Consider the following 72,089-nt stretch of genomic DNA (forward strand, 5'->3'; position numbering starts at 1 on the left):
TTGTGGACACTTTGGTATGTATGGGGTGTATGGTGCTACTCGCACTCTTTTTGTGTTTCTGGGGCTTTTCACGCACTATGTTAGCGTTAGCCTCGCTTTTGCTATCTTGCCACACGAGTGTTTGCTTGGGTGCCTTACTCAGCGCGACACACACACCTCACAATGCGGGGCCACGTGCAATGTCTCGCAACACTAGACAAGCAATGCTCGATAGGGTAGATCGCAAAAGGAAGAGGGGTTACAAGGGTAAACCTGCAAGTTATACCTGTGATGGTGGTGGTGGTGGTGGTGGTGGTGGTGGTGGAGATCGCCGGATGTCGATGTCGAAGGAGGTGCTGCGTCAGCCGGTCGGGGGCCCGGTTGGACCGGATCCTGGACCGGCCCGTCCGGTTGTGCGGCCGGTTGACCGGCGTCTGGGCCGGCTCGGCCGGTTGTGCGGCCGGTTGACCGGGGTCTGGACCGGACTGCTCGGGATTGCACTTTCTCTCTCCTGTTCTTCACGAAAACCAAGCCAAATCGACCAAATCGAAGGGAAACGATGGAATTGGAGGCTAAAAGTTGGGGAAATAGTAGATCAAGCACAACAACACCAGATCCACGGACCAAAACCACTCAAAACTCAACCAAATCACAGATCGGTCAAAAGGCACTTTAGGGCTATTTTTTGGAAAATTTTCTAGAAACGAAATCGGGTGGGTGGAGGGTCAAATCCGCGGGAACCAAAGGCTGCTGATACCATATGATGTGGTCTAAGACCCCGTGTGTGGCCCGATCTTGCGGATTGACTTCGAAACCAAGCGGGTGAGATGGGAAAACGCAAGGGGATGAAGATCACGACGAACTCCGAGACTCACGCACGCACACCAACCCGATACACCCGATGCTTACCTCCGTGGCTCGATGGACCACGCCAATAGAATCTCCGTGGAAGAGGCACGAGGCAGAATTCCCGGAGAGAGATTGGGATTGGAGAGGATGAACTTGGGGAGGGAGAGAGAGTAGCAAGTACTAGAATCTCACTCCACAAATTCAAAGTCAACAACCAAGGTGCCTTGATTACAGAGGGATGATACCCAAGGGAGACTAAGCTCAAAGGTAGGTTTGAGTTCTAAACAAGTCTAAAGAGCTAAAGGGGTGCTTGGGGTGCTTATATAGTCTTACAAGGCGACACGGGCCGAAAAGGTAAGTTCGGGCCGAAAACATAACTCAAGTCGTGCAGGCCGGTCCAGGAGCCGGTCGAGCCAAGGCTTGTGGACCGGGCGGGCAGTCCTGACCGGGCCTGTGACCGGGCGCCGACCGGACGAGGTCCCCAAAGCCCCGGTATGCTGCCCGGATGGCACGAGCGCCAAATCCGGTTTGGACCGGGCGGCCCGGTCAGGAGGCCGGTCAGACCGGGCTGGGGACCGGGTGGCCCGGTCAGGAGGCCGGTTTGACCGGGTTCTGGACCGGACGTCCGCCTTCTCTTCCTTGCGCTCTTCGGGCGACTTCCAGTCCAGCTTCGTGTACATCTTCTCGATCAGCTGCTCCTCTCCTTCCCTTGACCATGACGTACCGTCCTCTCCGTGGTCTTGATGCTCCACGTACCTAATGACACAAAGGGTTTCGGCATGAGGTAGCATTCCATCCAATGGGGTATCTAGGTCGAGGGAAGTGAGGAGCGAGTTCACCTTGTCGTGTAGAGCTTTAACTCGAGCCCTTGTCATTGGTCCACTTGGGGGACTTGTTGGCCTTGATGTAGAGTCGTTGGTGAGCGGGGCTACATCAGAATGAAAACTTTAGTAAAGAATTGCCCAACCCATGGACTGACTACTTGGATGATCATCCAAACCTTCTATGCAGGACTAAATTTTTCTTCGCGGAATTTATTGGATTCAGCTGCTGGAGGTACCTTTATGTCCATCACATTGGGGGCGGCTACAAAACTTCTTGATAATATGATGATAAATTACTCTGAATGGCACACGGAAAGAGCTCCACAAGGTAAGAAGGTAAATTCTGTTGAAGAAACCTCTTCCTTGAGTGATAAGATTGATGTGATTATGTCTATGCTTGTGAATGGTAGATCTAATGTTGATCCAAATAATGTTCCTTTAGCTTCATTGGTTGCTCAAGAAGAAAATGTTGATGTGAATTTCATTAAAAATAATAATTTCAACAACAATGCTTATAGGAACAACTCTGGTAATAACTATAGGCCATATCCTTCTGCTAATGGTAATGGTTATGGTAATTCTTATGGGAATTTTTACAACAATAATAGGAGTGTACCCTCTGGTCTTGAAGCCATGCTTAAAGAATTTATTAGTACACAAACTGCTTTTAACAAAACTGTTGAGGAAAAGCTTGATAAAATTGATACTATTGCTTCTAGAGTTGATAGACTTGCCTCTGATGTTAATCTTTTAAAATTGAAAGTTATGCCTAATAATGATATTGATAATAAGATTACTACTACAGCAAATGCCATCCAAGTTAGAATTAATGAGAATATAAGATTAATGGCTGAATTGCGTGCTAGGTGGGATAGAGAAGAAAATGAAAAACTAGCTAAAGAGAATAATGTAGCTAAAGTTTGGACTATTACCACCACTAGTAATGCTAATTCTCCACATGTTGCTGCACCTCCTACTATCAATGGTAAAATAATTGGTGTTGGCAATGTTTCTACTCCTAGTACAAAGCGAGCAAAAGCGCACGAAATTGCTAAAAGCTACTTTGAAAGCGCTTGTGATAAAACTGCTGAAATTTTTTCCAACCTTGGGAACAATGATCCCATTGCTGTAGCTCATAATGATTTAGATTTTGATGATTGCCACATCTCTGAAGTTATAAAGTTCTTACAAAAACTTGCTAAAAGTCCTAATGCTAGTGCTATAAATTTAGCCTTTACAAAACATATTACAAATGCTCTCATAAAAGCTAGAGAAGAGAAACTAAAACTTGAAACTTCTATTCCTAGAAAGTTAGAAGATGGTTGGGAGCCCATCATTAAAATGAAATTCAATGACTTTGAATGTAATGCTCCATGTGATCTTGGTGCAAGTATTTCTGTTATGCCTAAAAAGATTTATGATATGCTTGACTTGCCACCATTGAAGAATTGTTATTTGGATGTTAATCTTGCCGATAATGTTAAAAAGAAACCTTTGGGGAGGATTGATAATGTGCATATTACGGTTAACAATAACCTTGTCCCCGTTGATTTTGTTGTCTTGGATATCGAATGCAATGCATCTTGTCCAATTGTGTTGGGAAGACCTTTTCTTCGAACTGTTGGTGCTGTTATTGATATGAGGGAAGGTAATATTAAATATCAATTTCCTCTCAAGAAAGGTATGGAACACTTCCCTAGAAAGAGAATGAAGTTGCCTTTTGATTCTATTATTAGAACAAGTTATGATGTTGATGCTTCTACTCTCGATGTTACTTGATTTGCACTTTCTGCGCCTAGCAGAAAGGCGTTAAAGAAAAGCGCTTATGGGAGACAACCCATGTTTTTACCTACAGAAATTTTTTGTTTTGTTGAGTCTTGGAAGTTGTTTACTACTGTAGAAACCTCTCCTTATCATGTTTTTGTGCCAAGTAAAGTTTCTATGTCAAAGTTGATGTTATATTTGGGATCGCTGCGCAGAAACAGCATTGCTGTCTGTCACGAATCTGGGCACAGTTCCCTGTAGAAAATTCGAAAAAATCTTCCAATTTACGAGCGTGATCCTCAGATATGTACGCAACTTTCATTAGTTTTGAGTTTGTCCATTTGAGCAAGTCTAGTGCCAGCTTTAAATTCGTCTTTACGGACTGTTCTGTTTTTGACAGATTCTGCCTTTTATTTCGCACTGCCTCTTTCGCTATGTTGGATTTATTTCTTTGATCCATTAATGTCCAGTAGCATTATGCAATGTCCAGAAGTGAAAATAATGATTGTGTCACCTCTGAATGAGTGAATTATTAATTGTGCACTAACCCTCTAATGAGTTTGCTTGAAGTTTGGTGTGAAGGAAGTTTTCAAGGGTCAAGAGAGGAGAATGATATACTATGATCAAGAGGAGTGAAAGCTCTAAGCTTGGGGATGCCCCCGTGGTTCACCCCTGCATATTTTAAGAAGACTCAAGCGTCTAAGCTTGGGGATGCCCAAGGCATCCCCTTCTTCATCGACAACATCATCAGGTTCCTCCCCTGAAACTATATTTTTATTCAATCACATCTTGTGTTCTTTGCTTGGAGCGTCGGTTTGTTTTTGTTTTTGTTTGAATAAAATGGATCCTAGCATTCACTTTGTGGGAGAGAGACACGCTCCGCTGTTGCATATGGACACATGTGTCCTTAGGCTTTACTCATAATGTTCAAGGCGAAGTTTCTTCTTCGTTAAATTGTTATATGGTTGGAATTGGAAAATGCTACATGTAGTAACTCTAAAATGTCTTGGATAATGTGATACTTGGCAATTTTTGTGCTCATGTTTAAGCTCTTGCATCATATGCTTTGCACCCATTAATGAAGAAATACATAGAGCTTGCTAAAATTTGATTTGCATATTTGGTTTCTCTAAGGTCTAGATAATATCTAGTATTGAGTTTTGAACAACAAGGAAGACGGTGTAGAGTCTTATAATGTTTACAATATGTCTTTTATGTGAGTTTTGCTGCACTTGTTCATCCTTGAGTTTGCTTCAAACAACCTTGCTAGCCTAAACCTTGTATCGAGAGGGAATACTTCTCATGCATCCAAAATCCTTGAGCCAACCACTATGCCATTTGTGTCCACCATACCTACCTACTACATGGTATTTCTCCGCCATTCCAAAGTAAATTGCTTGAGTGCTACCTTTAAAATTCCATCATTCACCTTTGCAATATATAGCTCATGGGACAAAATAGCCTTAAAAACTATCGTAGTATTGAATATGTACTTATGCACTTTATCTTTTATTAAGTTGCTTGCTGTGCGATAACCATGCTTCTGGGGAACGCCATCAACTATTGTTGAATATCATGTGAGTTGCTATGCATGTCCGTCTTGTCTGAAGGATCTATCATTTTAGTGGTTGGAGCATGCAAAATTGTTAGAGAAGAACATTGGGCCGCTAACTAAAGCCATGAACCATGGTTGAAGTTTCAGTTTTGGACATATATCCTCAATCTCATATGAGAATAATAATTGTTGCTACATGCTTATGCATTTAAGAGGAGTCCATTATCTGTTGTCCATGTTGTCCCGGTATGGATGTCTAAGTTGAGAATAATCAAAAGCGAGAAATCCAAAATGCGAGCTTTCTCCTTAGACCTTTGTACAGGCGGCATGGAGGTACCCCTTTGTGACACTTGGTTGAAACATGGCATGCGAAGATCCGGTAGTCCAAGCTAAGTAGGACGAGGTGCGGGCACTATTAGTATACTATGCATGAGGCTTGCAACTTATAAGATATAATTTACATAACTCATATGCTTTATTACTACCGTTGACAAAATTGTTTCATGTTTTCAAAATAAAAGCTCTAGCACAAATACAGCAATCGATGCTTTCCTCTTTGAAGGACCATTCTTTTACTTTTATTGTTGAGTCAGTTTACCTATCTCCTTCCACCTTAAGAAGCAAACACTTGTGTGAACTGTGCATTGATTCCTACATATTTGCATATTGCACTTGTTATATTACTTTATGTTGACAATATCCATGAGATATACATGTTATAAGTTGAAAGCAACCGCTGAAACTTAATCTTCCTATGTGTTGCTTCAACACCTTTACTTTGATTTATTGCTTTATGAGTTAACTCTTATGCAAGACTTATTGATGCTTGTCTTGAAGTACTATTCATGAAAAGTCTTTGCTTTATGATTCATTTGTTTACTCATGTCATTACCTTTGCTTTGATCGCTGCATTCATTACATATGTTTACAAATAGTATGATCAAGATTATGATGGCATGTCACTTCAGAAATTATCTTTGTTATCGTTTTACCTGCTCGGGACGAGCAGAACTAAGCTTGGGGATGCTGATACGTCTCCAACGTATCGATAATTTCTTATGTTCCATGCCACTTTATTGATAATACCTACATGTTTTATGCACATTATATGTCATATTTATGCATTTTTCTGGAACTAACCTATTAACAAGATGCCGAAGAGCCGATTCTTTGTTTTTTTGTTTTTGGTTTTAGAAATCCTAGTAAAGAAATATTCTCGGAATTGGACGAAACTTTCGCCCAGGGTCCTATTTTTGCACGAAGCTTCCAGAAGACCGAAGAGATAACAAAGTGGGGCCACGAGGCAGCCAGAGGGGTGGCCGGCGCGGCCCAAGCCCTGGCCGCGCCGACCTACCCCCTGGGCCCCTCGTGTGGCCCCCCGCGTTGACCTTCCGCCTACTTAAAGCCTCCGTCGCGAAAACCCCAGTACCGAGAGCCACGATACGGAAAACCTTACTGAGACGCCGCCGCCGCGAATCCCATCTCGGGGGATTCAGGAGATCGCCTCCGGCACCCTGCCGGAGAGGGGATTCATCTCCCGGAGGACTCTACACCGCCATGGTCGCCTCCGGAGTGATGAGTGAGTAGTCCACCCCTGGACCATGGGTCCATAGCAGTAGCTAGATGGTCGTCTTCTCCTTGTTGTGCTTCATTGTTGGATCTTGTGAGCTGCCTAACATGATCAAGATCATCTATCTGTAATACTATATGTTGTGTTTGTCGGGATCCGATGGATAGAGAGTACTATGATTATGGTGATTATCAATCTATTGTTTATGTGTTGTTTATGATCTTGCATGCTCTCCGTTACTAGTAGAGGCTCTGGCCAAGTTTTTACTCTTAACTCCAAGAGGGAGTATTTATGCTCGATAGTGGGTTCATGCCTCCATTGAATGCAGGACGGTGTGAGAAAGTTCTAAGGTTGTGGATGTGCTGTTGCCCCTAGGGCTAAAACATTGATTGTTTGTCTATGGATGTCGTGGTTGATTACATTACGCACCGTACTTAAGGCAATTGTCTGTTTCTTTTCAAATTAATACCGGAGGGGTTCGGATGATAACCTGAAGGTGGACTTTTCAGGCATAGATGCAGTTGGATGGCGGTCTATGTACTTTGTCGTAATGCCCAATTAAATCTCACTATATTTATCATATCATGTATATGCATTGTTATGCCTTTCTCTATTTGTCAATTGCCCGACTGTAATTTGTTCACCCAACATGCTTTTATCTTATGGGAGAGACACCTCTAGTGAACTGTGGACCCCGGTCCTATTCTTTACATAGCATACAATCTACTTGTTTTACTGTTTTCTTTGCAAACATCTTCCACTCGATACGTTTAATCCTTTGTTACAGCAAGCCGGTGAGATTGACAACCTCACTGTTTCGTTGGGACAAAGTACTTGGGTTGTGTTGTGCAGGTTCCGCGTTGGCGCCGGAATCCCTGGTGTTGCGCCGCATCACATTTCGCGACCATCAACCTTCAACGTGCTTCTTGGCTCCTACTGGTTCGATTAAACCTTGGTTTCTTTCTGAGGGAAAACTTGCCACTGTGAGCATCATACCTTCCTCTTGGGGTTCCCAACGGACGTGTACATCTACGCGCATCATCGGCCACCGTCATCAAGTGGTATAATTTGCCCCCTAACTTGTAGCCTTAGCTTCCTTTGCGTACCTTTCCTATCGAGAGTTGCTTTCTAGTGTTGCGAAGCATTGCGCAAGCGTCCCGACCGTGAGGGTGTGCGTGTGTTGAGCAAAGCTACGAAGCAAGCTCGTGTGAAAAGATAGGCAAAAGAAGAGTGACATCCTTACATAGATAGCGAGAAAAAGAAAGCTTCTAAGCATATAAAAAAAAGAAGAAAAAGAAAAAGAAAAAGAAAAAGAGTGTGAGTGACACCTGATACGGGGCGACCTTCGGTCTTCACCGCATCATGTGCTTCATCGCCAAGACGGCACGCCAAGGTGAATCTTCTCCTTTACGCGTGCCTCGAATCGCCCATTTGGGACGATATACTACTTCATACTCCGTCATGTTTTGATGATAGGAACTCGACGACAAGTACAGAGGGAAGAGAGGATGCCATGGAGACCCGAGGACGCAAGGCCGATGTCACGGAAGCATGGAAGAGAAGGAGAAAGAGGAGCTGGACGCTCCAGGCCGGAACTTCCGCTCCTGATGGCCGGAACTTCCGCCCCCAAGGACCGGAACTTCCGCCCAGATGCCGCCAAGATGCCTTCCAGCGCCCAGAGAAATGGAGCAGGCCGGAACTTCCGCCCCGAGGGACCGGAACTTCCGCCCACTCGGAACTTCCGCCCAAGTTCCGCCCAAGTTCCGAAATTACGCCAAAACGCCCCTGGATGTTACTGCAAGGAAATGGGCCATATTCGGAACTAGGCCGGAACTTGGCCGGAACTTCCGGCCGGACCGGAACTTCCGGCCCCCAAGACCGGAACTTCCGCCCTTGACCGGAACTTCCGCCCAAGACGGCCGGAACTTCCGCCCTACCGAACTTCAGCACAACAGCACTTTTCAGCGTGTAACTTATCCCTTCGCCCCCACCTATAAATAGGCTAGTTGGCTCAGATCTGAGATTAGACTTGATTTGAAAGAAAACCTGAGCTTAGCTCACCCTTGTGGGAACCCTACCTAGATCTATGATCTTGTATCCCCACCCGGGCTCCTTATCAACTCGTGAAGATCTCTTTGGCGACTTCTACCGATTGTTTGATCTTTTGCTTGCACTTCTACCTTATTTGGTCTTTTGCTTGCACTTCTATCAAGCCTTCCGGTCTTTTCGCCCTTCTAGATCTCCCGAGCTTTGATTTGTCGATCTCTTTGCAGGACTTCTACCGGAAGGTCTTTTCCTGCAATCTCTATCGAGTTGGTGTTTCGAGCCAACGAGGGAAAACTCGAATTGTGTGCGTGTGTGTGTTGTATCCCCGCGTTTCCCCCACGTGTTCATCGCGTTCATCCACCTACCCCCACGTATCCATTCAAATCCGTGAAGATCGGGCACATCCCCGGGCTTAGCCCTTATCATATGGTATCAAGAGCTCCTTGGTTGCCACGGATTTGACCCCCACACCCACCAATTCCACCAATTTCGCCCAAAAAAATTTCCAAATTTTTTTCCCAAAAAATAGCCCCAAATTGGCCTTGGTTGGATCTCACGATTTGTTGAGTTTTTGGTGGTTTTGGTCCAATAGAAACTTGTCTTTGGTGTTGATCTGCAATTCCCCCACCTTCCCACCGCTCTTAGTGCCAAATTTTCCACAAATTCGAAGATTTTCGGCCCGGATTTCCGCCCAAATCAAAGAACAGCCCGCAGATCTGATTGCGACCGGAAGTTACGCCCGGAAGGACCGGAAGTTCCGCCCGGGGACCGGAAGTTCCGCCCCTCAGGACCGGAAGTTCCGCCTGGCCGAAATTTTGACAGCATTCTTCGTTTTTCGTTTTGGCACTAATCCCTTGTGTTTGGACTTCGTTGTGTGTGCCATTTCAGCTACCACTAAGCTTCTGCAACATCAACTACGACGACGGCACCCCGAGGATCCAAGCGGTTCATTTGACACCTGCACCATAGCAAGTTCAACATCGTCGGCCACCGTCATCAAGTGGTATAACTTGCCCCCTAACTTGTAGCCTTAGCTTCCTTTGCGTACCTTTCCTATCGAGAGTGGCTTTCTAGTGTTGCGAAGCATTGCGCAAGCGTCCCGACCGTGAGGGTGTGCGTGTGTTGAGCAAAGCTACGAAGCAAGCTCGTGTGAAAAGATAGGCAAAAGAAGTGTGACATACTTACATAGATAGTGAGAAAAAGAAAGCTTCTAAGCATACAAAAAAAAAAGAGAAAAAGAAAAAGAAAAAGAGTGTGAGTGACACCTATACACAAAAGAGTCCAAAGCTTATAAGCAAAAGATAGAAAAGAGAAGAGAGGCGTCTTGCGCAAATCTTTTTGCTTCTCAATTTTGCAACCAAGCCACGGTCTCTCTTGCGTTAGCGTGACACCGAGCTAGTAGTCTTCGTTAGGACCAATTTTGTTCGTGCTCATTTTCCGTCGCGCTAACCCCATTTTGTCCCACGTGTGTGTTCCACCTTGTGTATGCCTTTTGTGATCACCGCCTTTGACTTGTGACTTTTGGATCTTACCCACTTTTGACAATAGACTTTTCGTTTGGTTCTTCCATTTGGCTTTCCACATCCATACCTAACACCATATAGAGTTTTTGTTTTGTGTGTGTGCATACATATAGGTTGTTCCTCGACTTGAAACACCTTTTCGATTTTGGTTTGCAAGTTTTGACACTTTTGGTAGTTTTCCTCCCACCATATATACACCAATCATAGAGACTAACATGGATAGTGAGGATGAATCTACGGAGGACGACATGGAGTACGATGAGGGTGATAGCTCCGCAAGCACCGCGGATATGGAGGACCATGTGGAGCTCGACACCGACAATGGCTCCGCAAGCATTGGCGACATGACCGACATCGACCATCTCTACACCGACCATGACTCGCCAAGCATGGACAACATGGTGGACCACCACTCCGAGCTCAACTACAACATCGACGACATGGTGGATGATACGTCCAAAACGTATCTACTTTCCCGAACACTTTTGCTATTGTTTTGCCTCTAATTTGTGTATTTTGGATACAACTAACACGGACTAACGCTGTTTTCAGCAGAATTGCTCTGGTGTCTCGTTTTTGTGCAGAAATCCAACTTTCGGGAAAATCCTCGGAATTTCTTCAGATGGCCCTATTTTACCAAAATATTGACGGAGCCAGAAGGGCGAAGGAGGTGGAGGCCCGAGGGCCCCACACCATAAGGCGGCGCGGCCCAGGGGGGGGCCCGCGCGGCCCTATGGTGTGGCCCCCTCGGCCGGCCTCCGACGCCCCCCTTCGGACTACTTATTCGCCTCGACCTAAAAACGCAGAGGGAGAAGTCGACATCGCCAGAAACCCTCCAGAAAGCCGCCACATCGCGAAACTCCGTCGCGGGAGCCAGAAGTCTCCGTTCTGGCACTCCGCCGGGACGGGGAATTGGAGGAGATCTTCACCGCCATCACCGCCAACGCCTCTCCATCAACCAGCAATGTTTCCCCCATCCATGTGTGAGTAATTCCCCCGCTGTAGGCTGAAGGGGATGGTAGGGATTGGATGAGATTGGTCATGTAATAGTCATAAGATTGTTAGGGCATAGTGCCTAGTATCCGTAGATGTCACTTTTATGATATTGTTGCAACTTGTTATGCTTAATGCTTGTCACTAGGGCCCGAGTGCCATGATCTCAGATCTGAACATGTTATTGTTTCATGAAGATATTCATTGTTTATGGTCTTACCTGCAAGTTGTATACACACGTCGCTGTCCGGAACCAATGGCCCCGAAGTGACAGAAATCGGGACAACCGGAGGGGATGGTAGTGATGTGAGGATCACATGTGTTCACGGAGTGTTAATGCTTTGCTCCGGTACTCTATTAAAAGGAGTACCTTAATATCCAGTAGTTTCCCTAGAGGCCGGCTGCCACCGGTAGGACAAAAGATGTTGTGCAAGTTTCTCATTGCGAGCACGTACGACTAAATATGGAACACATGCCTATTGATTGATTAGTACTTGGATACTGTTTTATTATTATCTGCAAATGCCCATGCTTTGATTGTTATATGAGTTTCTCTCATCCATGCAACGCCCGTTAAATCCGTCCCTATGCCTACAGTATTTTAATCCTGCTGTTTACTATAATCACTACTGCTGTCTTTATTTCACTGCTGCTGTTATTCCTCTATTTCCACTACCATAGAACTGTTACTACTGATAAACTCTTGCGAGCAAGTCTGTTTCCAGGTGCAGCTGAATTGACAACTCCACTGTTAAGGCTTACAAGTATTCTTTGTCTCCCCTTGTGTCGAATCAATAAATTGGGTAATACTTCCCTCGAAGACTGTTGCGATCCCCTATACTTGTGGGTCATCAAGACTATTTTCTGGCGCCGTTGCCGGGGAGCATAGCTTTATTTGGAAGTTCACTTGGATTGATATTGTTCGTTGCAAATTCTCCATTATGGGTAAACCTCGCGATACTAAGATCGCCATATTACCATCCACTACAAGAAAAGGTACAACTCTGAGTACCTCTGCCGCTCTTGATTCACCATCTGTGATTGATAAACTTGTTTCACCGCCACGTGCTTCGCGTGCTGGTACTTCTGCTGAATCTGAAAATTCTCATAATATTGATAATGTTTCTGCTGTGCTTGATGATAGTGGTTCATTGGGATCTTTTCTAGATGCTACAATTGCTAAGTCTAGACAAATTGAAAATACTGAAACTTTTAATGTTGCTACACCTGTTAATTCACCTGAGTCTGTTGAATATTCTAGTGATGATCTTGATGAGGATTATGTAGAGCTTAATGATGATTTTATTGAAAAATGCAATGCTACTACTGATGCAAGAAAAATTAAAAAGTTGCTTGCAGAACATGCTGTTAGATATAAACCATCTCCTGATCCTAAATTTGCCACATCTCCTATAAACATTAGGGATAAAGATTATGATTTTTCTCTTGATTTATCTCATATAGCTATTGTTGAGAAAACACCCTTTTGTGGTACTGAAAAAGAAAGTGTTGTTGAACACCTGACTGAGTTATCTACTCTTAGTGGCGTGTTTTCTGATGATGTCAAGATGCGTACTTATTTTGTCACTAAAATTTTTCCGTTCTCATTAAAGGATGATGCTAAAACTTGGTATAATAATTTGCCTCCTGGTTCTATTAAAAGTCCAATTGACTTGCGTGATGTTTTCTTTCGAAAATACTTTCCTGCTAGTGCTCAACATGCTGCTTTGCAGAGAATTTATAATTTTGACCAGGAAGATGGAGAGAAATTGCCTGAGGCTTGGGCTAGATTTTGTTCTCTTATTAGAGCTCAGCCTGACCATGATTTGGAAAAGAATGATTTACTTGATATATTTTATAGTGGACTAACCATTGAGTCTAGGGCATACCTGGATAGTTGTGCTGGTTGTGTTTTCAGGAAAAGAACTCCAGACGACGCTGAAGAATTATTGGCTAAAATAGGCCGGAATCATGATGATTGGTCTACACCTGAACCAACCCCGACACCGATAGTGAAGAAGAGGGGTATGATTAAATTGAATGATGAAGATATGAGGGAAGCCAAGAAGTCTCTTAAGGAGAAGGGTATTAAACCTGAAGATGTGAAGAATTTACCTCCTATAGAAGATATATGTGAGACAATTCCCCCTTCATCCACGATTGAGGTACACTCGCTTCAACACTTTACTAGGGAAGATATTCCGTATTCAAAATCTCCTGCTCAATGCTTAGATGAATTTGATAATTATATCGTTAAGCAAGAAAACTTTAATGTGCGAGTAGAGAATCATTTAATGGAAAATTCCCGAGCTATTAGTGAATTGCATGGTATTGTGGAGAGAACCTCCAATGATGTTAAGATACTTGTTAAACATTTTCAAATGGTTCAAACTCAAATTGATCAACTTACTAAAGTGCAAAATGACTTGTTAGGAAATAATTCTAAAGAAAAACATGCTTATGAAGTAACAACTAGAGGTGGTGCTTCTACCCAGGATCCTCTATATCCTGAAGGGCATCCCAAAAGAATTGAACAAGATTCTCAACCAATTAAAACTAGTGCTCCATCTAAGAAAAAGAAAAAGAAACATAAGAATGTTGTAGAATCCTCTGAACCTGTTAATGATCCTAATAGTATTTCTATTTACGATCTTTGAAACCGAAAGTGGTAATGAACATGAGGAAGATAATGATAAGAATGATACTCCCGATAAAGAAGAAATTGAAAAAGAACACGAAAAGCATGCTAAAAATAAAAAGTACACTAAAGAAGACTTTATTACTGAGAAGCATGGTAATGAAAGAGAACCTTGGGTTCAAAAGCAAATGCCTTTTCCTGCTAAGAAACTAAAATCAAAGGAGGAGGAACATTATAATAAATTTTGTGATTGGATGAAACCTTTATTTTTGCAAATCCCTTTGACTGATGCTATTAAATTGCCTCCTTATTCAAAGTATATGAAAGATATTGTTACTAACAAAAGGAAAGTCCCCAATGAGGAAATTTCTACTATGCTCGCTAATTACTCCTTCAATGGTAAGATTCCAAAGAAGTTGGGCGACCCAGGTATACCGACTATTCCTTGTTCCATCAAGAATAATTATGTTAGAACTGCTCTATGTGATTTGGGAGCAGGTGTGAGTGTGATGCCTTTTTCTCTTTATAAGAGACTTGATTTAGATAAATTGATACCTACTGATATATCTTTGCAAATGGCTGATAAATCTACTGCTATTCCTGTTGGTTTATGTGAAAATGTTCCTGTGCAAGTTACTCAGCATTGCTTGATATTAACTGATTTCGTTGTGTTGGAAATGCCTGAAGATGATAATATGTCCATTATTCTTGGAAGACCCTTTCTTAATACTGCAGGGGCTGTTATTGATTGCAATAAAGGCATGGTTACTTTCAATGTTGATGATAAGGAACACACTGTCTATTTTCCCAAGAGGATTGATAAAGTATGTGGAGTCAATACAATTTTTAATGTGAAAACTATCAAAGTGGGATCCATTGATTGTCCTGTATATGAGCCTAAAGAAGAATATCAAACTCTTGTGATTGGATCCATATCAATTCAATATAAGGTAACATGATTGATTTGAGGTTTATTTCTTCTTATGTCATATAAAATTTATTTGGTAGCAAGACTTGATCAACCTTGTTAACAAGTATATTTTATTGCATAGGAGAGCTAAACAACACTTCTTTCTTTCTTTCTCCCTCCACTTATTTTATTTGCTGTAGCACTTTTTATTTTTGCAATATGCTTTAGTCATTTAAGATTTTAGAAATCATTTTCCTGCGCAGTAATCATTAATTTAATACCCAGAAATGTGCATTTTTCGAAGTTCTCTAAAAATTACAAAAATTATACCGTTGGTCCTATTTTTCGACGAGGCACCTGGGAGCACCAGAGGATGACCTGTGGGGCACCAGGGGGTGCCACACCATAGGGCGGCGCGGCCAGCAAGGGGGACGCGCCACCATGTGGTGTGGGCCACCCCTTGCCCCACTACACCATCTCTTCCTCCCAGCACCTTCTCTCTCCCGAAAAAACTCGTACCAAGTTTCTCTCACTCGTGTTTCTGCTCAAGAACTCGCGATTTTTCGATCTCCTTGCTCAGCCCAGATTTCTGTCTGAAATTTGGCACATTTACTCCTTGGTATGTGACTCCTTTGATTGTCCAATTAGAATTTCATTTGGTTGAGTATATCTTGAATATTTTGCTGCTGTAGATAACATGTTTAGTGAGCTTGCATGCTTGTTCTAAGTGGTAGAAATTAGTTTTGATGCATGTTTAGTACTCTAGCAAGTTCCTATAGTAGTTCCCTTCAATTACATACCTTGAAATCAAATTTTATAATGATTGTTGAAAATTTCAGAAGGGAAAGATGAAGAAATTCAAGTTTGGAGAGTTGTTCAAGAAAGCAACAACCAGCACCGGTAGGCCCTCAAGGGCGTCCACTCAAATTAGGCGATCCTACAATGAGGATGTCATCGCACCTAGCTTCGCGCCCGAGGAGGACCAAGGGGCCCCTAATGCTTCATCCTTCCCTTGTTATGAGTTTCTAACCAATGCAGGGTTATTGGATGACTTCTTCACCCTCGTCAACAGGGCAGGCCTAGCCACCTACGTGGGAGACGAGAGGGGACAATATTACAGGCTCACCAAGATTTTCGTTGAGAGCTTCAAGTTCCACAACACGGAATATGAGCCGACAGTCGCATTCAAGATTTATGATATTCCTGTTACCATGAAATTGGAGGAATTTTGTTTTGCATTGGGTATTGCCCCTGTAGGTACAGCAAGAAGGATTGATGACAACCCCCGGGACTTGTTGGAGCTATACCGAGGGATCACCGGGGATGATTGCCGCACCATCCAGCGAGGGAAGATAAGAAACATTCAACTCCCCGCTATTAAGTATTTCGCATATTACATTGGTACTAGCATTTTGGGTAGAGAAAATACTAGTAACATTTCTAGCTACCATCTTGCTTTCTTGAATGTTGCACTTACTGGAGAGACACCTTATCATCTTGGTTCTCTTATTGCTCGCCGCCTGTCTAGCAGGGGGCCTATTTTTGGAGGAACTATTGCATCACGCATTCTAACACATCTAGATATTCCTCTTGATTCTAATGATGTACCATTAACCCCTAGGAAGCTAGATATTGCTGCTATGAAGAGCCATCATTTTGTTACTACTAACTCCACTATAGATAATATTGTCTATAAAATGTTGTTTGCTGATGGGAATGAGAAAGAAATCCCTCTTCCCCAGCAGGGTTTGTTTAATATTGACAGGCAATCATGGTCGCTAACAAAGGAGGTGGTGGATGAACATATGAAGATACAAGAGTTCCACCAGCAACATGACTCCGAGAACGCCGAGCCCTCCTACGACTACACCGTCACGTACCCCGACGTTTCCTCCAGCACATACATGGAACCGGGTCGTTCTTCGTCATATTACGAAGACACCACTTCATGGGGACCGTGGGAATGAACTCCACTTAGGCCAAAAGCCTAAGCTTGGGGGGAGGTATACCGGCATCACTCATTCTTTGCATATTATGATTGCTGGATACTTGTACATACTTGCTTAGTCGCTTAGAGTGGTTTTCTAATGAGAGGGAGATGATATTTGGGGAAGTGCTGTCCAAAAACAGATTCTGTGCTGTTACCAAAAAAATTCGTACGCACAGCCAGAACGTTATTTTGAGTTGCCAATTTTTGAGCATGTTCCCCAGGTTGTTATCTAACTTTCATTAGTTGAACACTTTTTGGTCTGAGCAATGGAAGATTTTTGTTAAATTCGATTTCTGTACTGCTGTCAGGATTTGGCAGATTTCTGTCATCCTGCTTTTCTGTGTTTCTGTTAGTTTGCATTCTTTTGTTTTCACTTTGTTTCTTTCCTAAAACACAAAAAGACCAAAAATATTTCTGTTGTTTCTCTTCACCATTTATTTATTTGGTACCTTGCTCTTAGTTTGCTTTATTTGCTATCGTTAGTTTGCTATGAGAAAACCCAAAAAGATTTTGCTTTGTTTGCTTGTTTTCTTTCGTTCTTATTTCTAATTCGAAAACACCAAAAATATTTGCTGTTCTTCTTTGGTTTGTAAAGTTCATCATTAGTTCAATGGTCTTCGGTGGCTGGAGCGTGGTTTTCATTTCATATTATCCAAGCTACACAAGTGAAAAGGCAATAATGACGATCTACGACAATCTGATTGTGGTGAGAGGCTGGTATGAACTCTATTTGCTTTCATTTTTGTACATATACTCATCCATATGAGCTTGCTTAGTTGGTTCATGTGAGGTATATGTTATTTGAGAAAGTCTAGTAGTTCATGATCTCTCATGTTTGGTTCCGATTTATTAATATGAGTAGCATGTCATGGATGTTTGCTTGCATTGTTTTATTCATAAGTAAGTATGGCATTGTGGTATCCTCCTCTGAATAACTCATTTATATCGACTTGGCACATGCTCACGCATGCATATGACTGAACAAAAAGTCAATTAAGCCTCGATGATTTATATTGCTTCAGAGTTATTGTATCACTTTTATGCCTCCGTTAATTTATTTTGCCGCAAGCATGATTATGACAGTTACTGCTCTCTTGATTTGTCGCTCCCTAGTCTTTTGCTAGCCTTCACTTGTACTGAGCGGTAACGCCGCTCGTGCTTCCAAACACCTGAAAACCAAGTTGTTCCATAAGTGTCCACCATAAATACCTATGCATGGCATTTCAAACCATTCCAAGTAAATTCTCATGCGCTACCTTTAAAACCTTCAAAATGCTTCTCAATTTGTGTTAATGTTTCATAGCTCATGAGGAAGTATGTGGTGTTTAGCTTTCGACCTTGTCATTTACTTTTGACGGACTCTCATATGGACTAGTGGCACATCCGCTTATCCAATAATTTTGCAAAAAGAGCTGGCAATGGGATTCCCAGTCCCGAATTAATTAACTTAAATAGACACTCCTCCATGGTTTGTGATTGTTGGACGGCACCCGAAGGATTCGGTTAGCCATGGCTTGTGTAAGCAAAGGTTGGGGGAGTGTCATCATCATAATAAAACTTAAATAAAAAGGCACTCCTTCATGGTATGTGATTGTTGGCAGGCACCCGAGGATTCGGTTAGCCATGGTTTGTGAAAGAAGGGTTGGAAGGAGTGCCAACCAAAAATAAATAAATGGGAGCCGCTCTTGTGAGTTCGGTTGATGAGGGAGTTAGTGTACCCATTACCATTCGTTGACAACAACAAACACCTCTCAAAAATAATTTTACTCCTGCTTTACAAATGAAAAGCTCTAGCGCATGTTAATCCCTGCTTCCCTCTGCGAAGGGTCAATCTTTTACTTTTGTGTTGTGTCTCCATTCTTTCTTCGAGCACTATCTTGAGAGCACAACTGTCATTCTTAGTATAATATGCTTGTCTCAAAATATGATTGATTGTGGTATAACTTTGATGCTTTTATCTTTGACAATCACTACTTCTAGTCTTTCTATGAACTCAAGAGGTGCCTCGGCATTTATGTTTTGCTGATCAAATACAGGCAAGCGAGATACCACTTTACCATATTCTCTTATGAACATTGCAATCTTGCTTACATACATGATTCATGATGCTTATTATTAATTGTTGGTACTTCTCCATGATTGACATAGCTGTTGGATGATCTTATTTGCATGTATCCCATTATGAACTGCTTAAGTATTAGCCATAGCATGAGAATATATACATCATATGAGCAAATGTGTTCGTGAAAGTTCTTTTATCGCTCAGTTGTTAACTGAATTGCTTGAGGACAAGCAATAAGCTAAGCTTGGGGGGAGTTGATACGTCCAAAACGTATCTACTTTCCCGAACACTTTTGCTATTGTTTTGCCTCTAATTTGTGTATTTTGGATACAACTAACACGGACTAACGCTGTTTTCAGCAGAATTGCTCTGGTGTCTCGTTTTTGTGCAGAAATCCAACTTTCGGGAAAATCCTCGGAATTTCTTCAGATGGCCCTATTTTACCAAAATATTGACGGAGCCAGAAGGGCGAAGGAGGTGGAGGCCCGAGGGCCCCACACCATAAGGCGGCGCGGCCCAGGGGGGGCCCGCGCGGCCCTATGGTGTGGCCCCCTCGGCCGGCCTCCGACGCCCCCCTTCGGACTACTTATTCGCCTCGACCTAAAAACGCAGAGGGAGAAGTCGACATCGCTAGAAACCCTCCAGAAAGCCGCCACATCGCGAAACTCCGTCGCGGGAGCCAGAAGTCTCCGTTCTGGCACTCCGCCGGGACGGGGAATTGGAGGAGATCTTCACCGCCATCACCGCCAACGCCTCTCCATCAACCAGCAATGTTTCCCCCATCCATGTGTGAGTAATTCCCCCGCTGTAGGCTGAAGGGGATGGTAGGGATTGGATGAGATTGGTCATGTAATAGTCATAAGATTGTTAGGGCATAGTGCCTAGTATCCGTAGATGTCACTTTTATGATATTGTTGCAACTTGTTATGCTTAATGCTTGTCACTAGGGCCCGAGTGCCATGATCTCAGATCTGAACATGTTATTGTTTCATGAAGATATTCATTGTTTATGGTCTTACCTGCAAGTTGTATACACACGTCGCTGTCCGGAACCAATGGCCCCGAAGTGACAGAAATCGGGACAACCGGAGGGGATGGTAGTGATGTGAGGATCACATGTGTTCACGGAGTGTTAATGCTTTGCTCCGGTACTCTATTAAAAGGAGTACCTTAATATCCAGTAGTTTCCCTAGAGGCCCGGCTGCCACCGGCTGGTAGGACAAAAGATGTTGTGCAAGTTTCTCATTGCGAGCACGTACGACTAAATATGGAACACATGCCTATTGATTGATTAGTACTTGGATACTGTTTTATTATTATCTGCAAATGCCCATGCTTTGATTGTTATATGAGTTTCTCTCATCCATGCAACGCCCGTTAAATCCGTCCCTATGCCTACAGTATTTTAATCCTGCTGTTTACTATAATCACTACTGCTGTCTTTATTTCACTGCTGCTGTTATTCCTCTATTTCCACTACCATAGAACTGTTACTACTGATAAACTCTTGCGAGCAAGTCTGTTTCCAGGTGCAGCTGAATTGACAACTCCGCTGTTAAGGCTTACAAGTATTCTTTGTCTCCCCTTGTGTCGAATCAATAAATTGGGTAATACTTCCCTCGAAGACTGTTGCGATCCCCTATACTTGTGGGTCATCAGTGGAGCACTACCTCGACTACGACTACGACACCATGATGGAGCACCGCACCGAGCACTACCTCGACTACGACTACGACACCATGATGGAGCACCGCACCGAGCACTACCTCGACTACGACCATGACACCATGATGGAGCACCGCACCGAGCACTACCTCGACTATGACATTGACACCATGGTGGAACCAAGCTTCAACACCACCTTGCACAAGACCGGTGCCTACAAGTTCCCCACCTTGGCCAATGGAACTACTTATGACGGTTGCGGACCTTCAAGACGGCGCCACCATAAGAGTGCTCACGCACATGATCATCTACATCGAGCTCGTCCTTTGAAACAACAAGAGCGTCCCCGCCATGATCGCCATCGACACTCTCCTCCGAGCTCAAGAAGGCGCCACAAGCAAAGTGCCAAGCTACATGAACCATCATCTAGGCATGTTGAGGATCGTCATCGACACTCGTCACCTCAAGATCGTCGTCGACCATCACCACCTCATGATCGCCATCGACATGCGTCACCACATGATCATCGCCGACACAAGTCACCTCATGTTCGCCATCGACATGCGTCACCACATGATCATCGCCGACACAAGTCACCTCATGTTCGCCATCGACCAACACCTCCCAAGGATCTTCGACGACACCCCCCAAGACATGGTGATGATGCAAGAAGACGAGAACCTCGACATGAAGCGGCCAAGGCTACAAAGAACAACAACACCAACCATACGGTGTCCACAAAGCCTAGAGCCACCACCAAAATGGCATCTCCAAGACCGCCTACACATGAGAAGATCTCCAATGGTGCGAGACAAGACGCTACATCAACAAGGAAGATGGTGGCAAGTGCACATAAAGATGAACCACCTATCATTGTGCTTTCCCCTACTACCGCCACCACCACAATGGCACCTACAAGAAGTTCAAGCCCCAAGATGAAGACCGTGGAGTCTACACTTCAAGATGAAGGACGATCTACCCATCTTTATGCCAACATGACAATGATTTGTCCACCAAGACCACGTAGCTCCCAATGCTTTCGTTGCACACAAGACGGTCATCATCTTTGGGAATGCCCCAATCTCCATTGTGATGTGTGCACATCCAACAAGCACATGACATGGGAGTGCAACACACCTCAAGCCCACAAGCTCTACTTCGCCCAATTGGATGCCCAATTCGCCAACAAGACACTTCAAGATACCATCATCTTCAAAGAATGGTGCAAGGAAATGGACAAGATGACAACTATGAAGCCCACACTTCAAGATGGAGCACGAGAAGGCCAAGACAAGAGTGACGTTGATCCGAGCCTAGCTCTCAACAACACCATAGCGCCATCAAATGGTGTCCACATGGGAGGCGATGGAGTTGAGAATGGTGAGCATGGGATGATCCCTTCACCAATGGAGGCGCATGGAGATGACAAAATCGAGCCTACTACTATATGCTTGAATGATGAGATGGTACCAATCCCATGTGAGCATGAGAGCCACTTAGCCCACTTGAGTGAGATTGATAGTGAGTTGAGTGACTCCCACCCCATATGTGAGATTGAGTGCTTCCATTTGGAGGACATGAGTGATACACCAAGTGAGTTGAGAGAGGTAGTTGATAGGTCCATGGAGGCCATTTCACATTCTAACAACTTAACCTCTACCTCTAGTGTGTTTTCTCATGTTGCAATAGGTTCCATGGAGGACGAGTTCCCGATCATGGAGAAGATGTACATGGTGCATGAAGATGATGATATCACACCATGCTTACAAGAAGTCAAAGATGTCGACCACATGGATCCTACCACTTCCACAACACCTACCTCAAATGAGTCGGACTACAAAGGTAACAATATAGGTGTTGATGATGCCATGATCCCACTAGTGGACATGATGACTTATGAATGCATGCATGATCTTGATGATACAATTGCTATGTCATATGCTTCTTTCCTTTTCCCATGTGATGCTTTGCTTGATAACATTGTTGATCATGCGGAATTACTTGCTTGTGACAATATGATCATGCCATGCTATGAGAGTTTCACTTTCTCTTCTATTGCTTGCAATATGTCGAACAATTGCTCTTTCCTATGTGTTGCTTGCAATGATGATGATGATAATACTTGTGTTGTGACAACCTTGCCGAACAATTGCTCTTTCCATAGGTTTGTCGACAACAATGATAACATGTTGAACATGTTTTGCTCTAAATGCTTGCAATACTCTCCCATTAATGCAACCAAAATGTTGAATACTTGCTTTTTCCAATGCTTGGTTTGCAACGATGTTAATATGCTTGTGAATGAGATTGCTCCCATAGCTCTCTCAAATTTTGGAGACTTTGCCTATATCCATGATGAGCATGTTCATGTGTTTACCCCGCATATTCACCATATCTATTATGATGCTTTGCTTAATGCTAATGGTGATGTGCAAAAGAGATGGACCATCATGATGGATGATGTGTTCATATACCATGCACACACGTTCTTTGCTTTGCCTATTGTGTGTGTAGGTACAAGAATGCCAATGTCAACCTCGATTGAGCACGAGTTGACAAAGAGAGCTCTTGAGAGCATAATACAAGTGAGTTCAAGATCGAACCCGGCTCTAATACCTTTCCCATGCTTTGCATTCAACATGCCGAACAATTTCTCTTTCTCATGGTTCTTTGGCAAGCATGATGATATGATTATTACCGTTGGTGTTGCCTCAAACAAGTTGACCAATTCCTATTTCATTTGGTTTGTTGGCACGCACGGTTGTGTAAATGTTGTCTTGATGAACGTTTTGGAAGATATGTTGTGTGGTGCACCAAATAGGAGGACCAATTTCTCTTTCCAATGGTTTGTGTGCACACATGTTGATGACATTTTGGACACTCTTTCGTATGTGTTTTTGCCAAATTCTCCACTTGTTGCTTCAAGGATGTTGAACAATTTCTCTTTCCGATGCCTTGAGAGCAACAATGAAAATGACTTTCTACATGAGATGGACACCACGGTTGTCTCACAATTGGGAGTTTTTGTGTTTCCACATTTGGAAGATGGTCATAAGGAGTTTTTACACATTGACCTTGCACATGCATTATTCTTGATATATTTGTGTTGTGCTAACGGTGTTGTGAACATGAAAGGACATGTCATCGATGATGTGCTCCAATATCACACACAAACATATTTTGCTTGGTCTTTGTTGTGTGAAGGTACAAGTGACTTGCGGATGAGCGTCAACGAATGGGTTCAACCCCACACTTCGACTACACAAGATCTCTCCATGAGAGCACACCGACATTATGATAAGGTGACCTCCTTCTACATAAGGCCCCTTGCTAAATCCGTTGAACATCGGCTATGCTTTGAGTGTTCTCTTGCTTCTCTTGTGCTATTGATAGGGCTCTTGACAAGTGACGGGGCATTCAAGCGTGGTTGTCATCTACCTCCTATACAAGTTTGTGAAGAGCTATCGTCGAGGACGACTCTTTTTCAAGTGGGGGGAGATGATACGGGGCGACCTTCGGTCTTCACCGCATCATGTGCTTCATCGCCAAGACGGCACGCCAAGGTGAATCTTCTCCTTTACGCGTGCCTCGAATCGCCCATTTGGGACGATATACTACTTCATACTCCGTCATGTTTTGATGATAGGAACTCGACGACAAGTACGGAGGGAAGAGAGGATGCCATGGAGACCCGAGGACGCAAGGCCGATGTCACGGAAGCATGGAAGAGAAGGAGAAAGAGGAGCTGGACGCTCCAGGCCGGAACTTCCGCCCCTGATGGCCGGAACTTCCGCCCCCAAGGACCGGAACTTCCGCCCAGATGCCGCCAAGATGCCTTCCAGCGCCCAGAGAAATGGAGCAGGCCGGAACTTCCGCCCCGAGGGACCGGAACTTCCGCCCACTCGGAACTTCCGCCCAAGTTCTGCCCAAGTTCCGAAATTACGCCAAAACGCCCCTGGATGTTACTGCAAGGAAATGGGCCATATTCGGAACTAGGCCGGAACTTCCGGCCGGACCGGAACTTCCGGCCCCCAAGACCGGAACTTCCGCCCTTGACCGGAACTTCCGCCCAAGACGGCCGGAACTTCCGCCCTACCGAACTTCAGCACAACAGCACTTTTCAGCGTGTAACTTATCCCTTCGCCCCCACCTATAAATAGGCTAGTTGGCTCAGATCTGAGATTAGATTTGATTTGAAAGAAAACCTGAGCTTAGCTCACCCTTGTGGGAACCCTACCTAGATCTATGATCTTGTATCCCCACCCGGGCTCCTTATCAACTCGTGAAGATCTCTTTGGCGACTTCTACCGATTGTTTGATCTTTTGCTTGCACTTCTACCTTATTTGGTCTTTTGCTTGCACTTCTATCAAGCCTTCCGGTCTTTTCGCCCTTCTAGATCTCCTGAGCTTTGATTTGTCGATCTCTTTGCAGGACTTCTACCGGAAGGTCTTTTCCTGCAATCTCTATCGAGTTGGTGTTTCGAGCCAACGAGGGAAAACTCGAATTGTGTGCGTGTGTGTGTTGTATCCCCGCGTTTCCCCCACGTGTTCATCGCGTTCATCCACCTACCCCCACGTATCCATTCAAATCCGTGAAGATCGGGCACATCCCCGGGCTTAGCCCTTATCAACACCTATACACAAAAGAGTCCAAAGCTTATAAGCAAAAGAGAGAAAAGAGAAGAGAGGCGTCTTGCGCAAATCTTGTTGCTTCTAAATTTTGCAACCAAGCCACGGTCTCTCTTGCGTTAGCGTGACACCGAGCTAGTAGTCTTCGTTAGGACCAATTTTGTTCGTGCTCATTTTCCGTCGCGCTAACCCCATTTTGTCCCACGTGTGTGTTCCACCTTGTGTATGCCTTTTGTGATCACCGCCTTTGACTTGTGACTTTTGGATCTTACCCACTTTTGACAATAGACTTTTCGTTTGGTTCTTCCATTTGGCTTTCCACATCCATACCTAGCACCATATAGAGTTTTGTTTTGTGTGTGTGCATACATATCGGTTGTTCCTCGACTTGAAACACCTTTTCGATTTTGGTTTGCAAGTTTTGACACTTTTGGTAGTCTTTCCTAACCACCCACCACATAGTTCTTGTTTTAGTTGTAACCATGTCTAGTGGAGAAGGGAATCAACTACCGATGACGCGGCACCAACATTGGATAGCTACTCAAGCCGTCCACGCCAAGCTCAATCAATTTGAAGCCATGCTCAAGGATACCAACGTCCGCTATGAAGAAAGAGCTCAAGTGCAAAGGATTGAGCTCAACAATCAAGTTCAAGAACTCAATGAGAAGATCGACACTCAAGGCAATGAGTTGAAGGCAACACTCGCCATACAAGGTCAAGAAACAAGAGAAATGAAGACGGCGTTGGACAACATCCTCCATACACTCAACCGTCAAGAAGATAGAAGACACCATTCAAGGTCTTCGCGCTCTCATAGCTCAAGGTCACGAGCTCCTACATCGTCGCATCATGATTCCAATCAAGACCCATGCCAGCATAATGTGGATGCTCAAGTGCTTCAACAACAAGCTCAAGAAGCGGAGCAAGCACGACTTCGACTTGTCCAAGAACGTCTACGCCTTGAAGAAGAACGCCTTCAACAAGAACATCTCCATGCTCAATTCCAAGAGGAACAACAACGTCTTCGTCATGATCAAGATCTCCTTCATGCACGTGAGCAAGAAAGGCTCCGCCAAGAGCAAGAGGCACGTCATCATCAAGGGCAACCTCGCCCATCTCAAGTGGCCAATGCTCAAAGGCACAACCATAATGCCGAACAAGAAGTGAACCAAGACCGCCGCATCATCAATGTTGATCAACCTCCTCGTGATAGGGCACCACACCGTCAAGGTCAAGACAACCGGCGTCATCATGATGATCGCCCTCATGGTAGAAGACCACCTCATCAAGCACGAGATGTTGAGATGGAGGAAGACTCAAGTCATCACCAAGCATCAAGTGAAGAAAGTGTGAGGCCTCATCAACGCCAAAACAATGATGATCAAGATGACGGTCATGGAAGACCACCTCCTCCTCAACAACAAAGAAACAACAATGAAGATGCTCAAGGTCCACAACCTCAACATCAACAACGTCAAGATCATGGTGAAGCAAGACCACCTCCTCGACGCAATGAACGCAATGAGGAAGAAATCTTTGGGAAGCTCAAATTCACCATGCCCAAGTTCCAAGGAGAGGAAGATCCCGACGCATACTTGTCTTGGGTCCTCAAGGTTGATAAGATATTCCGCATCCACAACTTCTCCGAAGCAAAGAAAGTTGCCATGGCATCACTTGAGTTTGAAGGATATGCAAATGTTTGGTGGGAAGAGGTAAACAAGAAGCGTGAGAAGGAAGACTTAGCACCCATTGACACATGGGAAGAGATGCAAGAAGTCATGCACACCCGCTTTGTACCAACTCACCACAAGCGTGACCTCTTCAACAAGCTCACTCAACTCAAGCAAAGCTACAAGTCCGTTGAGGAATATTACAAGGAGATGCACATGACCATGATGAGTGCAAATGTGGATGAGCGGGAAGAGCAAACTATGGCAAGATTCTTGAATGGCTTGAACATCCCCGTCAAGAGGATAGTGGAATTCTTGCCTTACAAAAACATGGTTGAGCTACTCCACCAAGCAACAAGGGCCGAGCGCCAAGTGCGAGAAGACCTAGCAAGTGCAAAGACAAAGACCTTCTTCGCCGCAAGAAATGCCACGAATGCCTCCTCAAGCATCAAGAACACAAGTGCACTTGCCTCCAAGGATCCTCCAAAGCAAGCAAGAAGTGCCATCAAAACAACAAGCTTCAAGCCGGAGCAATCAACCATGTCCTCCAAAGCTTCCACCGGATCTAGTAACATCACTTGCTTCAAGTGTGGTGCTCAAGGACATAAATCCTTTGAATGCAAGAACACAAGAGTTATGATCACTCGAGATGATGGAGATGTGGAGTACTTGAGTGAAGGTGAATATGAAGCCTTGGTACAAGCCGCAACCTCTCATGAAGTTGATGACTTGGAAGACCAAGAGCAAGTCCTATGTGTGCATGATGCAAGCCCATCTCTTGTGGTGACCAAAGTGTTGACAACCCATGCACTTCCCAATGAAGACCAAAGGTGCAATATTTTCCAAACAAGAGCCGGAATCAATGGCAAGTCAATAAAGGTTATCATAGATGGAGGGAGTTGCCACAATCTTGCAAGCACCGAACTATGCACCAAGCTCAACCTTCCGCTCCGGAAACACCCCCATCCCTACCATGTGCAATGGCTAAGTGACAATGGAAATGTGAAGATCCAACACACCGTCACGATATCCTTCAAGATTGGCGCCTATGAAGACACTGTTGATTGTGACGTCGTGCCTATGACGGTGTGCCACATGTTACTTGGTCGCCCTTGGTAATATGACAAGAAAGCAAACCATGATGGCTACACAAATGCCTATAGCTTCAAGGTCAACGACAAGACCTACATCCTACGCCCAATGACTCCTAGCCAAGTAATTGCGGACAATGCAAAGGCTTTAGCGAGGGCTAAGGAAGCCACTATCACTAGTGAGTTGAGAGGTGAGAGAGTGATCCACCAAAAAGAGAGTGAGCGCCACAAACCATATGAGAGTGAGATGAAGAGTGTCCTCCTAGCTACCAAGAGTGAGATGAGAGAAGTGCACCACAACCCATCCACCACCCTACACTACGTGCTCATTTGCAAGGGCCCCTCGGCGGAGACTAACGACTTAACCAACATTCCTTCGTCTTTGTTGTCTCTTTTGAAGGAATTCCAAGACGTCTTCCCTGACGAGCTACCTCATGGACTACCACCGCTTCGGGGCATCGAGCATCGCATCGACCTCATTCCCGGCGCTCCCCTTCCAAACCGAGCCGCCTACCGCACCAACCCCGAAGACACAAAGGAGATTCAACGCCAAATACAAGACCTCCTTGCCAAAGGGTACGTTCGAGAAAGCCTTAGCCCTTGCGCCGTTCCCGTGATTCTTGTGCCTAAACCGGATGAGACGCAACGGATGTGTATGGATTGTCGCCCCATCAATGCCATTACCGTCCGTTATCGCCATCCCATTCCGCGTTTAGACGACATGCTTGATGAATTGAGTGGTGCCACCATTTTCTCTAAGATTGATTTGCGTAGTGGCTACCACCAAATTCGCATGGCAATTGGTGATGAATGGAAGACGGCATTCAAGACCAAGCTTGGTCTATATGAATGGCTTGTCATGCCATTTGGTCTTTCTAATGCTCCTTCGACTTTCATGCGTCTTATGAATCACATTTTGAGACCACTCATTGGCAAGAGCGTGGTTGTTTACTTTGATGACATTCTCATCTATAGCAAAAATCTCGAGGACCATGTTCACCATGTGAGAGAAGTCTTATGCATACTACGCCACGAGAAGCTCTATGCCAACCTCCCAAAATGCACCTTTGCTCAAAACAAATTGGTTTTTCTTGGTTTTGTGGTTTCCGCCAACGGGATTGAAGTTGATTCTTCCAAGGTTGAGGCCATCCACAATTGGCCCACTCCCACAAATGTTGGTCAAGTTCGAAGCTTCCATGGACTCGCCGGATTTTACCGCCGCTTTGTGAAAGATTTTAGCACCATCGCTTGCCCTTTAAACGAGCTTACTAAAAAGAATGTTCCGTTTGTTTGGGGCAAAGCACAACAAAAAGCTTTTGATGAATTGAAAAAGAGACTCACCGAGGCACCACTACTTGTTCTTCCCGATTTTGCAAAAACATTTGAGATAGAATGTGACGCGAGTGGCCTTGGAATCGGTGGTGTCCTCATGCAAAATGGAAAACCCGTGGCATATTATAGTGAGAAGTTGGACGGCGCACGCCTCAACTATCCTATTTATGACAAGGAACTTTACGCTTTGGTTCGTGTTCTTGAAGTTTGGCAACACTATCTTTGGCCAAGAGAGTTCATTATTCATTCCGACCATGAATCTTTGAAGTATTTGAAAAGTCAACACACTTTGAACAAAAGACATGCAAAATGGGTTGAGTTCATTGAGTCCTTTCCATATGTAATCAAATACAAGAAGGGCAAGGACAATGTCGTTGCGGATGCCCTTTCCCGCAAGCTCACCCTTTTACTCACTCGTTTGGATTTCCATGTGTTGGGTCTTGATGAAATCAAAGAACAATATGCCTCCGATACTTTCTTTGGCCCAATTTTTGCAAAGTGTTCCATTGAAAAGGGCACCGATGATTTCTATTTGCACCAAGGATTCTTGTTTAAGGGCAACAAACTTTGTGTTCCAATGTCCTCGCTTCGCCTCTTGCTCTTACAAGAATCGCATGGTGGTGGTCTCATGGGTCACTTTGGACGAGAGAAGACATATGCCATGCTATCCACTCACTACTATTGGCCAAGAATGTACCGAGACGTGGAACGCCTTTGCCGTCGGTGTACAACATGCTTACAAGCTAAGTCCTCTTCCAATCCATATGGTCTTTATACACCGTTGCCTATTCCTTATGCTCCTTGGTCCGATATAAGCATGGACTTTGTACTAGGATTACCTCGAACTAAATATGGTCATGATTCAATCTTTGTGGTAGTGGATAGATTCTCAAAAATGGCTCATTTTATACCATGTTCCCGAATGGATGATGCTTCACACATTGCCTCCTTGTTTTTTAGGGAAATTGTGAGACTCCACGGTGTACCAAGAAGCATTGTCTCCGACCGAGATGTCAAGTTCATGAGTTATCTTTGGAAGAAACTAATGGCCAAGTTCAACGTCAAGCTTTTGTTCTCATCATCCTCACACCCCCAAACCGATGGGCAAACCGAAGTGGTGAACCGAAGCCTCTCCACACTACTACGAGTCCTTGTCAAGAGGAATTTGAAAGCATGGGAAGATTGCATCCCACATGCGGAGTTTGCCTACAACCGCTCCAAGCACTCCACAACAATGAGAAGCCCATTCATGGTCGTCTACGGGTTTGAACCACCTACGGCGATTGACCTCCTACCTCTTCCGCTACATGAGCAAGTGAACATGGACATCGACAAGCGAGCACAATACATGAAGAAACTCCATGAAGACACAAGGGCAACGATCGAGCAACAAGTTCTCCGTCTAGCCACAAGACTAAACTTGAAGAAAAAGGCACGGATCTTCAATGAAGGCGACCTAGTGTGGATACACCTTCGCAAGGACCGCTTCCCTCAAGAAAGAAACTCCAAGCTCAAGCCCCGAGGTGATGGTCCCTTCAAGGTCCTCAAGCGCATCAACGACAACGCCTACGTCATCGACATACCAACATCCAAGTACTTGGTGAGCAACACATTCAATGTGTCCGACCTTTCACCATATCATGGAGATGAGGAGAACATAGAGTCGAGGACGACTCTTTCCCAAGGGGGGGGGAGATGATACGGGGTGGCCTATGGACACCGCCGCCTCAAGACCGACAAGCCCTCCTCGTGGTCCAATGACACGAGCTCGAGCCCAAGCACTACGCCAAGAGGTGAATTCGCTCCTCTCTACCTATGACTTTGACACCCCCTTGGATGGCTTGCTACTTCATGCAAATACCCTATGTTCAATCAGGTACATCGACCAAGACACAAGCCATGGAGACCAAGACGTTGGAGAGAGAGCTGGAAACGATGAAGATGGAGCTACAGCGCCCAGGCCGGAACTTCCGCCCCCCAGGACCGGAACATCCGGACAGATTCCTCCAAGATGCCCCCAAGATGCCCTCCAGCGCGCAGGAAAAAGCATCGGACCGGAACTTCCGCCCCGAGGGACCGGAACTTCCGCCCAAGTTCCGCCCAAGTTCCGAAAGTACGCGAAAACAACACTGGATGGTACTGCGAGGAAATGGACGACTTTCGGAACTTGGCTGGAACTTGGCCGGAACTTCCGGCCTGGCCGGAATTTCCGGCCCCCAGGACCGGAACTTCCGCCCCTGACCGGAACTTCCGCCCAAGATGACCGGAACTTCCGCCACCGCGAACTTCAGCAAATCAGCACTTTTCAGCATGTAACTTAACCTTTCGCCCCCTACCTATAAATAGCCTAGTTGGCTCAGATCTGAGATTAGACTTGATTTGAAAGAAAACCTGAGCTTAGCTCACCCTTGTGGGAACCCTACCTAGATCTATGATCTTGTATCCCCACCCGGGCTCCTTATCAACTCGTGAAGATCTCTTTGGCGACTTCTACCGTTTGTTTGATCTTTTGCTTGCACTTCTACCTTATTTGGTCTTTTGCTTGCACTTCTATCAAACCTTCCGGTCTTTTCGCCCTTCTAGATCTCCCGAGCTTTGATTTGTCGATCTCTTTGCGGGACTTCTACCGGAAGGTCTTTTCCTGCAATCTCTATCGAGTTGGTGTTTCGAACCAACGAGGGAAAACTCGAATTGTGTGCGTGTGTGTGTTGTATCCCCGCGTTTCCCCCACGTGTTCATCGCGTTCATCCACCTACCCCCACGAATCCCTTCAAATCCGTGAGGATCGGGCACATCCCCGGGCTTAGCCCTTATCAGCTGATTTTCAAGATGTGTTGCTGAATTGTAAAGATGGTAGAACATGGAACAAATTCGTCCTCAATGATGGATTTGTGTTCCGTGCTAACAAGCTATGCATCCCAGATAGTTCCGTTCGTCTTTTGTTGTTGCAGGAGGCGCATGGAGGAGGATTGATGGGTCACTTCGGTGTGAAGAAGACGGAGGATGTACTTGCTGCACACTTCTTTTTGCCACGTATGCGTCAAGATGTTGAGAGATTTGTGGCACGCTGCACTACATGTCAAAAAGCTAAGTCTCGACTTAATCCACATGGTTTATATATGCCTCTTCCTGTTCCTAGTGTACCTTGGGAGGATATTTCTATGGATTTCGTTTTGGGTTTGCCTCGTACACAGAAGGGGAGGGATAGTATCTTTGTTGTTGTGGATAGGTTTTGTAAGATGGCACACTTTATTCCATGTCACAAAATTGATGATGCTACACATGTTGCTGATTTGTTCTTTCGCAAAATTGTGCGTTTACATGGTGTGCCAAATACTATTGTTTCTGATCATGATACTAAATTTCTTAGCCACTTTTGGAGATGTTTATGGGCTAAGTTGGGGACTAAATTGCTGTTTAGTACTACTTGTCATCCCCAAACCGATGGACAAACTGAAGTAGTAAATAGAACATTATCTACTATGCTGCGGGCTGTTTTGAAGAAGAACTTAAATTGTGGGAAGAGTGTTTGCCTCATATTGAATTTGCCTACAATCCTTCGCTGCATTCTACCACTAAGATGTGCCCTTTTGAGATTGTGTATGGTTTTGTTCCACGTGCACCTATTGATTTATTGCCTTTACCATCTTCGGTGCAAAATGATTTGGATGCTACACAACGTGCTGAATTGATATTAAAATTGCATGAGACTACTAAAGACAACATAGAACGCATGAATGCTAAGTATAAAATTGCTGGAGATAGAGGAAGAAAGCATGTTGTGTTTGATGTTGGTGATCTTGTTTGGTTGCATTTGCGCAAAGATCGTTTTCCTGCATTGCGCAAGTCTAAGTTAATGCCCCGTGCCGCTGGTCCTTTTAAGGTGTTAGAGAAAATAAATGATAATGCATAGAAACTTGAGCTTCCTGCAGAATTGGGTCCGGTAAGTCCTACATTTAACATTGCAGATTTGAAGCCTTACTTTGGTGAAGAAGATGAGCTTGCGTCGAGGACGACTTCAATTCAAGAAGGGGGGCATGATGAGGACATCCCATCTATTGATACAACCGCTGTACCTACAGCCACACAAATACAAGGACCAATCACTCGAGCTCGTGCCAAACAACTTAACTATGAGGTACTTTCGTTTCTTGGAACTATTCCTCAAATACATGAGAATATGATGCTGCCTAAATCAGATATGTTTGTTACTCTTAGGAATGATGGACCTAGCATGGATGAGGAGGACAAGCATTGGAGCATGACCACACATGGAGGAGATGGCAGCAAACATGTGAGGATTCAAGAGGACGCCCAAGTGGAGATTTCAGAACATTGAAGCTACCATAATGGAGCAACGATGCTTGGACGAATTCTACAAGTTTCCCCATCATAAAATTCGTCCAAGAGTTATTATTGGTGCTGCGTCACCTTATTTAATGGGCCAGGCCCATGTATTTTCGGATTAGGTATTTTAGGGGATTTTAAGAGGCCATATAAGTGGAGGAAGGCCCATTTAGGGGTGTTTTTGGCCAACCCTAGCTGGTTGGACGAAAATCCCTTGACTTCCCCCATATATATCCCTCAGTAGCCGTCATTAGAACTGGGATTTTGATTAGACTAAAAGTTAGCCATTGCTGCAACTCTCGTGTACTTCTTTTGAGGCCAACGCCCAGAACAAGACCGACTATTCGGAATCCCACCTTTTCAATAAAGCTTTCATCTATATCCGCAATATTCTGATTGCATCTTTAGTTCTTGCTTGTTCTCGATTTCAGGCAGGAATTAAGACCCTTGCTGGTCAGGCTGATCGTGCTCCCGCAAGATCAGTAACTCCCGGAGATTGTCCTAGCGATTGCATTGGCGCACGAGCTTTGTACGTGTAGTCGGATCATCAAGCACGAACTCCACCAACAAATCGATCTATCTTCATCTCATCTAAAGATCGGACACCTTTGCCCTATCACCCTTCATTAGGATAGAATTGAACTTGAGAGAACCTAGGCTCATGCCTCCACCATCCCTTTGGGATTAGGGAAACCCCCTCCTTAGATTTACCCAAATCTATTGTACAAGGCACTCCTTATATGATTAGTCTCTCACACTAGTGATTCTACCACTGGTCTCTCACTCGTGTGATTCTACCGATCGTATACCGATCTTCCTCTCGGGGATTCTACCGCGTGTCTTTCTCTTGAGAGATTCTATCGGGATAGTGGTTCGGGCTATCGGGAGTAAACCGGAATTGCATCGGGTTGGTGTGTGTTTGCGTGCGTTCGCCGTGTTCTTCGCTGTGTTCTTCGTGTTCATCCCGCGCCCCCTCTTGTTCTTGGTCAATTCGTGAGATCGGGCCACAACCGAGCCCTTAGGGCTTGTTCACTTGTCATCCCCAAACTGATGGTCAAACTGAAGTGGTGAATAGAACATTGTCACAACTGTTGAGATCCATGATCAAGAAGAACCTGAAGGAGTGGGAAGAGTGTTTGCCGCATGTGGAGTTTGCTTACAACAGGGCGGTACACTCTACCACGGAGCTGTGTCCTTTTGAGGTGGTGTATGGTTTCAAACCCATTACTCCACTTGACTTGTTGCCTTTGCACATACATGAGAGAGTTAATATGGAAGCATCCAAGAGGGCAGATTTTGTGAAGAAAATTCATGTGAAGACTAAAGAGTTGATCGAGAAGAAAGGCAAGAGCAATGCTGCAAGGAAGAACAAGAAGCGCAAGGAGATATTGTTCAAGCCTGGTGATTTGGTCTGGGTACATTTTCGCAAGGATAGGTTCCCACAGCTGAGGAAGTCTAAGTTGAAGCCTCGTGGTGCTGGTCCTTACAAAGTGCTTGCCAAGATCAATGATAATGCATACTCAATAGATCTTCCAGAAGATGAGTTTGGTGTCAGTAATTCTTTCAATGTCGCTGATTTGACACCATATGACGGAGAAGACCTTGGAGCGTCGGGGTCGACGCCTTTTGAAGGGGGTGGGGGGAGATGATGAGGACATCCCTACCTCACTACTACCTCCGTCATTGTAAGATGAAGATGAAGCTGTGAAGCTCAAGTCCAATGAAGTTAGGATTGGACCAATGACACGAGCTCGTGCGAAGCTACTTAAACAACAGGTGAACTTGTTCCTAAACGATACTTTGATCAATGAGAATTTTATACTACCTAAGTCGTATTACTTATGTATGATCAGGTATGAGGAGGAACCAAGCATCGCACGAGGAGGAGAGGAGCAGCTGGACAAGAAGCTGGACGTGAAGCTGGACATGGAGCTGGACGTGAAGACATCCCATGGACGCGCGAGGGAGGAGCGGGAGGAATGCGCGAGAGGAGGAGTTCTTCAGGCCAGTCCCAGGCCCGGTCAGACCGGCCGCGGCGCCGGACCGCCCGGTCACAAACCGGATTCCACGCCGGTGCCATCCGGGCCAATCCCGGGGCCTTAGACGCTTCGTCCGGATCAGCCCGGTGCCAGATCCGGTTGCCGACCGGACCGCCCGGTCCCAGACCCGGTCGACCGGATTTTCCACCGGCCGTGTCCGAGTCTGTCTCGACCAGATCTGTTCTGGGTCGGTTATTTCCGTACTTTTTCGACCCGAGGTCGTCTTGGACACCTATATAAGTCCATAGGACGCCCCCAAAGTTGCTTTAGACCACGTTTAAGATAAACCCTAGTTCATAGTTGTTTGCTAAGCAAAACTATTGTTCCCCAACTCTCCAATTCGTTGCGATCTGGAGTTTTATGCTACTGAAAGTTTGTGTGATTTGCTGTTCCATTGGGGATTAGAAGATTGCAATTTACCGCTTCGTGGTCGGCGGCTACGTGCGCAAGTGTGTGGAGTTGCGAATATCTTGCAGGGTTGAGATCTGTTGCATTGGCTACAGGAATCAATCGAGAGACTTCGTCGGCGTCATACAAGTTATCTACACCATATCATCGATTCCCTCCGCTGCATTCATCCACCGTGTTTCATCACACCTGTCGCTTACTGAGAAGATCGAGCCACCCCTTATCATCGCCCCACACAAAGGGAACATCTTTCTTTGTAAGCTCATTCAGCGGCGCAGCAATGGATCCAAAATCTTTCACAAAGCGCCTATAGAAATGATACGGGGTGGCCTATGGACACCGCCGCCTCAAGACCGACAAGCCCTCCTCGTGGTCCAATGACACGAGCTCGAGCCAAAGCGCTACATGATGAGGTGAACTCACTCCTCACTACCCTTGATCTCGATACCCCTTTGGATGGGCTGCTACCTCAGGCCGATATGCTATGTGTTATCAGGTATGAACCTCGAGAGAAGGACAGCACAGCAGACCCGAAGATGGACAAGGAAGAAGGAGAAGAAGAGCTGAAGGACGCCCCTGCTCACCCCGGCATCGCGGCCTCAAGACTCCTGGCATCGCCGGCCTGCTCACCCCAAGATCGCTGCCGGCCTCCAGTTCACCGGCACTGCCGGCCCCTCCAGTCGAAGAGATCCAAGACCGGCACTGCCGGCCCCGACTCAGCGGCACTGCCGGCCCCACCGGCACTGCCGGCCCAACCTCACCGGCACTGCCGGCCCCACCCCTGTTGACTTAATCTCAACCGTCGATTTCGCATCCATGGACCAGGATAATTTATGTAATTCCGACTTTACCCCTGTACGAATCTGGGTCTATAAATACCTCACCCCTTCCTCCAGATTAGGGTTAGAGATGAACTAAGAAGAAACTTGAGCTTTGCTCCAACCCATGAGGGAAACCCTAGATCTATGATCTTGTATCGCCACCCGGGCTCCTTATCAACTCGTGAAGATCTCTTTGGCGACTTCTACCGTTTGTTTGATCTTTTGCTTGCACTTCTACCTTGTTTGGTCTTTTGCTTGCACTTCTATCAAACCTTCCGGTCTTTTCGCCCTTCTAGATCTCCCGAGCTTTGATTTGTCGATCTCTTTGCGGGACTTCTACCGGAAGGTCTTTTCTCGCAACCTCTATCGAGTAGGTGTATCGGGCCTACGAGAAAGAACCGGTTTGTGTGTGTGTGTGTGTGTTGTATCTCCACGAGTTCATCTCCGAGTTCATCGTGTCCATCCACCTCCCCCACGAAATCCACCCAAATCCGTGAAGATCGGGCACATCCCCAGGCTTAGCCTCATCATATGGTATCTGAGCAAAGGTTGCCACGGATTTGACCCTCCGATTCCACCAATTTCGCCCAAAAAAAAATTTCCCCAAAAAAAAAAATTTTTCCCCAAAAAATAGCTCGAATTTGGATCTCTGGATTTGTTGAGTTTTTTGTGGTTTTGGTCCACAGATCTGTTGTCTCTAGTGCTGATCTACATCTCCTCCAAATTTCACCGTCAAATTCCTTCTAAATCTCTCAGAATCGACGTTTTTTGCCCCAATTTTCCACTGCGTGTTCATCCAGTTCGTCCAGTTCGTGGCCGACCGGCACTGCCGGCCCAGTTGGAGCGGCACTGCCGTGCTAACCGGCACTGCCGGCGCCTACTCAGCGGCACTGCCGCTCGCCTCCTTCCACGCGCAACAGCCATCGCTCCCCTGGCCCAGCTCCCTCAACGCGCGCGCCCGCCCAAGCCACCACCAGCCGCACGCGCCCAGCACCAACACCCGCCGCCGCCACCACCGCTGCTCAACCCTCGCGCGCACCCCGCTCAGCCGCTGCCGGCCGCCCAGCTCGCCCCGCCTCGATCCGCCCCAGGCCGCCCCGCGCTGCTCCTAATCCGCCTGCCCCTTCCTGGCCCGCCTCCAACACCACGCGCCCGAGCGCCACCAGCCCGCACGCGCACGCTCGCCTCCACCTGCAGCTCCACGCGCGCAAAGCCTCAGCCGGCAGTGCCGCTGACAAGACCCCGGCAGTGCCGGCAAACGCACCACGGCAGTGCCGCCACGCCCACCCCGGAACTGCCGGCCCCTGTACAAACGTGCTATTCAAGTTTGGGCCAATTCTGATTTCAATTTTTGCTCCAAATTTTGACAACTTTCCGGCGCCCGTTTGACTCCAAACTTTAACAACACCCTCCAACGACTCTACATAGTCTATGTCTAATTTTTGACGATTTTTGGAACAAATTTTTTGACCGCTCGTTTTGACCCTACTTTTCGGGCATTGACTTAATTTGCTCGGTTTCCGATTTGGAGTGCATCGGTTGTCTATCCCGCTTCCGCGCCTACATCAACACCGCGATGCCACCGTTGGCACCCCGGATTCCGGCGCAATTTCGCCATCGTCATCGACACCACCACTTCGCCATCGCAAGTTCGTGTGCTTGACACCGCCTAACATCAATAGGTATAACTTGCCTCCCCTTGTAGCCCCGTTTCTTTCTTTGTGTACCTATCCCATTGAGAGTGGCTTTTCGAGTGTTGCGAAGCATTGCACAAGTGTCACGACCGTGAGAGGGTGTGTGTGCGTTGTGTTGAGCAAAGCTCCGAAGCAAGCTCGGTGAGAAAGATACACAAAAGAAGAAAAAGTGTGACATAGAGAAAAATAAAGCTTCTAAGCATAGAAAAAAGTGAAAAAAGAGAAAAAGGAAAAGGAAATACAAAAAGAGTGTGTGTCCACCGATACAAAGGAGTGCAAAGCTTGTAAGCACTAAGAGAGATAAGAGAAGAGTGGCATTTGTGCAAATCTTGTTGCTTCTCTCATATGCAACCAAGCTACGGTCTCTCTTGTGTTGGCGCGACACCGAGCTAATAGTCTTCGTTAGGACCATCCTTGTTACTTGCTCACTTCCTTGGTCGCGCTAACCCCATTGTTCTTCCTTGTGTGTGTTTTCGTGTTTCCTTGACATAGATCACCGCTTTTGACTTGTGACTTTTGGATCTTACCCACTTTTGACAATAGACTCTTCGTTTGGTTCTTCCATTTGGCTTTCCACACCCATACCTAACACCATATAGAGTTTTTGTTTTGTGTGTGTGCATATATACCGGTTGTTCCTCACCTAGATACATCTTTTCGATTTTGGTTTGCAAGTTTTGACATTCTTGGTAGTTTCTCCTAACCACCCACCATATAGTTCTTGTTTTAGTTGTAACCATGTCTAGTGGAGAAGGGAACCAACTACCGATGACGCGGCACCAACATTGGATAGCTACTCAAGCCGTCCACGCCAAGCTCAATCAATTTGAAGCCATGCTCAAGGATACCAATGTCCGCTATGAAGAAAGAGCTCAAGTGCAAAGGATTGACCTCAACAATCAAGTTCAAGAACTCAATGAGAAGATTGAAACTCAAGGCAATGAGTTGAAGGCAACACTCGCCATGCAAGGTCAAGAAACAAGAGAAATGAAGACGGCGTTGGACAACATCCTCCATACACTCAACCGACAAGAAGATAGAAGACACCATTCAAGGTCTTCACGCTCTCATAGCTCAAGGTCACGAGCTCCTACATCGTCGCATCATGACTCCAATCAAGACCCACGCCACCATAATGTGGATGCTCAAGTGCTTCAACAACAAGCTCAAGAAGCGGAGCAAGCACGACTTCGACTTGTCCAAGAACGTCTACGCCTTGAAGAAGAACGCCTTCACCAAGAACATCTCCATGCTCAATTCCAAGAGGAACAACAACGTCTCCGTCATGATCAAGATCTCCTTCATGCACGTGAGCAAGAAAGGATCCGCCAAGAGCAAGAGGCACGTCATCATCAAGGGCAACCTCGCCCATCTCAAGTGGCCAATGCTCAAGGGCACCACCATAATGCCGAACAAGAAGTGAACCAAGACCGCCGCATCATCAATGTTGATCAACCTCCTCGTGATAGGGCACCACGCCGTCAAGGTCAAGACAATCGTCGTCATCATGATGATCGCCCTCATGGTCGAAGACCACCTCATCAAGCACGAGATGTTGAGATGGAGGAAGATTCAAATCATCAACAAGCATCAAGTGAAGAAAGTGTGAGGCCTCATCAACGCCACAACCATGATGATCAAGATGAAGGTCAAGAAAGACCACCTCCTCCTCAACAACAAAGAAACAACAATGAAGATGCTCAAGGTCCACAACCTCAACCTCAACAACGTCAAGATCATGGTGAAACAAGACCACCTCCTCGACGCAATGACCGCAATGAGGAAGAAATCTTTGGGAAGCTCAAATTCACCATGCCCAAGTTCCAAGGAGAGGAAGATCCCGACGCATACTTGTCTTGGGTACTCAAGGTTGATAAAATATTCCGCATCCACAACTTCTCCGAAGCAAAGAAAGTTGCCATGGCATCACTTGAGTTTGAAGGATATGCAAATGTTTGGTGGGAAGAGGTCAACAAGAAGCGTGAGAAGGAAGACCTAGCACCCATTGACACATGGGAAGAGATGCAAGAAGTCATGCACACCCGCTTTGTACCAACTCACCACAAGCGTGACCTCTTCAACAAGCTCACTCAACTCAAGCAAAGCTACAAGTCCGTTGAGGAATACTACAAGGAGATGCACATGACCATGATGAGTGCAAATGTGGATGAGCGAGAAGAGCAAACTATGGCAAGATTCTTGAATGGCTTGAACATCCCCGTCAAGAGGATAGTGGAATTCTTGCCTTACAAAAACATGGTTGAGCTACTCCACCAAGCAACAAGGGCCGAGCGCCAAGTGCGAGAAGACCTAGCAAGTGCAAAGACAAAGACCTTCTTCGCCGCACGAAATGCAATGAATGCCTCCTCAAGCATCAAGAACACAAGTGCACTTGCCTCCAAGGATCCTCCAAAGCAAGCAAGAAGCGCCATCAAGACAACAAGCTTCAAGCCGGAACAATCAACCATGTCCTCCAAAGCTTCCACCGGATCTAGTAACATCACTTGCTTCAAATGTGGTGCTCAAGGACATAAATCCTTTGAATGCAAGAACACAAGAGTTATGATCACTCGGGATGATGGAGATGTGGAGTACTTGAGTGAAGGAGAATATGAAGCCTTGGTACAAGCCGCAACCTCTCATGAAGATGATGCCTTGGAAGACCAAGAGCAAGTCCTATGTGTGCATGATGCAAGCCTTTCTCTTGTGGTGACCAAAGTGTTGACAACCCATGCATTTCCCAATGAAGACCAAAGGTGCAATATCTTCCAAACAAGAGCCGGAATCAATGGCAAGTCAATAAAGGTTATCATCGATGGAGGGAGTTGCCACAATCTTGCAAGCACCGAACTATGCACCAAGCTCAACCTCCCGCTCCGGAAACACCCCCATCCCTACCATGTGCAATGGCTAAGCGACAATGGAAATGTGAAGATCCAACACACCGTCACGATATACTTCAAGATTGGCGCTTATGAAGACACCGTTGATTGTGACGTCGTGCCTATGACGGTGTGCCACATGTTACTTGGTCGCCCTTGGCAATATGACAAGAAAGCCAACCATGATGGCTACACAAATGCCTATAGCTTCAAGGTCAACGACAAGACCTACATCCTACGCCCAATGACTCCTAGCCAAGTAATTGCGGACAATGCAAAGGCTTTAGCGAGGGCTAAGGAAGCCACTATCACTAGTGAGTTGAGAGGTGAGAGAGTGATCCACCAAAAAGAGAGTGAGCGCCACAAACCATATGTGAGTGAGATGAAGAGTGTCCTCCTAGCTACCAAGAGTGAGATGAGAGAAGTGCACCACAACCCATCCACCACCCTACACTACGTGCTCATTTGCAAGGGACCCTCGGCGGAGACTAACGACTTAACCAACATTCCTTCGTCTTTGTTGTCTCTTTTGAAGGAATTCCAAGACGTCTTCCCCGACGAGCTACCTCACGGACTACCACCGCTTCGGGGCATCGAGCACCGCATCGACCTCATACCCGGTGCTCCCCTTCCAAACCGAGCCGCCTACCGCACCAACCCCGAAGACACAAAGGAGATTCAACGCCAAATACAAGACCTCCTCGCTAAAGGGTACGTTCGAGAAAGCCTTAGCCCTTGTGCCGTTCCCGTCATTCTTGTGCCTAAACCGGATGAGACGCAACGGATGTGTATGGATTGTCGACCTATCAATGCCATTACCGTCCGTTATCGACATCCCATTCCGCGTTTAGATGACATGCTTGATGAATTGAGTGGTGCCACCATTTTCTCAAAGATTGATTTGCGTAGTGGCTACCACCAAATTCGCATGGCAATCGGTGATGAATGGAAGACGGCATTCAAGACCAAGCTTGGTCTCTATGAATGGCTCGTCATGCCATTTGGTCTTTCCAATGCTCCTTCCACTTTCATGCGTCTTATGAATCACATTTTGAGACCTCTCATTGGCAAGAGCGTGGTTGTCTATTTTGATGATATCCTCATCTATAGCAAAAATCTCGAGGACCATGTTCAACATGTGAGAGAAGTCTTATGCATCTTGCGCCACGAGAAGCTCTTTGCCAACTTACCAAAATGCCATTTCGCTCAAAACAAATTGGTTTTTCTTGGTTTTGTGGTTTCCGCCAACGGGATTGAAGTTGATTCTTCCAAAGTTGAGGCCATCCACAATTGGCCCACTCCCACAAATGTTGGTCAAGTTCGAAGCTTCCATGGACTCGCCGGATTTTACCGCCGCTTTGTGAAAGATTTTAGCACCATCGCTTGCCCTTTAAACGAGCTTACAAAAAAGAATGTTCCGTTTGTTTGGGGCAAAGCACAACAAAAAGCTTTTGATGAATTGAAAAAGAGACTCACCGAGGCGCCACTACTTGTTCTTCCCGATTTTGCTAAAACATTTGAGATAGAATGTGACGCGAGTGGCCTTGGAATCGGTGGTGTCCTCATGCAAAATGGAAAACCCGTGGCATATTATAGTGAGAAGTTGGACGGCGCACGCCTCAACTATCCTATTTATGACAAGGAACTTTACGCTTTGGTTCGTGTTCTTGAAGTTTGGCAACATTATCTTCGGCCAAGAGAGTTCATTATTCACTCCGACCATGAATCTTTGAAGTATTTGAAAAGTGAACACACTTTGAACAAAAGACATGCAAAATGGGTTGAGTTCATTGAGTCCTTTCCATATGTAATCAAATACAAGAAGGGCAAGGACAATGTCGTTGCGGATGCCCTTTCCCGCAAGCTCACCCTCTTACTCACTCGTTTGGATTTCCATGTGTTGGGTCTTGATGAAATCAAAGAACAATATGCCTCCGATACCTTCTTTGGCCCAATTTTTGCAAAGTGTTCCATTGAAAAGGGCATCGATGATTTCTATTTGCACCAAGGATTCTTGTTTAAGGGCAACAAACTTTGTGTTCCAATGTCCTCGCTTCGCCTTTTGCTCTTACAAGAATCGCATGGTGGTGGTCTCATGGGTCACTTTGGACGAGAGAAGACATATGCCATGCTATCCACTCACTACTATTGGCCAAGAATGTACCGAGACGTGGAACGCCTTTGCCGCCGGTGCACAACATGCTTACAAGCTAAGTCCTCTTCCAATCCATGTGGTCTTTATACACCATTGCCTATTCCTTATGCTCCTTGGTCCGATATAAGCATGGACTTTGTACTAGGATTACCTCGAACTAAATATGGTCATGATTCAATCTTTGTGGTAGTGGATAGATTCTCAAAAATGGCTCATTTTATACCATGTTCCCGAACGGATGATGCTTCACACATTGCCTCCTTGTTTTTTAGGGAAATTGTGAGACTCCATGGTGTACCAAGAAGCATTGTCTCCGACCGAGACGTCAAGTTCATGAGTTATCTTTGGAAGACACTAATGGCCAAGTTCAACGTCAAGCTTTTGTTCTCATCATCATCGCACCCCCAAACCGATGGGCAAACCGAAGTGGTGAACCGAAGCCTCTCCACACTACTACGAGTCCTTGTCAAGAAGAATTTGAAAGCATGGGAAGATTGCATCCCACATGCGGAGTTTGCCTACAACCGCGCCAAGCACTCTACAACAATGAGAAGCCCCTTCATGGTCGTCTACGGGTTCGAACCACCTACGGCGATTGACCTTCTTCCTCTACCGCTACATGAGCAAGTGAACATGGACATCGACAAGCGAGCACAATACATGAAGAAACTCCATGAAGACACAAGGGCAACAATCGAGCAACAAGTTCTCCGTCAAGCCACAAGACTAAACTTGAAGAAAAAGGCACGGATCTTCAATGAAGGCGACCTAGTGTGGATACACCTTCGCAAGGACCGCTTCCCTCAAGAAAGAAACTCCAAGCTCAAGCCCCGAGGTGATGGTCCCTTCAAGGTCCTCAAGCGCATCAACGACAACGCCTACGTCGTCGACATACCAACATCCAAGTACTTGGTGAGCAACACATTCAATGTGTCCGACCTTTCACCATATCATGGAGATGAGGAGAACATAGAGTCGAGGACGACTCTTTCCCAAGGGGGGGAGATGATACGGGGTGGCCTATGGACACCGCCGCCTCAAGACCGACAAGCCCTCCTCGTGGTCCAATGACACGAGCTCGAGCCAAAGCGCTACATGATGAGGTGAACTCACTCCTCACTACCCTTGATCTCGATACCCCTTTGGATGGGCTGCTACCTCAGGCCGATATGCTATGTGTTATCAGGTATGAACCTCGAGAGAAGGACAACACAGCAGACCCGAAGATGGACAAGGAAGAAGGAGAAGAAGAGCTGAAGGACGCCCCTGCTCACCCCGGCACTGCCGGCCTCAAGACCCCCTTCTGCCGCCTGCTCACCCGGCATCGCTGCCTTCCAGACACCGGCATCGCTGCCCTCCAGTGAAGAGATCCAAGACCGGCACGCCGGCCGAATCAGCGGCAGCTGCGCCCACCGGCACCGGCCTAACCTCACCCAAGACTGCCGGCCCCACCCCTGTTGACTTAATCTCAACCGTCGATTTCGCATCCATGGACCAGGATAATTTATGTAATTCCGACTTTACCCCTGTACGAATCTGGGTCTATAAATACCTCACCCCTTCCTCCAGATTAGGGTTAGAGATGAACTAAGAAGAAACTTGAGCTTTGCTCCAACCCATGAGGGAAACCCTAGATCTATGATCTTGTATCGCCACCCGGGCTCCTTATCAACTCGTGAAGATCTCTTTGGCGACTTCTACCGTTTGTTTGATCTTTTGCTTGCACTTCTACCTTGTTTGGTCTTTTGCTTGCACTTCTATCAAACCTTCCGGTCTTTTCGCCCTTCTAGATCTCCCGAGCTTTGATTTGTCGATCTCTTTGCGGGACTTCTACCGGAAGGTCTTTTCTCGCAACCTCTATCGAGTAGGTGTATCGGGCCTACGAGAAAGAACCGGTTTGTGTGTGTGTGTGTGTGTGTGTGTGTGTTGTATCTCCACGAGTTCATCCCCGAGTTCATCGTGTTCATCCACCTCCCCCACGAAATCCACCCAAATCCGTGAAGATCGGGCACATCCCCAGGCTTAGCCTCATCAAGAAACCAGCGAGGCCAAGAAAGCTCCGCACTTGTGTGACCGTCTGTGGCTGCGGCCAACTCTCAATTGCCTCAATCTTGGCTGGATCACCTTCAATACCCTGCGCAGTAACAACATAGCCAAGAAACGCAACGCGATTGGTGCAAAAGGTGCACTTCTCAAGATTACCATACAAACGTGCATCACGTAAAGCATTGAAAACAACACGTAAATGATCCAAATGATCCTCCAAAGATTTGCTATAAATCAGAATATCATCAAAGTACACCACCACAAAACGTCCAATAAAAGCACGTAAAACTTCGTTCATCAGTCGCATGAAAGTACTAGGTGCATTAGTCAAACCAAAAGGCATTACTAACCACTCATATAAACCGAACTTAGTTTTAAACGCTGTTTTCCATTCATCTCCTAATTGCATACGAATCTGGTGGTAACCAGTACGCAAATCAACTTTAGAGAACATAATAGAACCACTCAATTCATCAAGCATATCATCTAAACGAGGTATAGGATGACGGTAACGAATGGTAATATTATTAATAGCTCTACAATCAGTACACAGGCGTGAAGAACCATCCTTCTTAGGTACCAAGATAATAGGGACAGCACATGGACTAAGAGACTCACGAATGTAACCTTTATCTTGGAGAACCTGAATTTGTCGCTGAATCTCTTTGGTCTCTTCAGGATTGGTACGATATGGCGCACTCCTTATAATCTAAATTATGCTGAATCTCTTTATTCAAACCACCAAAGAAACGTGCAAGCATAGCTTCATTATCCTCTACAATACCACATCGAATCATGCCAGTTTGCAATTCTTGATAATAGTCTTATACAGAATTTTTTCCTTGTTCTAAGCGAGACAATTTTTTAAGCAAATCACGTTGATAATGTGGAGGGACAAAACGAGTACGCATAGCAAGTTTTAAACCAACCCAAGTAGTAGGAATATTAGCATGGTGTACTCTACAATGCTCAGTGTTAAGGTCTAAGACCCCGTGTGTGGCCCGATCTCGCGAATGACCCAAGAATCAAAGGGGGAAAGAGAGGGAGAGGTGGAAGAACACGAGGAACGCGAAGAACAACGCACACCAACCCGATACAATCGATACTTACCCTCGTGGCTCGATGGACCACGCCAATAGAATCACCACGGGAGAGACTCGAGGTAGAATCCCGGAGTGAGAGATCGGTGTTGAGGACGGAGGTAGGTGAGGGAGAGAGAGTGGGCTACACTTGAATCTCACTCACATAAATCCAATCATCCAACATGGGGTGCCTTGATACAAAGGGGATGAAACCCTAGGGAGACAAAGCTCAAAGTCATGTTTAAGCCTAAATCTTGTCTAATCTCAGATCTGAGCCAACTAGCCTATTTATAGGTGTGGGGCGAAGGGATAAGTTACACGCTGAAAAGTCTTTGTTGTCTTTGAAGTTCGGTAGGGCGGAAGTTCCGGCCGTCTTGGGCGGAAGTTCCGGTCACGGGCGGAAGTTCCGGTCTTCGGGGCCGGAAGTTCCGGTCCGGCCGGAAGTTCCGGCCAAGTTCCGGCCAAGTTCCGAAAATGGCCAATTTCCTTGCAGTAACATCCAGGGGCATTTCGGCGTAAATTTGGAACTTGGGCGGAACTTGGGCGGAAGTTCCGAGTGGGCGGAAGTTCCGGTCCCTCGGGGCGGAAGTTCCGGCCTGATCCATTTCTCTGGGCGCTGGGAGGCATCTTGGCGGCATCTGGGCGGAAGTTCCGGTCCTTGGGGGCGGAAGTTCCGGTAGGGCGGAAGTTCCGGCCATCAGGGGCGGAAGTTCCGGCCTGGAGCGTCCAGCTCCTCTTTCTCCTTCTCTTCCATGCTTCCGTGACATCGGCCTTGCGTCCTCGGGTCTCCATGGCATCCCGTCTTCCCTCCGTATTTGTCGTCGAGTTCCTATCATCAAGACATGACGGAGTATGAAGTAGCAAGCCGTCCAAGGGTGTGTCAAAGGCATAGGTAGAGAGGAGCGAATTCACCTCTTGGCGTAGTGCTTGGGCTCTAGCTCGTGTCATTGGACCACGAGGAGGGCTTGTTGGTCTTGATGTAGCGTCGTTGGCGAGCGGGGCTACATCACTCAGACCACCAAATAGATGCAAAATCTGTGAACTCACAAGTAGCAGCACTAACACGCAGATGATCAGGATAGCGTAAACATGCAAAACGTTGCTCTACTTCCAATTCCCATGTAAGATATGCATCAGGATTATATCTACCCTCAAATGGTGGAATATTCAATTTTAGTTTAGCAACATGATCATCATCACGTACCGGCCGTGGAGGTGGTCGAGCGTGGCGGTGCAGCTGTCGTGGACGACCAGGTGCAGGTTGTTGGACCTCCTCGTCATCCAGCACGTTCTCATCTACTTGCTCATCCTCGTGCCCTCCATAATCCTCGTATCCTTCATTAGAAGGCGCGTCATGTGCGGCTGCTGCAGTAGGAGTGGTACCCGCTGGCACGTCCGCACGGGGAACGCGGCGTGCGCGACGTCGCACGGGCTGCGGTAACCGAGTCAACAGCTCCTGGAACTTGGCGTCGAACTTGGAGTTGAAGGCTGCCTCGAGGCCATCGATCTTGTCTAGCGCGTCGGTGAGTTTGGCATCAACATCACCAAGGCGCCCATCCACGTCGGTTACATGCCCGCCCAAAAGATGGGTGAAGTGAGCATGCATCTCTGCATTCGTCATCTTATCCGGGTCAACGGTCGCCGACTCTGTGCCTGTCATGGTTAGTACACAAGAAGCACAAATGTATATGCCTACCAACTACGGAATATGGTGGTTCACGCGCAATTCGTCAAGCAAAATACAAAGCTCTTACAAGTTCTTACCAAATCAGGAGGAAGGCGATGTAGCAACCAGCAAGAATCAACGTCTCCAAAGATTGCCAAAGCGATTACCAGGTGTCGATACAAAGCACGTGGAGACAATATGTGGAGCTCTGGGAAGGCAAAGTATAGTGATATGGTGGCACAATAATCAAATCAGCGATGCAAATTGAGTAAACGCTCAAAGACGGTACTGTGCTGGTCCTAGGCTAGATCGTATTAGAGACGCGAGCCTAAATCACCAACGAGGTCACGACGCGGTACAAAATGGAAGAGGCAGCTAACTGGCGCTGAAGGATAGAGGCACCTAAGGTAAGGGGCCAATTTTTTTTTTTGACTCAACCCTGGCGCTGGAGGGCAGGGGTCTCTATGGTCGGGCGACCGGATTTTTTTTTTCAATTTTTTTTTGGGGGAATCTACCTTGGCGCTAGACCACAGAGGTCTCTATGGTCGGGTGACCAGATTTTTTTTTGCGGGGAATCTACTGTGGCGCTAGACCACAAAGGTCTCTATGGTCGGGCGACCAGAAATTTTTTTTTGCAACTAGACTGCTATCAGGATTCCGACGGAAAACGCGAAATTGACCAAGAAAACGGATCCAAAACCCGAAAAAATTCAGAAACGAAGATCAACAAAGACCCTACTATGATGGGAAGAAAAGGGGCACAACAAGGAGTTGATGGCAGATGTGGCGGAAGTGTATGGTGGCGGTGATATGGCGAGGACTGCAAGCGGAGATGGTGCGGCGGCGACGTGACTACTATGACCAGAACTCAAAACTCTAACGACTCTAGACGCTAAGACCAGCACGCGACACGACGATTGCAGACGAAGACTCAAAAAGCAAAAACTGAAAAGATCATGCAATGGCTTGGCAGGGGCTATGGGACGGATGATCTAATCTAACTTCTTTTTGTGGGGCTTTTTCGGGGTTATAGGTAAAACAAATCTACACTAGGAAAACTGTAAATCTCACCGAGCAACCTGAAATCTGATACCACTTGATAGGGCAAAGGTGGCCTGATACGGGGCGACCTTCGGTCTTCACCGCATCATGTGCTTCATCGCCAAGACGGCACGCTAAGGTGAATCTTCTCCTTTACGCGTACCTCGAATCGCCTACTCGGAATGATATACTACTTCATACTCCGTCATACCTTGATGATAGGAACTCGACGACAAGTACGGAGGGAAGAGAGGACGCCACGGAGACCCGAGGACGCAAGGCTAATGTCACGGAAGCATGGAAGAGAAGAAGGAAGAAGAGGAGCTGGACACTCCAGGCCGGCACTGCCGCTGCATCCTGGCCGGCACTGCCGCCGCACCAGCACTGCCGGCCTCCCCACGCCGGCACTGCCGCCGCTGTCGTGACCACTCACAATCTAAACCCTAATCTGCCACATGTATGGCTGTGCTTGTATCTTAGTTTCCCCAAACTACCCCTCCTTAGTGGTTCCCTATAAATAGACCTCCACCCCCACCTTCATGAGGGAGAGATGATGTTTTAGATGAATTGGCTTATGCCTCTACTATCCCTTAGTGGATTTGGGAAACCCCCACCTTAGGTTAATTCCTATTGTACCACCCGGGCTCCTTATCGAATCCTATTGTATCTCTTTGGTGACTTCTACCAATCTTAGTCTTTTGCTTGCACTTCTACCTATTTGGTCTTTTGCTTGCACTTCTATTGAGTTTGGTCTTTTCACCCTTCTAGATTCATAGGATCTTCGATTTGTCGATCTTGTTGCAGGACTTCTACCGAAAGGTCTTTTCCCGCAACTTCTATCGAGTTGGTGTTTCGGGCCGACGAGGATAACCGATTGTGTTGTGTGCGTGTGTTTGTATCGAGTTCTTCGCGTTCATCCACTTCCCCGCGAATCCCCTCCGCAATCACACTCACCCGGGTCAAACCGTGAAGATTGGGCACACCCTCGGGCTTAGCCCGCATCATATGGTATCTGAGCAAAGGTTGCCACGGATTTGACCCTCCGATTCCACCAATTTCTCCCAAAAAATTTCCCCAAAATTTTTTCCCCAAAAAATAGCTCGAATTTGGATCTCTGGATTTGTTGAGTTTTTTGTGGTTTTGATCCACAGATCTGTTGTCTTAGTGGCTGATCTACATCCCTGCAAAATTTCATGGTCAAATTCCTTGTATTTCTCCTCCAATCGACAGATTTGTGAGCCAATTTTCGCTGGCTGTTCGTCGAGTTCATCCTCGAATTTGCCTGCCGGCCTATATTCGGCGGCACTGCCGCTCGAGCACCACCACCTGCCGCTGCCCCGCTCCCAGCACCAGCTGCCTGGCCCGTCTGCATCCACGCCGCCCACGCACTGCCTCACCTCCACTCCACGCGCAGCACACCAGCATCCACCGCCCGCTCGATCAGCCAAGCCGCGCTGCTGCTCGCACCTACTGCTCGCCATCGCGCCGCCGCCAACACAGCTTCCGGCCCAAGCGCGCTCGACCTCCTGCTAGCATCCAAACCACACCGGGCACCAGCCGCCAGCCGCCCCGCGCGCGCGAGCCGCCACCAGCTTCCCACATCGCCGAGCACGTCGGCCACGCCCAGCTTCCTCTCTCTCTCCTCGCTAGCGCACGCCACCTCCCAGCTCGCAGCGCCCGCACAGCACGGCTCTCTGGCCCATCCCCCGCGCGCACGCCCCTGGCCCAGCTTGGCCTCGCTCCCGCTCTCCATTCCGCAAGCAGCACCACCAGCCTCCACTCCCGCTCGATCTCAGCCCCAGGCAAGCCACGGCAGTGCCGGTCACCTCGCCCCGGCAGTGCCGCCAAGCCCGGCAGTACCGCCCGAAGCACACCGGCAGTGCCGTCCGACCCACCCCGGCAGTGCCGCCCAATTCCAACCGGCAGTGCCGGCCTCCAATAGTGCTGCTGCAATTCATGTTTCAGTTTCAGCCAATTTTGACCCATCTTTTTGCTCCAAATTTTGACAACTTTCCGGAGCCCGTTTGACCCCAAACTTTAACAACACCCTCCAACGACTCTACATAGTCTACGTCTAATTTTTGACGATTTTTGTAACATATTTTTTGACCGCTCGTTTTGACCCTACTTTTCGGGCGTTGACTTAATTTGCTCGGTTTCCGATTTGGAGTGCATCGGTTGTCTATCCCGCTTCCGCGCCTACATCAACACCGCGACGACACCGTTGGCACCCCGGATTCCGGCGCAACTTCGCCATCGTCATCGACACCACCACTTCGCCATTGCAAGTTCGTGTGCTTGACACCGCCTAACATCAATAGGTATAACTTGCCTCCCCTTGTAGCCCCGTTTCTTTCTTTGTGTACCTATCCCATTGAGAGTGGTTTTCCGAGTGTTGCGAAGCATTGCACAAGTGTCACGACCGTGAGAGGGTGTGTGTGCGCGTTGTGTTGAGCAAAGCTCCGAAGCAAGCTCGGTGAGAAAGATACACAAAAGAAGAAAAAGTGTGACATAGAGAAAAATAAAGCTTCTAAGCATAAAAAAAGAGAGTGTGTGACCACCGATACAAAGGAGTGCAAAGCTTGTGAGCACTAAGAGAGATAAGAGAAGAGTGGCATTTGTGCAAATCTAGTTGCTTCTCTCATATGCAACCAAGCTACGGTCTCTCTTGTGTTGGCGCGACACCGAGCTAATAGTCTTCGTTAGGACCATCCTTGTTACTTGCTCACTTCCTTGGTCGCGCTAACCCCATTATTCTTCCTTGTGTGTGTTTCCGTGTTTCCTTGACATAGATCACCGCTTTTGACATTTGACTTTGGATCTTACCCACATTTGACAATAGACATTTTCTTTGGTTTTTTTCGTTTGCTATCCACTTCCTCACCTACCACCATATAGAGTTCTTAGCCTTTTGCGTGTGCTTTGAGTGTGTGTGTGAGTACATATCGGTTATTCTCTAACTTGAACCATTTTCTCGATTTTGGTTTGCGAGTTTTGACCTTTGGGTAGTTTTCCTTCCACCATATATACACCAATCCTAGAGACTAACATGTATAGTGAGGATGAGCCTACGGAGGACGACATGGAGTACTATGAGGGTGATAACTCCGCAAGCGCCGAAGATATGGAGGACCATGTGGAGCTCGACACCGACAATGGCTCCGCATGCATTGGCGACATGACCGACATCGAGCTTTTCTACACCAACCATGACTCGCCAAGCATGGACAACATGGTGGACCACCACTCCGAGCTCGACCACGACTACGACTACGACGACATGGTGGAGCACCACCTCGACCACGACTACGACTACGACGACATGGTGGAGCACTACCTCGACTACGACTACGACACCATGATAGAGCATCGCACCGAGCACTACCTCGAGCACGACATTGACACCATGGTGGAGCCTAGCTTCGACCCCACCTTGAACAAGACCGGTGCCTACAAGTTCCCCACCTTGGCCAATGGAACTACTTATGACGGTTGCGGACCTTCAAGACGGCGCCACCATGAGAGTGCTTACGCACATGATCATCTACATCGAGCTCGTCCGTTGGAACAACAAGAGCGTCCCCGCCATGATCACCATCAACACTCTCCTCCGAGCTCAAGAAGGCACCACAAGCAAAGTGCCAAGCCACATGAACCATCATCTAGGCATGCCGAGGATCGTCATCAACACACGTCGCCTCATGATCGTCGTCGACTATCACCACCCCATGACCACCATCGACATGCATCACCACATGACCGTCGCCGACACAAGTCACCTCATGTTCACCATCGACCAACACCTCCCAAGGATCTTAGACGACACCCCCCAAGACATGGTGATGATACAAGAAGACGAGAACCTCGACATGAAGCGGCCAAGGCTACCAAGGTCAACAACACCAAACATATGGTGTCCACAAAGCCTAGCGCCACCACCAAAATGGCATCTCCAAGACCGCCTACACATGAGAAGATCTCCAATGGTGCGAGACAAAAAGCTACATCAACAAGGAAGATGGTGGCAAGTGCACATAAAGAGGAACCACCTATCATGGTGCCTCCCCCTCCTACCGCCACCACCACAATGGCACCTACCAGAAGCTCAAGCCCCAAGATGAAGACCGTGGAGTCTACACTACAAGATGAAGGACGATCTACCCATCTTTATGCCAACATGACAATGATTTGTCCACCAAGACCACGTAGCTCCCAATGCTTTCGTTGCACACAAGACGGTCATCATCTTTGGGAATGCCCCAATCTCCATTGTGATGTGTGCACATCCAACAAGCACATGACATGGGAGTGCAATACACCTCAAGCCCACAAGCTCTACTTCGCCCAATTGGATGCCCAATTCGCCAACAAGACACTTCAAGATACCATCATCTTCAAAGAATGGTGCAAGGAAAGGGACAAGATGACGACTATGAAGCCCACACTTCAAGATGGAGTTGAGAAGGTTGAGAATGGGATGATCCCTTCAACCAAGGTGGCGAATGGAGTTGAGATGGTTGAGCATGGGAAGTTCCCTTCAACCACGGAGGCGCATGGAGATGAGCAAGTCGAACCTACTCCTATATGCTTGAATGATGAGATGGTACCAATCCCATGTGAGCATGAGAGCCACTTAGCCTACTTGAGAGAGAGTGATAGTGAGTTGAGTGACTCCCACCCCATATGTGAGATTGAGTGCTTCCATTTGGAGGACATGAGTGATACACAAAGTGAGTTGAGAGAGGTAGTTGATAGGTCCATGGAGGCCATTTCACATTCTAACAACTTAACCTCTACCTCTAGTGTGTTTTCTCATGTTGCAATAGGTTCCATGGAGGACGAGTTCCCGATCATGGAGAACATGTACATGGTGCATGAAGATGATGATATCACACCATGCTTACAAGAAGTCAAAGATGTCGACCACATGGATCCTACCACTTCCACAACACCTACCTCAAATGAGTCGGACTACAAAGGTAACAATATAGGTGTTGATGATGCCATGATCCCACTAGTGGACATGATGACTTATGAATGCATGCATGATCTTGATGATACAAGTGCTATGTCATATGCTTCGTTCATTCCTCCATGTGATGCTTTGCTTGATAACATTGTTGATCATGTGGAATTACTTGCTTGTGACAATATAGTCATGCCATGCTATGAGAGTTTATCTTCCTCTTCTATTGCTTGCAATATGTCGAACAATTGCTCTTTCCCATGTGTTGCTTGCAATGTGGATGATGATAATGCTTGTGTTGTGACACCCTTGATGAACAATTGCTCTTTCCCTAGGTGTGTTGACAACAATGATAAAACTTTGAACATGTTTTGTGAAAAATGCTTGCAATACTCTCCCATTAATGCAACCAAAATGTTGAACACTTGCTCTTTCCAATGCTTGGTTTGCAACAATGTTAATATGCTTGTGAATGAGATTGCCCCCATAGCTCTCTCAAATTTTGGAGACTTTGCCTATATCCATGTTGAGCATGTTCCTATGTTTACTCCGCATATTCACCATATCTATTATGATGCTTTGCTTAACACTAATGGTGATGTGCAAAAGAGATGGACCATCATGATGGATGATGTGTTCATATACCATGCACACACGTTCTTTGCTTTACCTATTGTGTGTGTAGGTACACGGAAGACAAGGTCAACCTCGATTGAGCACGAGTTGACCAAACGAGCTCTTGAGAGCATAATACAAGTGAGTACAAGATCGAACCCGGCTCTAATACCTTTCCCATGCTTTGCATTGAACATGCCGAACAATTTCTCTTTCTTATGGTTCTTTGGCAAGCATGATGATGTGATTCTTACCGTTGGTGTTGCCTCAAACAAGTTGACCAATTTTTCTTTCATTTGGTTTGTTGGGACACCCGGTTGTGCAAATGTCTTCTTGATGAACTTTTTGGATGATATGTTGTGTGTTGCACCAAATATGAGGACCAATTTCTCTTTCCAATGGTTTGTGTGCACACATGTTGATGATATTTTGGACACTTCCTCTTATGCGTTTTGGCCAAATTCTCCACTTGTTGCTTCAAGGATGTTGAACAATTTCTCTTTCCGATGCCTTGAGTGCAATAAGGCACATGAGTTTCTACATGAGATGGACATCATAGTCGTCTCACAATTTGGAGTTTTTGTGTTTCCACATTTGGAAGATGGTCATATGGAGTTCTTACACATTGACCTTGCACATGCATTATTCTTGATAAATTTGTGTTGTGCTAACGGTGTTGTGAACATGAAAGGACATGTCATCGATGATGTGCTCCAATATCACACACAAACATATTTTGCTTGGTCTTTGGTGTATGAAGGTACAAGTGACTTGTGGATGAGCGTCAACGAATGGGTTCAACCCCACACTTCGACTACACAAGATCTCTCCATGAGAGCACACCGACACTTTGATAAGGTGACCTCCTTCTACATAAGGCCCCTTGCTAAATCCGTTGAACATTGGCTATGCTTTGAGTGTTCTCTTGCTTCTCTTGTGCTATTGATAGGGCTCTTGACAAGTGACGAGACATTCAAGCGTGGTTGTCATCTACCTCCTATACAAGTTTGTGAAGAGCTATCGTCGAGGACGACTCTTTTTCAAGTGGGGGGAGATGATACGGGGCGACCTTCGGTCTTCACCGCATCATGTGCTTCATCGCCAAGACGGCACGCTAAGGTGAATCTTCTCCTTTACGCGTACCTCGAATCGCCTACTTGGAATGATATACTACTTCATACTCCGTCATACCTTGATGATAGGAACTCGACGACAAGTACGGAGGGAAGAGAGGACGCCACGGAGACCCGAGGACGCAAGGCTGATGTCACGGAAGCATGGAAGAGAAGAAGGAAGAAGAGGAGCTGGACACTCCAGGCCGGCACTGCCGCTGCATCCTGGCCGGCACTGCCGCCGCACTGGCACTGCCGGCCTCCCCACGCCGGCACTGTCGCCGCTGTCGTGACCACTCACAATCTAAACCCTAATCTGCCACATGTATGGCTGTGCTTGTATCTTAGTTTCCCCAAACTACCCCTCCTTAGTGGTTCCCTATAAATAGACCTCCACCCCCACCTTCATGAGGGAGAGATGATGTTTTAGATGAATTGGCTTATGCCTCTACTATCCCTTAGTGGATTTGGGAAACCCCCACCTTAGGTTAATTCCTATTGTACCACCCGGGCTCCTTATCGAATCCTATTGTATCTCTTTGGTGACTTCTACCAATCTTAGTCTTTTGCTTGCACTTCTACCTATTTGGTCTTTTGCTTGCACTTCTATTGAGTTTGGTCTTTTCACCCTTCTAGATTCATAGGATCTTCGATTTGTCGATCTTGTTGCGGGACTTCTACCGAAAGGTCTTTTCCCGCAACTTCTATCGAGTTGGTGTTTCGGGCCGACGAGGATAACCGATTGTGTTGTGTGCGTGTGTTTGTATCGAGTTCTTCACGTTCATCCACTTCCCCGCGAATCCCCTCCGCAATCACACTCACCCGGGTCAAACCGTGAAGATTGGGCACACCCTCGGGCTTAGCCCGCATCATGGCCGATCTTTCGATGAGACGAGGATAATTCGATTTGTTGGTGGAGTTCGTGCTTGACGATCCAACTACACGTGCAAAGCTCGTGCGCCAATGCAATCGCTAGGACAATCTCCGGGAGTTACTGATCTTGCGGGAGCACGATCAGCCTGACCAGCAAGGGTCTTAATTCCTACCTGAAATCGAGAACAAGTAAGAACTAAAGATGCAATCAGAATATTGCGGATATAGATGAAAGCCTGATTGATAATGGGGGGATTCCGAATAGTCGGTGTTGTTCTGGGCGTTGGCCTCAAAAGAGGTACACGTAGTTGCAGCAATTGGCTAACTTTTAATCTAATCAAAATCCGAAAATACATGGGCCTGGCCCATTAAATAAGGTGACGCAGCACCAATAATAACTCTTGGACGAATTTTATGATGGGGAAACTTGTAGAATTCGTCCAAGCATCGTTGCTCCATTATGGTGGCTTCAATGTTCTGAAATCTCCACTTGGCCGTCCTCTTGAATCCTCACATGTTTGCTGCCATCTCCTCCATGTGTGATCATGCTCCAATGCTTGTCCTCCTCATCCATGCTAGGTCCATCATTCCTAAGAGTAACAAACATATCTGATTTAGGCAGCATCATATTCTCATGTATTTGAGGAATAGTTCCAAGAAACGAAAGTACCTGATAGTTAAGTTGTTTGGCACGAGCTCGAGTGATTGGTCCTTGTATTTGTGTGGCTGTAGGTACATCGGTTGTATCAATAGATGGGATGTCCTCATCAGGCTCGATGGACCACGCCAATAGAATCCACCCGGAAGAGACGCGAAGTAGAATTCCGAGAGGAGAGATTGGTGTTTGAGAAGGGAGATATGTGAGAGAGAGATGGTGGAGGCACTTGAATCTCACTCACAAATATCCAAATCCTCAACAAGAGTAGCCTTGATTACAAAGGGGATCTAACCCTAGGGAGACAAAGCTCAAAAGTAGTTTTAAGCTCAAATTTAGTCTAAAAAGGTAAAGGAGCGTCCTGGGTCCTTATATAGGCTTACAAGGCGACACATGGCGAAAAGGTACTGATGAGGACATCCCTACCTCACTACTACCTCCGTCATTGCAAGATGAAGATGAAGCTGTGAAGCTCAAGTCCAATGAAGTTAGGATTGGACCAATGACACGAGCTCGTGCGAATCTACTTAAACAACAGGTGAATTTGTTCTTAAACGATACTTTGATCAATGAGAATTTTATACTACCTAAGTCGTATTACTTATGTATGATCAGGTATGAGGAGGAACCAAGCATCGCACGAGGAGGAGAGGAGCTGCTGGACAAGAAGCTGGACGTGAAGCTGGACATGGAGCTGGACGTGAAGACATCCCATGGACGCGCGAGGGAGGAGCGGGAGGAATGCGCGAGAGGAGGAGTTCTTCAGGCCGGTCCCAGGCCCGGTCAGACCGGCCGTGGCGCCGGACCGCCCGGTCACAAACCGGATTCCACGCCGGTGCCATCCGGGCCAATCCCGGGGCCTTAGACGCTTTGTCCGGATCAGCCCGGTGCCAGATCCGGTTGCCGACCGGACCGCCCGGTCCCAGACCCGGTCGACCGGATTTCCCACCGGCCGTCCGGATCAGCCCGGTGCCAGATCCGGTTGCCGACCGGACCGCCCGGTCCTAGACCCGGTCGACCGGATTTCCCACCGGCCGAGTCCGAGTCTGTCTCGACCAGATCTGTTCTGGGTCGGTTATTTTCGTACTTTTTCGACCAGAGGTCGTCTTGGACGCCTATATAAGTCCATAGGACGCCCCCAAAGTTGCTTTAGACCACGTTTAAGATTAACCCTAGTTCTTAGTTGTTTGCTATGCAAAACTATTGAATCCCAACTCTCCAATTCGTTGCGATCTGGAGTTTAATTGCTACTGAAAGTTTGTGTGATCTGCTGTTCCATTGGGGATTAGAAGATTGCAATCTACCGCTTCGTGGTCGGCGGCTACGTGTGCAAGTGTGTGGAGTTGCGAATATCTTGCAGGGTTGAGATCTGTTGCATTGGCTACAGGAATCAATCGAGAGACTTCGTCGGCGTCATACAAGTTATCTACACCATATCATCGATTCCCTCCGCTGCATACACCATCGTGTTCATCACCACCCGTCGCTTACTGAGAAGATCGGGCAACCCCTTATCAGGTACGAAGTACACGACTTAAGCAGTTTTAACACAGCGATTCGACGAATCCGGTCAGGAGCCCGGTCAGACCGGCCCTGGGACCGGGGCGCCCGGTCCAGACCGGGTCCTCGACCGGAGGCTGACCGGAGGGGGTCCCGGAGGCGCAGTAACGCGTCCGGTTGGTGTCAGCGGAGCGCCCGGTTTGGACCGGGCAGCCCGGTCAGGAGGCCGGTCGGACCGGGCCCTGGGCCGGATGACTTCGGACGAAGGGTTCCGTGGCCCCTGGATGGCGTCCGGTTGGCACAGGCTGTATTCCCGGTTTGGACCGGGCGGCCCGGTCTGGCGGCCGGTCAACCGGGTCCTGGGCCGTCCGACCTTCTCCTTTCCTTGGCGCGCTTCGCATGACGTCGGGTCCAGCTCCACGTCCTTCTTCACGTTCATCTCCATGTCCAGCGGGTCCTCTCCTTCTCTTGACCATGGTGTATCATCCTCTCCGGGGTCTTGAGGCTCCACGTACCTAATAACACAAAGTGTGTCGGCATGAGGTAGCATTCCATCCAATGGGGTACCGAGATCGAGGGTAATGAGGAGCGAGTTAACCTTATCATGTATCGCTTTAGCTCGAGCCCGTGTCATTGGTCCACTTGGGGGACTTGTTGTTCTTGGTGAGGAGGTGTCCAAAGGCCACCCCGCATCATCTCCCCCCCCCCTTGGGAGAGAGTCGTCCTCGACTCTTGTTCCTCCTCATCTCCATGATAGGGTGAGAGATCCGAGATGTTGAACGTGTTGCTCACCAAGTACTTTGAGGTTGATATGTCGATGACGTAGGCGTTGTTGTTGATGCGCTTGAGGACCTTGTGATAAGGGGTTGCCCGATATTCTCAGTAAGCAACGGTGGTGATGATGATCACGGGGTGATAGCAGCGGAGAAACACGACGATGTAGTGGATGATAACTTGTATGACGCAACGAGATCTCTCGATTGGTCCCTGTCGCCAATGCAACAGCTCTGAACCCTGCAAGATATTCGCAACTCCACACACTTGCGCACGTAGCCGCCGACCACGAAGCGGTAAGTTGCAACCGTCTAATTCCCAATGGAACAGCAGATCACACAAGAGTTTAACAGGATCTACACAATATCAAGCAATATGGTGTAGGGAATTCAATAGTTTTGCAGAGCAAACAACTAAGAACTAGGGTTTATCTTAAACGTGGTCTAAAACCACTAGGGGGTCGTCCAAGGCACTTATGTAGGCGTCCGGGATGAGTTCTGGTCGAAAGATACAAGTAAAACCTACCCAGAATAGATCTGGTCGAGACAGACTCAGACAAGTCCGGTCTGGAATCCGGTCAACCGGGCCAGGGACTGGGCCGGCCGGTCAGGCGTCCGATCAACCGGGTGCTGTAACCGGAAAGCTCGCAAAACAGCGTCCGTTTTGCCCCCGGTACGAGGCATCGTCAACCGGACCAGGGACCGGGCTGGCCGGTCAGGCGCCCGGTCGACCGGGTGCTGTAACCGGGCGCGCCGGTGTGACGGTCGGTCTGACCGGTTGCTGTAACCGGGCGCGCCGGTGTGACGGTCGGTCTGATCGGGTGCTGGACCGGCCTGGACTTCGTCTTCTCCTCTCGCGCATGCCTCCCGCTCCTCCCTCGCGCGTCCATGAGATATCTTCATGTCCAGCTCCTTGTCCAGCTCCACGTCCATCTTCACATCCAGCTGCTCCTCTCCTCCTCGTGCGATGCTTGTCTCCTCTTCATACCTGATGATACATAAGTAATAGGACTTAGGTAGTATAAAGTTCTCATCAATCAAGGTATCGTTTAGGAACAAGTTCACCTGTTGTTTAAGTAGCTTCGCACGAGCTCGTGTCATTGGTCCAATCCTGACTTCATTGGACTTGAGCTTCACAGCAGGTTCATCCTCAACATGTAATGACGGAGGTAGTAGTGAGGTAGGGATGTCCTCATCATCTCCCCCCCCCTTCAAAAGGCGTCGACCTCGACGCTCCAAGGTCTTCTCCGTCATATGGTGTCAAATCAGCTACATTGAAAGAATTGCTGACACCGAACTCATCTTCTGGAAGATCTATCGAGTATGCATTATCATTGATCTTGGCAAGCACTTTGTAAGGACCAGCACCACGAGGCTTCAACTTAGACTTCTGCAGCTTCGGGAACCTATCCCTGCGAAAATGTACCCAGACCATATCACCAGGCTTGAACAACATCTCTTTGCGCTTCTTATTCATCCTTGCAGCATTGCTCTTGCCTTTCGTCTCGATCAACTCTTTAGTCTTCACATGAATCTTCTTCACAAAATCTGCCCTCTTGGATGCCTCCATATTAACTCTCTCATGTATGGGCAAAGGCAACAAGTCAACCGGAGTAATGGGTTTGAAACCGTACACCACCTCAAAAGGACATAGCTCCGTGGTAGAATGTACCGCCCTGTTGTAAGGAAACTCCACATGCGGCAAACACTCTTCCCACTCCTTCAGGTTCTTCTTGATCATGGATCTCAACAGTTGTGACAATGTTCTATTCACCACTTCAGTTTGACCATCAGTTTGGGGATGACAAGTAGTGCTGAACAGCAGCTTTGTCCCCAGCTTTCTCCAAAGCGTCTTCCAAAAGTAGCTCATAAACTTCACGTCACGATCAGAAACAATAGTCTTCGGGACTCCATGTAAACGTACAATCTCCCTGAAAAACAGGTTAGCAATATGCGACGCTGAAAGTGCATGGAGCCCCCATGTGTGGTTTTGGTAATTAATGACAATCCCTATGGACTAATGTTTGCATTGAGTTATATTTGTAGGAGTTGTCCATAGGCAATTATTGAACCATATGTTGGCTTCAAGGTTGCAATAAGAAGAATTTGGTGAAGGATATCAAGTGTCAAGTATGTCTTGAAGATGAAGATGAAGATGAAGTGAGACCTCAAGTTACTTCAAGACATCAACATGATGAAGAATGAAGAAATGAAGTGCAAGTTCAAGATGAGCCATCTCGAAGAGGTCCTTTGCTTGAGTCTTGCCATCCATATGGTGATCATGGATGTGTGAAGATGCGCCAAAGAAGAAGCTCTCCCATGGTGGATTATGGGGGAGCAATCCACATGGTGGTCATGGTTATGTGAAGATGCGCCAAAGAAGAAGCTCTCCCATGGTGGATTATGGGGGAGCAATCCTGATATGGGCTAAGCCCAGGGGTGTGCCCGATCTTCACGGATTTGAAGGGATTCGTGGGGGTAGGTGGATGAACGCGATGAACACGTGGGGGAAGCGCGGGGATACACACACACGGATACAATTCGAGTTTTCCCTCGTTGGCTCGAAACACCAACTCGATAGAGATTGCAGGAAAAGACCTTCCGGTAGAAGTCCCGCAAAGAGATCGACAAATCAAAGCTCGGGAGATCTAGAAGGGCGAAAAGACCGGAAGGCTTGATAGAAGTGCAAGCAAAAGACCCAATAAGGTAGAAGTGCAAGCAAAAGATCAAACAATCGGTAGAAGTCGCCAAAGAGATCTTCACGAGTTGATAAGGAGCCCGGGTGGGGATACAAGATCATAGATCTAGGTAGGGTTCCCACAAGGGTGAGCTAAGCTCAGGTTTTCTTTCAAATCAAGTCTAATCTCAGATCTGAGCCAACTAGCCTATTTATAGGTGGGGGCGAAGGGATAAGTTACACGCTGAAAAGTGCATGTTGTCTTTGAAGTTCGGTAGGGCGGAAGTTCCGGCCGTCTTGGGCGGAAGTTCCGGTCATGGGCGGAAGTTCCGGTCTTCGGGGCCGGAAGTTCCAGTCCGGCCGGAAGTTCCGGTCAAGTTCCGGCCAAGTTCCGAGTGGGCGGAAGTTCCGGTACCTCGGGGCGGAAGTTCCGGCCTGATCCATTTCTCTGGGCGCTGGAAGGCATCTTGGCGGCATCTGGGCGGAAGTTCCGGTCCTCGGGGGCGGAAGTTCCGGTGGGGCGGAAGTTCCGGCCATCAGGGGCGGAAGTTCCGGCCTGGAGCGTCCAGCTCCTCTTTCTCCTTCTCTTCCATGCTTCCGTGACATCGGCCTTGCGTCCTCGGGTCTCCATGGCATCCTCTCTTGGCGATGAAGTGTATGATGCGGTGTAGACCGAAGGTCGGGCTGCATCATCTCCCCCCACTTGAAAAAGAGTCGTCCTCGACGATAACTCTTCATGAATGTGTAAAGGAGGTAGATGACACCAACGCTTGAATGTCCCTTCACTTGTCAAGAGCCCTATGAATAGCACAAGAAAAGCCAAGCAACACTCAAAGCGTAGCCAATGTTCAACGGATTTAGCAATATGTCCCAAGTATAAGGAGGTCACCTTAGTATAATGTCGGTGTGCTCTCATGGAGAGATCTTGTGTAGTCGAAGTGTGGGGTTGAACCCATTCGTTGACGCTCATCCACAAGTCACTTGTACCTTCACACAACAAAGACCAAGCAAAGTATATGTGTGCGTGATAGAGGAGCATATCATCAACGACATGTCCATTCATGTTCACAACACCGTTAGCACAACACAAATATATCAAGAATAAGGCATGTGCAAGGTCAATGTGGAAGAACTCCTTATGAACATCTTCCAAATGTGGAAACACAAAAACTCCCAATTGTGAGACAACCGTGGTGTCCATCTCATGTAGAAAGTCATTTTCATTGTTGCTCTCAAGGCATCGGAAAGAGAAATTGTTCAACATCCTTGAAGCAACAAGTGGAGAATTTGGCAAAAACACATACGAAAGAGTGTCCAAAATGTCATCAACATGTGTGCACACAAACCATTGGAAAGAGAAATTGGTCCTCCTATTTGGTGCACCACACAACATGTCTTCCAAAACATTCATCAAAACAACATTTACACAACCGTGTGTGCCAACAAACCAAATGAAATAGGAATTGGTCAACTTGTTTGAGGCAACACCAACGGTAAGAATCACATCATCATGCTTGCCAAAGAACCATAAGAAATAGAAATTGTTCGGTATGTTCAATGCAAAGCATGGGAAAGGTATTAGAGCCGGGTTCGATCTTGAACTAGCGTGTGTTATGCTCTCAATCAAATACGAAGCATCAAGTCGTTTCTCCAAGAGGCATTTTGCAAAAATGGTGATCAAAAGAGTTTCGATGTATCCAAAATGTGGTAGGACAAAAATTTGTGCAAGTAAAAGTTTGCTTTGGAAGGTGTCAAAAATGTTGTGTGTAGCCTTGTCCCACACAAATGGAACCATCAAAAGGCAAGTATCGGCGGCAAAATTTGATGCAAAATTGTTATGTGCAATGGCAAAGCTATGGAGACTTCTAGCTTGGGAACGTATGGTTGGCGTGAGCCGAGTATGGGTATCCTCAAGTGTCAAAGAATCCATTGCAATTGCCAAAGATGAAATGAGAAATCCAAAGGAGAGCAACTTTTGGTGTGACATGTGGCACAAGGTGCATAATGTGTCTCTCACATGTATGACATGATCCTTGAGATTCTCGTAGTGTATGATGATATCATCAATACATTCAACAACCATTGTGCCAACAAGATGTTTCAAGATATGTTGCATAAGAAGCAAAAGAGGTGACGAGGAATTGGACCAAACCGGAAGCTCGACAAGAAAAGTTGGAAACACACTATGGCGAAGGTGTTGGGAAACATACCCTTTGGTTTGAATCCCGCGGGTTTGGTGATGGAGGTTGTCCTTGGTGGGGTAGCTCTCGATGGCACGTGTCGTCAACTCATGCTCCGTGGCGGTGGATGTTGTCGTTCGGGTACCTCTACACACAATGGAGAAAACAAAAAGCGTGTGTGCATGGTAGATGAATACATCATCCATCATGATGTTCCATGTCTTGTGCACATCACCATTAGTGTCAAGCAAAGCATCATAATAGATATGGTGAATATGCGGGGTAAACACATGAACATGCTCATCATGGATATAGGCAAAGTCTCCAAATTTTGAGAGAGCTATGGGGGCAATCTCATTTACAAGCATATTAACATCATTGCAAACCAAGCATTGGAAAGAGCAAGTATTCAACAGTTTGGTTGCATTAATGAGAGAGTATTGCAAGCATTTTGCACAAAACATGTTCAAGGTTTGATCATTATTGTCGACAAACCTATGGAAAGAGCAATTGTTCGTCAAGGTTGTCAGAACACAAGCATCATCATCATCATTGCAAGCAACACATAGGAAAGAGCAATTGTTCGACATATTGCAAGCAATAGAAGAGAAAGTGAAACTCTCATAGCATGGCATGACCATATTGTCACAAGCAAGTAATTCCACATGATCAACAATGTTATCAAGCAAAGCATCACATGGGAAAAGGAAAGAAGCATATGACATAGCAATTGTATCATCAAGATCATGCATGCATTCATAAGTCATCATGTCCACTAGTGGGATCATGGCATCATCAACACCTATATTGTTACCTTTGTAGTCCGACTCATTTGAGGTAGGTGTTGTGGAAGTGGTAGGATCCATGTGGTCGACATCTTTGACTTCTTGTAAGCATGGTGTGATATCATCATCTTCATGCACCATGTACATCTTCTCCATGATCGGGAACTCGTCCTCCATGGAACCTATTGCAACATAAGAAGACACAAACGAGGGAGAGGTTAATGTGTTAGCAAATGCGATGTCCTCCGTGGACCTATCATCTACCTCTCTCAACTCACTTTGTGTATCACTCATGTCCTCCAAATGGAAGCACTCAAACTCACATATGGGGTGGAAGTCACTCAACTCACCATCACTCTCACTCAAGTGGGCTAAGTGGCTCTCATGCTCACATGGGATTGGTACCATCTCATCATTCAAGCATATAGTAGTAGGCTCGATTTTGTCATTTCCATGCGCCTCCATTGGTGAAGGGATCATCCCATGCTCACCATTCTCAACTCCATGCGCCTCCATAGGTGAAGGGAGAATCCCATGCTCACCATGCTCAACTCCATTCGCCTCCATTGGTGAAGGGATCATCCCATGCTCACCATTCTCAACTCCATCGCCTCCCATGTGGACACCATTTGATGGCGCTATGGTGTTGTTGAGAGCTAGGCTCGAATCAACGTCACTCTTGTCTTGGCCTTCTCGTGCTCCATCTTGAAGTGTGGGCTTCATAGTCGTCATCTTGTCCATTTCCTTGCACCATTCTTTGAAGATGATGGTATCTTGAAGTGTCTTGTTGGCGAATTGGGCATCCAATTGGGCGAAGTAGAGCTTGTGGGCTTGAGGTGTATTGCACTCCCATGTCATGTGCTTGTTGGATGTGCACACATCACAATGGAGATTGGGGCATTCCCAAAGATGATGACCGTCTTGTGTGCAACGAAAGCATTGGGAGCTACGTGGTCTTGGTGGACAAATCATTGTCATGTTGGCATAAAGTTGTGTAGATCGTCCTTCCTCTTGAAGTGTAGACTCCACGGTCTTCATCTTGGGGCTTGAACTTCTTGTAGGTGCCATTGTGGTGGTGGCGGTAGGAGGGGAAGGCACCATGATAGGTGGTTCCTCTTTATTTGCACTTGCCACCATCTTCCTTGTTGATGTAGCGTCTTGTCTCGCACCATTGGAGATCTTCTCATGTGTAGGCGGTCTTGGAGATGCCATTTTGGTGGTGGTGCTAGGCTTTGTGGGCACCATATGGTTGGTGTTGTTGTTCTTTGTAGCCTTGGCCGCTTCATGTCGAGGTTCTCGTCTTCTTGCATCATCACCATGTCTTTGGGGGTGTCGTCGAAGATCCTTGGGAGGTGTTGGTTGATGGCGAACATGAGGTGACTTGTGTCGGCGATGATCATGTGGTGACGCATGTCGATGGCGAATATGAGGTGACTTGTGTCGGCGATGATCATGTGGTGACGCATGTCGATGGCGATCATGAGGTGGTGATGGTCGACGACGATCTTGAGGTGACGAGTGTCGATGACGATCCTCAACATGCCTAGATGATGGTTCATGTAGCTTGGCACTTTGCTTGTGGTGCCTTCTTGAGCTCGGAGGAGAGTGTCGATGGCGATCATGGCGAGGACGCTCTTGTTGTTCCAAAGGACGAGCTCATGTGCGTGAGCACTCTCATGGTGGCGCCGTCTTGAAGGTCCGCAACCATCATAAGTAGTTCCATTGGCCAAGGTGGGGAACTTGTGGGCACCGGTCTTGTGCAAGGTGGTGTCGAAGCTCGGTTCCACCACGGTGTCAATGTCAAAGTCGAGGTAGTGCTCGGTGCGGTGCTCCATCATGGTGTCGTAGTCGTAGTCGAGGTAGTGCTCGGTGCGGTGCTCCATCATGGTGTCGTAGTCGTAGTCGAGGTAGTGCTCCACCATGTCGTCGATGTTGTAGTTGAGCTCGGAGTGGTGGTCCACCATGTTGTCCATGCTTGGCGAGTCATGGTCGGTGTAGAGATGCTCGATGTCGGTCATGTCGCCAATGCTTGCGGAGCCATTGTCGGTGTCGAGCTCCACATGGTCCTCCATATCCGCGGTGCTTGCGGAGCTATCACCCTCATCGTACTCCATGTCGTCCTCCGTAGGTTCATCCTCACTATCCATGTTAGTCTCTATGATTGGTGTATATATATGGTGGAAGGAAAACTACCAAAAGTGTCAAAACTTGCAAACCAAAATCGAAAAAGTGTTTCAAGTCGGAGGGCAACCGATATGTATGCACACACACAAAACAAAACTCTATATGGTGTTAGGTATGGGTGTGGAAAGCCAAATGGAAGAACCAAACGAAGAGTCTATTGTCAAAAGTGGGTAAGATCCAAAAGTCACAAGTCAAAGGCGGTGATCACAAAAGGCATACACAAGGTGGAACACACACGTGGGACAAAATGGGGTTAGCGCGACGGAAAATGAGCACGAACAAAAATGGTCCTAACGAAGACTACTAGCTCGGTGTCACGCTAACGCAAGAGAGACCGTGGCTTGGTTGCAAAATTGAGAAGCAACAAGATTTGCGCAAGACGCCTCTCTTCTCTTTTCTCTCTTTTGCTTATAAGCTTTGGACTCATTTGTGTATAGGTGTCACTCACACTCTTTTTCTTTTTCTTTTTCTCCTTTTTTTTGTATGCTTAGAAGCTTTCTGTTCTCACTATGGAAGACTACTACTATCTATGTAAGTATGTCACACTTCTTTTGCTTATCTTTTCACAACGAGCGTGCTTTGTAGCTTTGCTCAACACACGCACACCCTCACGGTCGGGACGCTTGCGCAATGCTTCGCAACACTAGAAAGCCACTCTCGATAGGAAAGGTACGCAAAGGAAGCTAAGGCTACAAGTTAGGGGGCAAGTTATACCACTTGATGACGGTGGCCGACGATGATGAACTTGCTATGGTGGAAGGTGTCAAATGAACCGCTTGGATCCTCGGGGTGCCGTCGTCGTAGTTGATGTTGCGGAAGCTTAGTGGTAGCTGAAATGGCACACACAACGAAGTCCAAACACAAGGGGTTAGTGCCAAAACGAAAAACGAAGAATGCTGTCAAAAATTCGGCCAGGCGGAACTTCCGGTCCTGAGGGGCGGAACTTCCGGTCCCGGACGGAACTTCCGGTCCTGAGGGGGGGAACTTCCGGTCCCGGGCGGAACTTCCGGTCCTGCGGGGCGGAACTTCCGGTCGCAATCAGATCTGCGGGCTGTTCTTCGATTTGGGCGGAAATCCGGGCCGAAAATCTTCGAATTCGTGGAAAATTTGGCACTAAGAGCGGTGGGAAGGTGGGGGAATTGTAGATCAACACCAAAGACAAGTTTCTATTGGACCAAAACCACCAAAAACTCAACAAATCGCGAGATCCAACCAAGGCCAATTTGGGGCTATTTTTTGGAAAAAAATTTTGGGCGAAATTGGTGGAATTGGTGGGTGTGGGGATCAAATCCGTGGCAACCAAGGAGCTCTTGATACCATATGATATGGGCTAAGCCCAGGGGTGTGCCCGATCTTCACGGATTTGAAGGGATTCGTGGGGGTAGGTGGATGAACGCGATGAACACGTGGGGGAAGCGCGGGGATACACACACACATGGATACAATTCGAGTTTTCCCTCGTTGGCTCGAAACACCAACTCGATAGAGATTGCAGGAAAAGACCTTCCGGTAGAAGTCCCGCAAAGAGATCGACAAATCAAAGCTCGGGAGATCTAGAAGGGCGAAAAGACCGGAAGGCTTGATAGAAGTGCAAGCAAAAGACCCAATAAGGTAGAAGTGCAAGCAAAAGATCAAACAATCGGTAGAAGTCGCCAAAGAGATCTTCACGAGTTGATAAGGAGCCCGGGTGGGGATACAAGATCATAGATCTAGGTAGGGTTCCCACAAGGGTGAGCTAAGCTCAGGTTTTCTTTCAAATCAAGTCTAATCTCAGATCTGAGCCAACTAGCCTATTTATAGGTGGGGGCGAAGGGATAAGTTACACGCTGAAAAGTGCTGTTGTGCTGAAGTTCGGTAGGGCGGAAGTTCCGGCCGTCTTGGGCGGAAGTTCCGGTCATGGGCGGAAGTTCCGGTCTTCGGGGCCGGAAGTTCCGGTCAAGTTCCGGCCAAGTTCCGAGTGGGCGGAAGTTCCGGTACCTCGGGGCGGAAGTTCCGACCTGATCCATTTCTCTGGGCGCTGGAAGGCATCTTGGCGGCATCTGGGCGGAAGTTCCGGTCCTCGGGGGCGGAAGTTCCGGTGGGGCGGAAGTTCCGGCCATCAGGGGCGGAAGTTCCGGCCTGGAGCGTCCAGCTCCTCTTTCTCCTTCTCTTCCATGCTTCCGTGACATCGGCCTTGCGTCCTCGGGTCTCCATGGCATCCTCTCTTGGCGATGAAGTGTATGATGCGGTGTAGACCGAAGGTCGGGCTGCATCAAATCCACAAGACTTCGTCAAGCAAACACAAGCAAGAAAGGCGTTCCATCTTGTTGAGGTCAAGATCGTCGTCATCGAGCTCAAGTGGAATGCGCAAGTATAAGGTTTGCTCTTGATAGGGTTTATTTCTCACCGGTCTCATAGTGTAGTTGGAGACCGGTTTATAGTTTAGTTGCCGTACTATCAAGAGGGCTCTCGAGTGAGTAACTCGATCGTATCATTCGGAGAGAGCTCAAACCTTCGCATCCTTGCATCATCTTTCTTGGTTGTTATTTGGACCTTATCCATGTGATGTTTTAGAGCTTGTGCTTATTCTCATGACAAGCTCTAGTTCATCGAAAACGGATTTCGCATAGATCACTTGTTGCATTTTCGAGTTTGGTTCATCATCTTTCTTGGTTTTATTTGGATCTTATCCATGTGATGTTTTAGAGCTTGTGCTTATTCTCATGTCTAGCTCTAGTTCATTGAGAATGGTTTTTCCATGGGCAACTTGTTGCATTTTCTAGATTGGAGGTTTTACCGGTATGTCTTTTTGAGATAGGTCAAACCTTTCATCATTTGTTTCTATCCTCCTTTGCTGGACTATGATGTTTCTATGCATATTGTTGTAGAGCTCGTTGTTGTGATTTCAACGAGCCCAAGATCATCGAAATCGAGTCCGGATGCAAAAGTTATGCCCATTTCTATTTGCTGTCTCTGCCAGTTTTCAGGGGGGCGGAAAATCCGGCCCGGATTATCCGGGCCGGATATTTGCAAAATATCTGGCCCCCCAAAATCGGCTAAAGACTTTTGGCGATGCATCTCAATACAAGGGCCGGACATTTGCCCGGATATTTGCCCGGATTTGTCCCAGGGCCGGATTATCCGGGCCGGATATTTCTTGGGCCGGATTTTCTGGTGGGGGCGGATTATCCGGCCCCAACTTAGGCCAGATTATCCGGCCCTCGAAAGTCTGCAACGGCTCGATTTTCTTGGGGGTATAAATACCCCTTCTTCCTCCTTGGGCTGTAGCTTCTCTCACTCTCTCTCTCCTCCATTGTTGAACTAGAGAAGCTTGCACTATCTCTCAATCCCTCCATGATTCTTGCCCCCATTTGAGGGAAAAGAGAAAGGAGATCTAGATCTACACTTCTACCAATCAAATCCATCTCTTCGTGAGTGGAACTCTCTAGATCTTGATCTTGGTGTTCTTTGTGAATTCCTTTGTTCTTCCTCTCTTATTCCCCCAATAGATTTTGTAGCTTTGTTGGAATTCGAGAGAGAAGGACTTGAGCATCTTTGTGGTGTTCTTGCCATTGCATTTGGTGCATCGGTTTGAGTTCTCCACGGTGATTCGTGGTGGTGAAAGCAAGAAGGTTGTTACTCTTGGGTTCTTGGAACCCTAGACGAATTCTACGCCTTTGTGGCGATTTGTTGGGAGCCTCCAATTAAGTTGTGGATGTGTGCCCCAATCTTTGTGTAAGGCCCGGTTTCCGCCTCGAAGGAAATCCCTTAGTGGAACCGTGACCTAGGCCTTTGTGGCGAGGGTCACCGGAGATTTAGGTGAGGCGCCTTCGTGGCGTTCGGTGTGTGGTGTGAGTACCGCATCTTGGGGTGAGGCCTTTGTGGCGTTGGTGTGCATCGAGCAACCACTCCTCAAGGTGAGCCTCTTGTGGCGTTCGGGAGCACTAAGCAACCGCACCTCTCCACCGGAGATTAGCACTCGCAAGAGTGTGAACTCCGGGATAAATCATCGTCTCCCGCGTGCCTCGGTTATCTCTATACCCGAGCTCTTTACTTATGCACTTTACCTTGTGATAGCCATCGTGCTTGAAGTTATATATATCTTGCTATCACATACTTGCTTGTATTGCTTAGCATAAGTTGTTGATGCACATAGGTGAACCATTGCTTAGAATAAGTTGTTGGTGCACATAGGTGAACAGTAGTATATAGGCCTTGGGCTTGACAAAGTAAACGCTAGTTTTATTCCGCATTTGTTAAGCCCATCTCGTAAAAGTTTTAAATCGCCTTTTCACCCCCCCTCTAGTCGACATCCGTGTCCTTTCAATTGGTATCAGAGCAAGGTCTCTCATTCTTAGGCTTCACCGCCTTGAGAGTAAAGATGTCGGCTAGGGGATTAGATCACAATAACTTGTTTATATTTGATGGCACAAATTATGATCTTTGGAAAATTTATGTGCTTAATATTTTGAGGGGTATTTCCCCGAACATGGAGCAATTTCTTGACATGGGTTTTTCT

This window comes from Lolium perenne, unplaced genomic scaffold (genome assembly GCF_019359855.2).
Source record: "Lolium perenne isolate Kyuss_39 unplaced genomic scaffold, Kyuss_2.0 unplaced103, whole genome shotgun sequence".
NCBI classification, from domain to species: Eukaryota; Viridiplantae; Streptophyta; class Magnoliopsida; order Poales; family Poaceae; genus Lolium; species Lolium perenne.